Here is a 72,089-nt window from a genome sequence, read left to right on the forward strand (position 1 = left end):
TACTTCGTAAAATATTCTTCACATCCAGTTATCTACTTCAGTATACGAAAGAATGTAGTTACGACATTTGTATTTCGTTGTCATTAGCGAAAACAACCCACTCTGAACCTTCTCTCTGTATAAACTACTAGAGTAATCAGCCACAATCCATCTGAAAGATGAAATTGCTTCTATCCTTTGTTCGCTGTCTTCATGCATGCTGCTCCTGTGAAAATGCACTAAATATTCCACCAACTTTTAATTGTATCTGAATTCAAAGGGTAAATTATAGGAACCTTCAATGTTTAGCCATTCTAATCAGATAATCCATTAAGTTAAGTCACCGACCCGATGATTCTTTACATTAACACTGTCACCGTCAACCCTTATCAATTTGAATCTATATATAATATGAATATTATATCACTGAGTAGCATAACATATGCTCTGTTGTTCGGTGCTCTCTTCTTCTGCTTCATTTTCTATACTTCAATATAGCCATAATGAGTTGAGTATTGAGCAGGAAATGATCTCAAATGCACCGTTCACAAATAAACAGGACGTGCACATACAAAGAAATAGCATTTCTCGTTCAATGCATTGCATTTTGTAAATACCTGTCAAAAATGTGCTATTCAGACGATTTTTGAACTGGTCAACTGAAAACAATCTTACACCACATGTTTTTCCCTACATTAAATGCGAGGTGATATAATTTCTTCCGATTGTTTGGACGGAAATAACTCTTAAGTTTTAGTTATCGTGATATATGTCAAAATGATGCTTTCTTGTAACACAAAGGGAACACAGATTCATTCGGTCCACGACTGATTTTTGATCATAAATTGACAACGTTTACTACAAATCAATCTGTTTTTATGAATCAATCACCTTGGTCAATTTACACAAAATACAGAACAATTGGTAACTAATAGATAAGTGTAGTGATTAGTATTGACGATGCATTCATTACAAAGAGAGATGGCGAATAACATACTTATCTGGCAATTTATACATTTTATTATATCTCATAGATTGAACTGTAATATGATACAATCAAACATGTTGATCAAGTTCTAGTATTGGATGGTTGCAGTTTGTCAAAAGTAAGAATCAGACATATGTTCCAAGCCAATTAGCCTACATCAACAAGCCAAACAATCTCACGTTGCTATTCCAGCAATAATATAGGTGAGGATATATGGATTGACACACAAGGATTCTTCAAACCGACCTCAACAATCTGACATTCTTACGTATGTTGTTTTTATTTCATGGAAGTAATTAGCAAGAATAAGTACACATAGACTCAACGTAGCGTAAAAAATTACTTTGAAGAGTCGCAATTGTGGTTTTTTAAAAGAAAAGCCAGTGTGATCATTTAAACTCACTTATTCACCTTCACTTTCTGAATGACCTAATTCACGTAATTCCTCAATCTTATTGCTTAAATCTACAGCACTTATTGATACTTCATTTTGTTCAATCTGATCATGTTTGGAAAGTCCATCGAAATCGTAAACAGTAAACGAAATAGTTTTTGAACTGATTTCAGCCTGTGGAATCTATGAAATGAATTATGTATTAATTTAGGTTCATCTTGTCAAGCTTGAATGTATGCAAAATCATCTGAATATTGATAACACAGAGATTTTTCTGATTGCGAATAATTGAGGAATGTTGATCATGTGCCTACTGATTACTTTTTGCTACATTTCATGTACATTATTACCCGGTTCGTAAGTTTAACGTATTGTGAAACATTTACTCTGAAGAGATGCTGTTGTGTTTTTCATAAAAAAGCTGGTGTGATCACTTGAACTCACTCATTTTTCTTCTCGTCCTGAAGGACTTAATTCACGCCATTCCTCAATAACATTACACTGATCTACAGCTATTAATGGTACTTTGATTTGTTCATCCTGATCATGTTAGGAAAGAGATGGTATTCGTAAACAGTGAAGGAAGTGGTTTTTGCACTGATTTGAACATAGGGAATCTATGAAAGGAATAATTTAATAATTTAAGTTCATGTAGTCAAGAACGAATGTATACAAAATCATCTGGATAATCGTAACAGAGAGATTATTGTTCCAGCGATTTACTGAGGAAATTTGATCATGTGACTACTAGTTACTTTTGGCCAGATTTTTTTGTACATTAAAACCCAATTTGTTTGTTCAACCTTTTTATTCATTCCAGTTAACACCGATTGATATACCTGAAGGTGTGGTGTTTATATTCACTGCTAACCGACGATTGTGTGTTTGTTATTCCAGAATATGTCCATCTTGAACATTGTGGTTATTCATGAAGTTTTCATAAATTTTTATTCACTGTTGAACATTTCAGTTTGTAAAAACTGGTATCACGTGATTATTTCGGCTTTTGAGTAATGCTGATTTCCAAATGCTATTAATAATAATAATAATAATAATAATATATTCTGAAAATAATATTTACAGAATTCACACCAGTTTACAGGCATGATCAGATTGTTATAAAAATCAACATTTAATGTAGAGAACAAACATGAATTATAAGAAAGTTTTATGTTTGCTGGTTTAGTAATTGATAAACAGTTTAAATATGGCATATATCACGGCAAGCCAATGCAACACCAGGGAACTTGTCATTTTTTCATCAAGTGGATAGCCTGATGATTGACCAACATTGTTCTGTAAGGTTATTACCAGTGCCAGAGCGAGTTATTATTAATTATCTACAACTAGAGAAAGTAAGATTAAAGCAAAGAGCACGGAACAACAAAACAACGATAGCAAGTAAGAGGTTAAACATTTAAAGTTCCTATAATCTCACTTGTGGAGTAAGATACACTTGCAGGCGCTAGAGCATTTAATGCATTTTCAGAGGAGCAAAAAGCATTAATTGAGCGAACAAACAATGGGAGAGAGTTTAACATACGGATAGATTGGGGTAAATTATTCCAGAGCCTAGAAAACTTACAGGTAAAGTAATTCATATAGAGAGAAGATCTAGAATATGTTTGTTTCGCTAAAGACAAGGAGTTACGAATGTCGTAATGTGAAGCCTTAGCATATTGAATCGCCTGACTGGATGTGAAGGAGAGTTTGTTAAGTATTTTGAAAAAGAAGATAAGGTTAAGTTTGAGTCTCCTCATCCATAAAGGGTCAAGCCCTAGTTTACTACACCTCGAATTATATGTCAAGACACTATCAGTTCCAAGAGTACGAAGTGTAAATCTTCTCTGTACTGATTCCAGTCTTAATTTATCCTTTATGCGCGTGCTACTAAGGAGAAACGCGCAGTATTCGAGGAGTGGTCGAACACAGACTTTGTACATTAGAATACGAGATTCGCTGTTATGAAGGTTTCGAGTTATGAAACCTATAAGGCGTTGAGACTTGGAAGTTTGTTTCATTACCTGTTCAGTAAACGACAAGTCATCGGAGTACCTAAGTCCTAGATCTACTACTGTGTGTAACCTAGATAACATTTCCCCATTTATGGTAAGATTAAGGTTGAGTGATGTATCACCGAAGCATAGCCAACCACATTTAGCTGTATTGAGCTCCAGCTGCCATTTTGAGCACCACTGTGCTACCTTGTTAAGCTCCGTGCTGATGCAATTTCGAATATTGCTCAGCTCATGTGGAGAAAATGAGTACACCACCTTAAGATCGTCTGCAAACAAAAGGGACTTACCCACACTAAAACACTCACAAATATCATTAATGAAAACTAAAAAGAGCAAAGGACCTAAGACACTACCCTGAATTACCCCACTTCTAACAGGGACTGCGTTCGACAATGAAGAGTTGATTTTAACTATTTGATGTCGATTGCTGAGGAAGGAATCAAACCAGGCTAGTAACGGGTTTTGGACCCCATAAGATGCGAGTTTACCTATGAGAAGTTGGTGGTTGACCATGTCGAAGGCCTTAGAAATGTCCAGGTATAGCACTAATACTAGATATCCTTGGCTACGAAGCGAATAGACTAAATTAAAGAAGTCAAAATGACATGTCATACAGGATCGATTTTTAAGAAATCCATGTTGCGAATCATCAATAAATTGTTCAGTCAATAAATAGTTGGATAGTTCGTCACTAATAATTTTTTCCATAATCCTAGAGATAACTGTAGTAATATTTATTGGCCGATAGTTGTTCATGTCAGTCTTATCTCCGGATTTGTAACGTGGTATGATGTACGCGGTTTTCCAACGGTCAGGATAAGAGCCTGATTCCATAGAGAGAGTAAACAGTTTAAGGAGAAGAAGTTGGATATCTGGACCACCATATTTGTAGAGAAATGATGAAATCCCGTCTGCACCGTGACCTTTCGAAACCTTGAGCTTATTTATAACCTTACTAATTTTCAGACGTGTGAAGGAGATAGATGTTAATTTCTGATGTTAAGTTATGAAACCTATTCTATATGATGAAGAAAGATCTTATTTCATCCTGTTGATTACATGACGGTGATGAATTTTTACCAGTAGACGTTCTTACACAGGACGGATCTGAGATGAGTTCATTTCACACTTTGTACGTTGAGAATGATTCGACGAGTTTCAGACTACGTGTAACGCAGATTCCAAAAACCTCATCTAATGAACCGTCTGATTTACTGCGATTGTAACTTGATATTTCGTCAGCGAGGTCAGCATTTCAATACACTTTGATTTTAATCCTACCATTCTTCTCTCATATATTTGATAGTATCAGTGATTTTTGATTTGATAATTTCAAATCAATTGTGTACTTGATAGATTGTTATAAATAGAAAGTAATGCAGTTGTAGAAACCACAGTGAGTAGAAAAATTAGACTTCTGAAGTTTCGTAAATCAGTGTGAATCACTTCTTAGGAGAATGAATAACCAATTAATAATTAATGCACGTTTAAGTAGCAAAAAGAAACAAAGCATGAGTATAAAGTACGATCAGTCAAAAAACAGATCTAAACAAGTCAATGTCATGTCATTTCGGTCAAAGTAATTTATTTGTAACGTGTATATAAACTTGTGTGTGTATATGTAAGGTGTCAGAGATGAAAAAGTGTGAAAACTTTGTTGTGAGAATGAGCAAGCTTCAACTTTCATGCATGAAAATAGTTCGAAATGTGAATAATATCAGACAGGGAAGCTTGAATGTGTAGTCCAAGTTGGATGGATATTCAAGCTTCCTTTTCTATTGACAGCATTAGGATTATGCATTATATGTAGCGCTTCAGCTACTCTGTTTTGTTTGTAATTGGAAAATCCTCTGTGTGGCATTTTGTTGCTTCTTATATCCATTTGATGGTTGTTGAAAATGACGTGAACTGCTATTGAAAATATATATTGTGATATATCCAGTTTCACGGAATTATTAGGTGGTTTTTTTTGTATCAAAGATAATCTTTGGCGCTAGTTAACATTACGCGAGATGATTCTACAACATAGAAAGCATTACATTTGACACATTCGAATTTGAAGACACAGTTGCGTTTTGACATAAAGTAAGAGCTTATCTTGTAAGTTATTCTACTTGTTCATCAAGATTTGAGTTTTGGTTGAAATCCCATTTAATGATTATTTCACACTTACCACATAATGTAACGTAATTGATCATTCTGGAAATGAACTTCAGGTGGTTTCTTTGGGTCCAATCACTACTTATCTGCTTAAGTTTGTCTTTTATCCCTTGAGTAGGAGCAAAAGGCGCCCTTTGAGATTGTCCTATGAACTCTGTCCTAGCCAATTCATTCCAGTTTAATACTAAATGATATTCATTCTTTCGATGACAGTTCCACAGTAAACTGAAATTTGAACTAGTGGATTAAAACAATAACACATGCTGTTTAAAGAAACATTCACCTAGTTTTTCAAATACCAAAAAATTTTAAACTGTCAAGGAGATATTGAACTGACCTGTACAATCCTAAAGGGATGGAGTAGAAAATTTGTTTTCTCTAGTGTCAGTGGTGATCCCTGACATTCCTGAAACTCAGTAGAATATGAAGCATTGGAAGTATCAGTAGTATCTGTGGTTAATCCATCTAGCGTTTATACAGATTTGCGCCTAATATCTAACGAATCCCAACTAAGATGTGTAATAAATGTGAGCAAACATGATACATTTGTGTCAATCGGAGATCAACGACTATGGGAAATAAATTTAGGTATGTACTTCGAAATAAAAAGGTCTTTCACATGTAGCACATAAAAGGTGATAACATGAATACCAAAAGAAGAAATAGTGCTGTATATTGAAACCAAAAAATAAAACCTATGACGATGTGTATAACTAAATAAGATGGATGGTTTTTGGGAACAGTGCATCACTCATTATAACTCATAAAAACGTTTGAAAATACTTCAAACTACTAACTAATCAACAGTAGTGTGGTGTTTTTGTACAAAAGAGCATAAGAAGAGGTTAACAAGAGTCATGAAATTTGGCTTGCCATTAAAATCAAGAAGACGAGTTAATGATACTAACTGGTAAAGTGACGACAGTCCCGCTTTTTAATTTCTCATTCGTGATTTTTATTCAATACGTCATTCACAGTGACGGAGAAAGTTTATTGTTTCTATGAAACCACAAATGATAATGAATAATAATGTCGGATATTTTGAATATACAATAGAGAGGTCAATTTTGTTTTTATTCCATCAATCAAGCAACTGACATTTATTGTTCTAGATACAGACTATGATTTATTGCACTCTATTTCTTTACTGAACTTGTGCATTAACTATTATAGTTAATAGGCGATTTACTTTATGTCAATCAAAATTTCGTATGGATGAGTTTGAGATATCATTCATTGCTATGGATGATATACTTCTCATATCGGATATGATCACTGCAATTCTTCTTCCTCCTAAATTAACTCATCATTAGACCACATGATGTTTGGGATACGACTGGCTTTCTTTCTTTTCAAGCTGTAACAAATTTTCTACCTAGCGATTTCACTCATTCATCCCCACAGAATGCAAATTAACACAGACGGGAACTTGAAGATTTTCATGAACAGGTGGTATATATAGCTGTCAAGTAATAATCCATTGAAACGTATTATATAAATTTTGATATCGTTTTGTTAATCAATAGAGTATTTTGTGTATTATCGTGAACTAATAATAACCAATCACTGGCAAAGATGAGAGAGATGGAGAGTAATATGTCAACCATCTATTACATTTGAATGAATGTTATCCGTTTCATTAGGTCACTGATCATGACCCAATAGTTTGATCAGAATGTGACTGATTAGTTAATGCTCTTGAACAGCATCACACAATCATTGAAAACTAAACTTTTCTTCGTAAATTGAAGTATTATTATTATTGAACATTTCATCTGAAGACTTATTAGGCGAATTATTCATGTTTATTCCTATTGTGTTTATAAATAAAAACAGATCAATCCAATTACATCGATATGACAACGAGAATAGAAAGAACCTTTTTTCTTCCTTCTCTATTTGAAACAGATTGTGCTTGGAAAGAATAAATATGTTAGTCAACTTACTCCTTTGTAGACATACAGGTCATTACATAAGCAAATCTGTGTTGTTCATTAGGCAAATGTGAGTGAATAACTTATTCATTGAAAATAAGATTTTATGTATTGATTTGAATTTTCTCACTACGAATGTTAATAACTTCAATCAGTCAAACTCAATCGAGTAAAATGATTTCGATCACAAATGATCAACAAACGTGTACCCGCACTAGACCTATTGATTTATTGTTCAAAACATCAAAGTTTAAAGCCAATGACATTGAGTTTGAATTTCAGTAAGAACAACAACATTTGGATCTCGTTGATTCTATCAGGTGAGTTGTAATTAGAGTGAAACGAATGGTTTATAATGTATCCTTGATTCAATCTATATGCCACTTGAATTTAAGAGAACAACAGCTAAAATCAATATCAATAACATAATGTAGTAGAAAATGAATCTGATTAATTGTTCGGTCAATGAATAATAAATATGTGAAATTATGTAATATGAATATTCATTGAATGAGATCATTTTATAAGTGATCTTAGTAATGATTAATTGAGCACTAAGGTGACATAGTTATGATAAGAGAATAAATAAGAATTTCAAAGCATAAAGATTTTGGCAATTGGACCCGTGCGTTGTTTGAAGGCTTTCAAAAGATCATTTCTCAACTGCACCACAAGAACGAGCTTCACTTGGAAGCCCAAAGAACACATTACGCTAGGATATATAGATGGATATGAGAAGAATGAACAACCATTGGATAGAACTAGAAAAGAAGGCACGGAATATAGTATATATATACATATACTTATCTTTATTTAGGGATGTAATTATTCATACTCTTCATATACATTAAAAACCCATCTACGGAGGTTTAATGCATTTGCCCAAAAGAAAGGACATTTCTGCTAACCAACAAAACAATCTAGAAATCTTTGATCAGTCTTTTCAATATTTATAAAATTTCTGGACACAGTTTACTTGCCTGAGACCTGACTGAAGTTAGATCAGACAATTGATGAATAATGTATGATCGCTATCGAAATATATATGTTGCCTCTTTTTGTATATAACTTTCAACTTTGTCCGCGTTAGTGAATAACGGAATTAAATGATTTTTTTTACAATCGTTAATCAAAACAAATGAACGAAGAAACGGAGAGAAGAAAAGTGGGAGAATCGATAGGACTCGTGGTACAGAAGTTGTGTGAGCCAACTGCACTTATTCAGGCGTTGATCAATATTTATACTGACACAAAAATAAGCTACAGACATGTGATGAGTAGTATAAAAATTTAACACATTCGGTTAAATAGTATCTGATTGTTGAATTTCATACAATAATATTGAATGAACAATTGTATCTAATATTTTTCATTCTGAATCAGACAGCAAATGCATCATTTTAATGTGTGTATATCTAAATTTCTAAGATATAGTTTGATATATGAAGCTAATGAATGAAACGCCAATAACATGTCACATGTAATGATTTCGAAATTACTTATCTTTACTTATTCCCGTTACTCCTCATGAAGTTGCATAGGTCAACCTCCAGCACTCTTTATCTAACTCTATTGACCAACATTGTTCACTTGTTTCCAGTTGCAGCTGGTCATTGTGATGTCTGCTTCTCATTATCGACATAGTGTGTTCTTTGGCCTTCCACTTTTTCGTTTATTTTCAAGATTAACAGTCAGCGCTTGACTCGTGATGAAGTTCGATGATTTCCTCAAAGTGAGTCATGTCCACTGCAAACCCATTTTTCTCAGTTTCCTCTGCAGCCGGAACATGGTCTCAATGTTCTTCTACAAATATTTTGGATCATACTATCAATATTCAACTGAAATATTTTTGAGATTATCTACCGTCCGCCTGTAGCTCCTCCGGGGGATACTGACGGTCTTAAGTCCGGGTAAAGGGGGAGCGTTGGGCATGGAGTTAGCGACCCCATCCCGTAGAAAACAAACTCGCTAAAAAACGCTAACCAGAAAAAATTATTCAAACCTTTCAAACTGTGCGCTAGGAGTAGAATGAATAATTATGACGTCTCACGATGAAAGACGAGTTCTTTCGGAAATCATGAGGCCGATGCACCTTCTTGCAATCAGAGCGACAATTTTTGTAGGTACATGGGATGTCCGAACAATGTGGGAGACCGGAAAACTCTTCCAAATTGCTGCAGAAATGAGAAAATACAACCTGGAGGTGCTTTGAATCACTGAAACACATTAGACGCAGGTTGGACAACAACGACTATCTTCAGGAGAACTTCTGTTATACTCCGATCATGAAGAAGAAAATGTCCCACATACACAAGGAGTTGCATTGATGCTGTCGAGAAAAGCACAAAATTCACATATTGGATGGGAATCTCATGGACCAAGGATCATCAAAGCCTCTTTCAAAACAAAGAGAGAGAGTATTACAGTGAACGTCATCCAATGCTATGCAACGACTACGATGTTGACGCTAAAGACCAATTCTACTATAGGCTGCAGTCGATCTTCGAAAAGTGCCCAACAAAGGACCTGAGCATTCTGATGGGAGATTTCAATGCCAAGGTTGGAATGGACAACACTGGATACGAAGACGTCATGAGACGACATCGACTGAGAGAAAGGAACGAAAATGGTGAGAGATTTGCAAACCTATATGCCATCATTAAACTGATCATAGGTGGCACCATATTCCCGCACAAAAACATACACAAAGCCACTTGGATTTCACCGGATCACAATACACAGAATGAAATACAGCAAATCTGCATGAATAAAAAGTTCAGGAGGACGATGGAGGATGTGAGAAACAGGAGAGGAGCTGGTATAGCATCAGATCACCATTTACTGGTCGCCAAGATGAAACTAAAACTTAAGAAGCACTGGACAACGGGGCGGACAACATCACAAAAGTTCAATATGGCCTGTCTTCGAGATGCTGAGTAACTCAACAAATTCCAGATAGCCCTCAGGGAACAGGTTCCGGGACTTTCATGAACTTCTAAATGGAGAGAGAACTACTATGGAGAGCAACTGGAAAGGTATCACGGAGGCAAACGTTTCAACATGTCAGGAGGTTCTGGGCTACAAGAAGCACAACCACAAGGAATGGATTACTGCTGGTACACTGGATAAGACTGAAGGAGGAACAAGAAGCCAGAAATCAATATCAACCAAACAAGAGCAGAAAAAGCCAAGGCACAAGCCGAATACACAGAAGCAAACAAGCAAGTGAAGAGGAGCATCAGAACCGACAAACGTAAATATGTGGAAGATTTAGCGATGACAGCGGAAAAGGCTGCAAGAGAGGGAAACATGAGACAACTGTATGATACAACAAAGAAACTTGCAGGAAATTACCCTAAGCCAGAAAGAACAGTGAAAAGTAAGGAAGGCAAAGTAATCACCGACATTGAAGAACAACGAAACAGGTGGGTAGAACACTTCAAAGAACTCTTGAATCGACCAGCTCCACTGAACCTATCCGACATCGATGTAGCACCCACAGACCTCCCAATCGATGTTGGCCCACCAACAATTGAAGAGATCAGCATGGCCATCAGACAAATCAAGAGCGGCAAAGCAGCAGGACCAGAGAACGTCCAGTCAGAGGGACTGAAAGCGGATGTAGCAGCAACTGCCAAGATACTCCACACCCTCTTCAGTAAGATTTGAGTTGAGGAACAAGTACAAACAGACTGGAAAGAAGGACTTCTGATCAAGATACCAAAGAAAGGCGATCTCAGCAAGTGCGATAACTACAGTGGCATCACTCCTCTCTCAATACCAAGAAAAGTCTTCAACAGGTTATTGTTGAACAGGATGAACGATTCCGTAGACGCCCAACTTCGGGATCAACAAGCTGGATTTCGTAAGGATCGATCGTGTGCAGACCGAATCGCAACTCTACATATCATTGTGGAACAATCAATTGAATGGAATTCATCACTCTACATCAACTTCATTGACTACGAGAAGGCATTAGATAGCGTGGTCAGGACAACACTATGGAGGCTTCTTCGACACTACGGCGTGCCTGAGAAGATAGTCAATATCATACGGAACACCTATGATGGATTAAACTGCCATGGAGGACAACTCACCGACTCACTCGAGGTAAAGACCGATGTCAAGCAAGGCTGTTTACTGTCACCCTTTCTCATTCGCCGGGTGATCGACTGGATCAAGAAGACGTCAACAACTGAAGGGAAGCACGGGATACGATGGACAGCTAGGATGCAGCTGATGATTTAGACTTCGCGGATGATCTGCCTCTTCTATCACAAACGCAACAACAAATGAAGGAGAAGACGACCGGTGTATCAGCAGCAATAAGTCTCAATGTGAACAAACGGAAAAGCAAGGCTCTCCGACACAATACAGCATGCACCAGTCAAATTACACTTGATGGAGAAGCTCTGGAGGATGTGAAGCCTTAACATATCTGGGCAGCATCATTGATGAACACGATGGATCTGATGCAGATGTGGGGGCCAGGATCGTAAAAGCAAGAGCAGCATATTTACAATATCTGGAACTCAAAACAATTGCCAACCAACACCAAGATCAGAACTTTCAATACAAGTGTCAAGGTAGTTCTACTGTATGGGGCGGAGACAGGGAGAACTACGAAAGTCATCATCCAGAAGATACAGGTGTTTATTAACAGTTATCTACGCAAGATACTTCGGATCAGATGGCCAGACACTATCAGCAACAAGTTACTGTGGGAGACAACAAACCAGAAATCAGGAGAGGAAGATGAGCTGGAAGTGGATCGGACACACTTTGAAGAAATCACCAAATCGCGTCACAAGACAAGCCCTCACATGGAATCCTGAAGGTCAAAGAAGAAGAGGAAGACCAAAGAACACATTACTTCTAGAAATAGAGACAGACATGAGAAGAATGAACAAGAACTGGATAGAACTAGAAAAGAAGTCTCAGAACAGAGTGGGTTGGAAAGGTTGGTCGGCGGCCTATGCTCCATTGGGAGTAACAGGCGTAAGTAAGTAAGTAAGTAAGTAACAAGTATTCATAAATCATTGTCTACCTCAAAAAAAGCCGTGTGTAGGACATCCTTGAGAGTGGTTATTACCATTACTAGTATTACTACTATCAATACTCTTATTAATAAGCAATAAATTTACAGAAAGATAAAGTCTAATCAGCAACCTGAATCGGATCGATTTTTAAATACCCTATTCATCTTCAAAAATTTCAGTAGTTATAGCTACAGAAAGATTTCAAACGTTTGAAACTGATCTGAATTCAATCAAGTGGGATTTATTCCATCAACCTCCTAGTTCAATTTCAGCAGATACTTGTAGTAATTAAGTACTTGTTGAACCATATAGAACGGAATATGGTCAGGTTTGTTTGTTGCTTTTCTGACTTTTTTTGTCTGTTGTGCTTGCTCTCTGTTATTTATTTCATTGTGTTTCATATAAATGACTTAAATTTTATTTGAATAACTAACAGTACACCGTTGCAAAGATTGAATAGTATAGATTTATATCATGAATGGATCAATGCTAGGTCACTATTGAAAATCTGAAAGCACTGAAAAGTGGTCTGGTTCTAGTATGCGACTCCTCAGCAATGCTCGTCAACAGCCTGACACGTGAGACTCGAGCTCGAAGCATTCGGTTTTGCTTTGAAATGACGAACCTCTAGATCACTGAGCATGCATCAAACTATGATATTGTTTATTAAATGTGGAATTTTATAGTTTCCTAATCCTAGTATAACTTTTGTTGGATATGGCTACTATAAACCATTGTGCATTAGAAAGCTGTTTTGTCTTGTTTGGTGACTAATCAAGCAGACTGAGCATTGAAGACGACATAAGAGATTGAACACAGAAATTCTAGGTCTCGATGGAGGAAATTGTTGAAACTTAAAACTCACTGTTCTGTATCCGGTGGTTTGCGTGGTTACCGTCTATGGTTTCACAATACGGCTTATAAAGCTGTCTGTTTTAAACAGAAATGAAGATCTGACGTAAGATGACTTTAACTGAATTCATAGTATCAAAAAATGAGTTTGCTTTGTTTCTTACATTCGGTTGTATCTGCCTTCAAATATTCTCTCGAACCATATGATACATTACAAACAGCGAATATGTTACATGCTATTGGAATTTCTTCGTCTGTTCTGCTCGTCAATTGGTGTTGTCTTACGAGTATTATTTTTTGACAATTTTAAAGATGACGGATTGTGAAAATTGTCGATTTAAGGTAGGCACTATGTGACCTTTTAGTCTTTGAGAACATTGTGAATGCTTGCTTCTAGCACATTCTGTACCATGATCAGACAGTTGGCTGTAAATCCTGTTTCCCAGAGGTTGCTTAACGCAAGTTTTCTTCTTCTTCTTCTTCTACTGTATAGAACGAAAACTCAGATTAGGTCAACTAAATCATTTCTTGTTTTTTGTCTTTCCAAACTCAAACAGTAGCTTTGTAAAATGTGAGTATCTTGCACTAAAGACATAGATCGTATAGTTTCCTTCGATTGTCATCCTCATCTTGTTACGGAATTTCATACTAGGTCACTCAATGCTTCCAGGACTTCGATCGTAGATTAACCTATATCGATTCATAATCTCAATGAAATTGAACAATCTTCGCAAACTTTTACTGAGAATTCTTTTGTTTTGTCTTTTCTAATAACATTGATGAATCAATTAAGTTGTAGATTGATCGCAGTTAAACATATAAATGAGATATTTGAAGAAAAACATTACAAAAATGAATAATATGTTCACTTTGTGGTGACTAAGTTATACATTCCAACAAAATACGAAGAGCATTTCTTCTCATTCAACCGTAAAATTCTGTATCTAACCTAGTCGGTAACACTCAATGCTTGTCTTGAAATCCAGCTCCGTCACTCGACAATACATGATTACTCTAATGAAACATGAAGACTTAAGATTTTATGAAAAAAACACAAGTTCCAAGTAGCACTTTTTTATTCCGGTTTCAAGCCTAACACACTTCAATATTGAGTGATGATAAGAATAAGGTCTTGAAGTATGACTATCGAACTTTCAAAGAGGATGTGAGTGAGAGAGTGAATAAAGTTACTGTGAACATAGTCTTCTTTAAACCGTCAATAATAAATTCCTGTATCGATTAGTCGACTGGAAACTATGGGAATAATACATCTCCCGTTAGCCTTCTATAACATAATTATTTTACTCGACATATCTGATTAGGTGAGTGACATCAATTGTTCATCTTGAAATTAATTGTCGATGGCGTTGAGTTCGGTGAAGATGAATAAATCGATCAATTACAGTGATCTCAAATATCAAACACTTTCAGGATCCGATCGCAATGTTATTCATAATCGGATGACATACTACATTTTCACTTCGAGTAGTGCAATTATTCAATACACATTGAATACTCAATAATCAGTAACATTTCGACAGTAAGTTATCCAATGGTATCCAAATTCCAATTCGCACAATTACTCAAATCACTTTAATCACATTTCCACCAACTGACCTTACACACGAAACAACTGAATAATTTACAACTTTGGAAAGCTATATCAAATCACAGTGATAGTATACAGGTGTATTCTGTGTTGATATGTTAATAAACGAGTACAAACAAAAAGTAATGAGACGTTACTAGAAGACTATGGATGCAGAATACCGAACATCAAAATGTTATCAGCATTAGTTGCTGAATCTCTTAAGGATTCTGAAGAAAAATAATGTGAGTCTGAGTCAAATTTCTGTCACGTTTCAGAAACTCATAATAAAAGAAGCCTTTCATTAAAGTAATAAGCCATTATCCTTATTATCATATTCGAAAATAATGGTAACATATGTATGCATTCAAAAAATGTTTCATTTCAGAAACATTTCGACTTTGTTTGCATCGATAATTAACAGGATCACCGGATTATTAAACGATTCTTACTGAACAACCTATCACATGGTTCTGCTCATCCACATTCATTGTATTTTCAGTTAGCGATTTGCAGATTCCCCTAACCTTTGAAAAATTCGACAAGTACTCAACTAGATACCCAGTATATATAGACATAAACGTTTTCATGAGATCATTATTCCTCAGCACAAATACCTTGACATAGTCCTCTCATTGCACAAATATTCCGCACAACATTCTCTTTATGATTATTTACATTGTACAGTAATGGTTATAATTTGCTATTGACGGTTGTTGTTAGGAATTACATTAGGGTTTTTCTTTTATCACAAATTGACATAATCTAGAGTGTCAATACATTATTTAGCCAAATGGGTGAATGATAATCGCGCCATATTCAAAGACTTGTATTCTTAAACTTGATTGATTTATTCGCAACTTAAAGTCTCACCAAGGAAACCATTTTTGAATGATGGTGTGGAATTCGAAAATTTATTTGAAATTTGACAAAATAAAATTTGAGGCAAATCTATGTTTACATGTTATTCCAAATGTTGAAAATCTTGAATTAACATTCGTTTTTGTGATTATGGATGAAAAATAATGACTGATACGTCTTGTAAGTTGAACGCTATATTCACATCCTAAGCTATTCTGATAACCCAGGCTAGAACTATTCAGCGACTTGAACACCAGTAAGAAGACACGAGTATGAGAGAAACACTTTACTGCAAGGTTCATTCATGCACAGAAAATACAGGGATTATATAGTAATTAAGAAACCTTGAATTTACATAGTAACAGTGTGTTAATCAGCCAATCAGGATCTCGTTATTTTAGTAACATAACTTCACACAACTTCTAATTAATGGCTGATTGATTGGGGCTCTTTATGAGCCTCTGGAGGCTCTGTTAGAGTTCTCTGGAAGCCGACTTAACACCTGTGGACCATCCTCACAATGACGTTCAACATATTGGGCGGTGAATTCGTCGTCGAAGTCGTTACTGGTAATTAACAAAACTTGAATCCAAATGACAAATCCGATTACATATAGGAGAAGAATTAGCTATTCAGTCGAAACATCTATTTAGACTTTCCAAGTACTCAGTGATATTTCAACTGATATCAATCGTCCACATATGGAATTGTTCATCACATTCTATCGATCATCTCAAGTCGATCAATAATATTTACTGGTTGACAGGTGAATACAACTGTTCCGTTACATTCATAATTTTGATTAGGTCCCTTTGAAGAGAGAGAGAAAGTGAAAACAAGATAACTTAGTAGACATATAAATGAATTTTGGAGACTCTATATCATAAGTAAAAGAGCATTCTATAACATTGATGGTAACAAAGTAATGGAGTTAAGTGATTGTTAACAGACAGTTGTACATAGTAACAATAGATTGGTTACAGTTCATTTGATTGAAAATGGAAACTTTACAATTAGAAGGAAAACAAAACAAAATGAACCAATGATGTAATCCATGAGAGGAATATTATGATATAACGAAAACGGTTTACACTATTAGATAAAAGAAGGATGGCTATGTATTGTTGAAAAGAGTCTGAACGTTTGTGCAATCATAAACAAATCATGAATACAGTTGCATCCTTTGGGAAAAACTAGAAACAAAGCAAGAACGGTAAAGCAATTTAGCATACATGATGAATTCACTGAATATGTACTTCTACTCTTTTCAACTACTCACAGTGTAAGTTGACAGTTAGTCTAAATTAGTTTTCACATATGTGAGTAGTTGACTACTTCTTGTCTAATTTTACTTGATGTATCAACAAATAAATATATATATGTAACAACTCATTTCAAGAAATCCAATCACATTTTAAACGAATTAACTTTAGTATCCATGTTAGCTGAGGTTATCCATTGTTTACAGTGTTATTTAATTATGTTGCATGCAGCACTTTCAGTCATTTCACCTCTGCTGATGTCCTAGTTATAACTGACCACACTTTATGTTCAACCAAGATGTTTGCCTACAATTTGTTTATGATCACTGTGACATTTTTAACTAACAGCATTGATAGAATACAGTCACCGCTCCGAACTGGTGTGGAACTTCTTAGTAGTGCACATGCACTACGACGCACACGGGTTCCTGGTACAGGTTAACCCTAGACAACTGAGTCGGTATGTCTAGCTCACACCAATCTCTGAGATTGTGTCTCCGTCCACCATTGTCTTCTGTAAGTCACTGCCTCACAACAGTCACGTTTGAGCTGCACTGGTCACTGGTTTTCACTGAGTGATAGTAGTAATGATAATAATATAAACGTTAGTAGTAGTAGTAGCAACGGTGTGAGAGACAGTAGTATGAATATAAGTATTATTAGCAGAAGTAGTGTGAGCAATATTAGGAGTGTGAAAGTTCTAATTTATTTCTTTGCTTACTGACTAAATTTCATTGATGAATCTATTCAAACAGTTGGTCATAATTTGATACTCTACTTAGACGACTTGGTCGACACACCTCTATTTATTTTTTCAAAGTAACCAGGGATACATATTTCTATAAATTTTATCAAATTAATAAAAACAAAATGAAGATAACAATATGAGGCGATAGAAAATCGAAAGTTGTCCATCATTTTACCATCTATCTCTCGCTCTCCTTCTGTGTGTTTGTATTTTACTCGCCATGTTTAAATTTCTGGTATACTAATGTTAATCAGACAAACATGAAGTATTATTCTGATGTGGATTGAAATCAGTGTGTAAATGAAAAAAAATTAGCATGAATGATTGGATACAAAATTATTGATCTCTTCGAATCTCCTATATCCAGAAACATTCAACCAAAAATAAGAGACCTGAAAATCCGAGATAACGTGTAGTGGTACATTCTGTGATGAATCTGGATAACTTTACTGATTGCAGGATGTAGAATATGTACATGTACATTGAAATTTAAATTTTACTATTTACACATACCCTAACTCGCCATGTTATATAGGGGTACTACACCTAACTAAGGGTCTGGAAAGTCGGAAAAATGAAAATTTCGCACATGCAATAAAAATGATCTTGGTGGTGTTGTATTAGTGTTCCGACACCAGACATTGGTTTCTATGAGCAATCACTGATCGAAATACATGTGATACATGTGATGTCAAAGTGTATATGAATGGTGCGAATGGTTCACCATCATTTGTCCGATATCATTCTTCAAACTATTATTTCATTGTTCATAACTTATGAATGGATTGATATTTTTCAATAGGGTCTTCTTTTTGTTACGTAGAAATTCACATAGAAAGTGATGTGTACACTCTCAGGGTTGTTGAATATTGAATTCTTATAAAATGGTGAATAAACCGTCAAATTGCACCTCATTTTCTTTTCAGAAAATTAGATGTCATGTGTTAAATGAAAATTTCAGTCAATTTTGTTCTTCAATTATCTGTGGTTATCAGTTATATGATTATAATAGTAGAGAGCGGCATTCCTCATTATGTTGAAGATATTCATATGAAGCTGACTACACAAAAAATATCATATTATTTGATTGATTAGATAAACACTGTTGATAAAAAAACGAGTGAGTACAGTGATTGATATTTAAACAACAAAAGAACTGAGGTTAACAGACAGATAACACTCTCACATACTGTTCACTGTTATTATCATTACTGTTGCGTTTAGAATAAATAGTTCTTAGCTGAAAACGCACATAAGATTAAATGAATTCGAATAGTAGTTTTGATGATTGCACGTGATATTTAAACACGTATTCCTGATTTAATCGTCAAGTAAGTTTACTCAGCGTGAACAGTTGTGAGAAGACGAACAAAAAACATGTTGTATTCTGGCTAAACAATTACTTTTTATTGAGAAGAATATGTTTCTTTGGGATTGGGTTATCTTCCAAATCAATTCAAATATACTTGTCAGCTATCTATGTCTGCATACTGTCCAATGATGGAGAGTTGTAAAAGATGAGTTTCCAGTTAATGTAAATGGAGAGTACGAAATACAAACTAGCAACAGAATAAATAATCGAAGGTCAACTTTGTTGAATTTTAAACCGGCGTCACTTTCTCTATGTTCATTACTAATTTGAATTACTAATTTGTCTTCTGAATTCAATATTCTGTAGTCAAGCATTCCTTTCAAGTGTGAGATTTGTGTTCAAATTGGCATCCTGATTTCGGATCACAGTCAATAATTGAGATAGTTTGATGGGTTTTTTTCACGATTGGTTGGTTCGATTATATTCAATCCATCATCATCACTTGTGTCATCATTGCATATTCGTCTGGCTGTTGAAGATGGAGAATAGATCAACATAATTTCCCTTCATATAGCACTCAAATCTGCAAAGTTCTCTTTAGCCCGATTTTTTTCATTTCCATTGAGCTCCTCTTCGATGGGTTTGACTGTGTTTGGTAATCCTGCAGAACTCCTCTATTACACCACAGACCACTGCAGCTCTATTTATTCATCTATAAATAAAATTCTGGAACGTTCACCAGAATATTTACGAGGAAAATTACGTGAATGGAATGGATGATTCTTATTTAGTAAGATAACAACTGCTTTGTTTTAGGGAGACATTAGATGTCTTTTCATTGTCATCTGAACAATGACTGTAAAACGTTCACCACACATCTTGCTTACTGCTCTCTGTACTTGTGAAAATAGAAAAAAACTATTTCTAAAGCTTGTCAAAGGATTATGAAGAAGAGAAGACAATAAAAGGTTATATACAAGAACTAACAAAATGTAAGGGCTGAATTGAAAAACCTTATGAGCGTTAAAGACTCTTTATGTTGTTAACTGTACTACATACTAACAACAAATCTACTAATAACAACATCTAAGATACACAGGTAGGTATAGGGAGGCACTACACTGAATACTTTATAATCGAAATCATACCATTCCTATGCACTTAAACCTATTTACACTAATACATGCCCAGATGGGTTTTCCTCTGTAAATTAGATATTGGTCAACGGCATGGAATAAACAATATTCCATTAATAAAAACTATGATGTTGATAAATTCACAAAATTACTCAAACAGTTATTCTATTCGACAACAATCTGTGTTACTCGAAGAAACGACTGTTTGATTAGTGCCGACATCATTCTAAAGTCAAACAATACACCTCTACCGTAACAGGAGGTAAACCTTTTTAAATAGTATGCGAACACAAATATTCCTGACTTATTTCGCTGAAATTATGATTCATTTACGAAAGCGTATTCTTTAATTCATTCATTAGTCTTCGTTTTTTGTGTGAATTAAGTGTACTCTTGTCATTATCTTCTCACCGCGATTTCGTCGTACGTTTGAATAAAGATGATAATTAATACAAGTTCAAATGATGTATGAAAATTATTCATTTGAACATTCAGATGGAAATCAGTTCCCGCTTTGTGTATTGTTAAACGTTTTAATTTTCAAATACAATCATCACGGTTGTAATTTGAAATCTGTGTCTGGTTTAAGAAATCGTTCTCCATTTTCAACAGTTCACTTTCAATGAAATCCATTATGTTTCCGTGATAACAATACTCGGAGACTTTAATCTACTTAGCTGAATACAAATTGTTCTATTTCTATGTACTGAATAGAAAAATCATTATCTTTTTTTATCTTTACATCTATTAACAGTCAGCGTTATAATATGTTATGCAATTAGAATCGATGTGACTTTGTTCAGAAGTTACAATTTTATAATAAACAACGATGAAATCGCTTGACAGAATGTGCTTAATGGTAACTTGTGCAATAGTGAGCGATATTGTAGGACGAATCGGCTTGGATAATTGAACCCTATGAACTATCAAGTTATATTCAATGTCCTTTAAACCTTTTCTTTCTTACTTTCTTGATTCATGAATGTTTATTATCTTTGAGTTGGTGTGTGTTAGTAATAGACTATTCAGGACTATTTTTTCGATCATATTTGTATGATTATGCATTTCGAATACATGCATTTTTTGAAACAGCTGATCAATAAGCAACCATGAATGGTCTTTTGGTACTAGACGATTCATTTATACCAAAGCAATTGGAACATCAAGATGACATATATTTATTTTGATCACATATCGGAATTGATGAACTACATAATCTCAGTAAAAGATTTTGTTGTTGTATCGTCTAATAGATATGAAACGTCGATTACTCAGTCAGAAGCTTCTGGGACACATTTTCAAGAAGTGAAATATTCTTCTCAGTTGACTGTATTGAAACGTCCACCATAATGTTGAATTGATAATATTCTTTGAAAATTTCTCATGAGAGATGACTGAACATTTAACTACACCGGTTCATGAAAACGTGATTGATTGAAAGACATAGATAATCATTATTCAAAAATATAAACATCTTTTTTGATATTAATTATTCCAGAGGAATTATTAGCGGTCAGAAACGTTTTTCAAATGAATGGTAATAGTTCAAATGAGTAAGCATTGAACGATCGTTTGATCACACGCGTGAAACCTTTACAAATGCAATTTCACTCATTGGGATTGCTCAAACTTTGCTTGTTCAGTTTGAACAAATCCAGCCTTCCAAAAACCAAACAAAATAGTAAAGGTGCTACTATTCTGTTAAATGAGAGTAGAATTGAATTTGAAATCCACTCACTAATTGAGTTCATGCATTAGGACTTGGGGAACAGTTGAAGTGAACTGGAAAAGACTGGATTTGACAGGTATAAATACATCATCATGGATAAATGAAGTCACAATCTTATTTCGCTTGTTGTAAAATAAATGTAGAGATTTATTATCATTTCAGGTTTCAATGGAACTTGATGAACAGTCCATGTTTCAAAATAGATGGACTGTGTCGTACAATCCTCAGAAATTTGAAGCTGCGAACAATACATTTATCCAAGCATCCAATTATCGCATAGTCGTTTCTAAACAGTAACTACTAAGACTATGAAATTTTTATCTTCATAAAACCTTGTTTTTTTTTAATCTACAAAAAACAAACACTGTAGTCAGAATCACGCAACCGGTAGATGTATTAATGTGATGACGACCAATTTGTTTCTCAAGTGTAATGTGTGGACAAACACTTCACAGCTCATGTCATGCGTTCTGAGTGTCCATTGTTTCAAATCGAATTATTTAAGATATTGCGCGAAAGTAAATACTTCTCCGACTATCAGATCTTTGATGGTGAAGTAGACTATTCATTGTTTACACAATAACACAATGGTCATACAACTTCCGAATCTAGGCATTTGACATTTGATAGAAAAGATTCATGGCAGTCTCATTTCAATGACGTTCATTCCATGTATTTATTTTCATTCTATCTGATGAAAACATTTCAGATTACACAGTTAATATACAAAGAAATATTTTCAGTGTTGCATCTAAGAACAACTTGTTCATCGTCTACATCTTAAAGTCTAAGTACCAATGGTGTTCTTATTGTAGAGGCCACAGCCAAGATAACTATCTTATTACACCCAAATGAGAAGATAGCTTTCTATTATGATAACGTTAGGTGAAAATTTAAATGGAAATTTATTTTGTTACAAATACTTCAGATCATTCCACTATTTCATATTAACCAATACTGTCAAGTGTATCTCGTTACTTTGAACATGATAGAAAAGTATCTCCATTTAATTTTGCGGAAACAGACTAGTTGACACTATTATCAATCCACTGAAGAATAAATATCCAAGCATGTGTTAAAGACAGTAAATAATCAGAAGTGAAGTCCCATCCCAAAATCAATGATGTGTTCGTGCCAAATAGTAGCGTACTTTAAATGTTTGAGTACTGAACGTAAAGAGTAATATTCTGTTGAGCTTAACTTCATATAATGAAAATCGACTGTTCATAAAGTTCAATATGGAACATCCTGAGTGCAGCATCTTCTCCACTCTACACATTTACATTTCATTTCAACGGACGACGGTAGTCATCTCACAGTTTGTCGTTTCATATCATGATGGAGAGATATTTCGTAATTCTGAACACAAGTTGACAAGAATATCTATACAGATTGGATGGAAAATTCATGGAAAGATAACGTTGAATACAGGTATGCCTAGTGTTAGTGTGATTAGTTGTCTTTGAATGAGATTATCTAAATGATGATACATTTCTCCAGTAATTATTCGATTTAATATCAATGAATGTTTGGTGAAAAATCTTGCCTCGGACATCCAACACTCTTTTTTCAGATTCCCAAGGAAATTGAAGAAAGTGAGTGGCAATCGAAAATATATGGAAGAATAAATTGTGGAGAAGGTAAGGATCATTTCAGAATATCTTGTTAACACTTTGATATATGGTGACGTACATCATCAATCATTTGCTAGTATCATATTATTTTTTATTTGTACTCAGTCATGAGCATTTCAATGTAGAAAATTTATGTAATCTATCAGAGTATTCGAATAAAGCTTCCAAGAAGTGAAGAATGGTCAGTTGTTTCTTTTGTAAAATCAGATGGTGTATATGTCATAAGAGTGTCGTGGATAATTGTGCGGAATAAAATTGGGATACTATTTGTTAACACACTATGTCCAAATGTTTATGAATACTGAGAATTCAACGTTAACTAAATGTTCACATTTCTTGTACTAGAATTGCAGTGTCACACCTGATTGAGAACGACACTGTTGGCTAATTCAGAATGTGTTTGATATTCGTGACCAGGTCTTTTATTCAGAGGATAACTATAATTAACTGAATTGAAATCCAAGTATTTATGTCTTCGATTCATCAAAAATCTTAGTTGATAATATTACAGAAATGATTTGAGTTATTGATTTGAGGTGTTGCTTCGGCTTTACACGCTAAACTTTATCGATAATGAACTTCAATATTCATATTTGCCGACGCTCACTCAATTAGATCCTTCGAGTGAAACAACCGACTTGTATGAATGTCCTTACCACAAACGTTTGGAGGGCTATTTGTGAAATTCTCGCACACATGATTTCCGCTGGACGCACACAAATATAGATATATGATATCTAGCAGACAATATATCCGATCATTTATTGACTAGCAGCAAAACGGTCACACGTGCAGTCCTCAGTCATCTCACTACTCAATGCATAAGAAAGTGAGTTTTGTAAGAAGCAGAAATAAAGCAGTGCTACTAGAAAACTAATATTTCCTTTATGAAATGCTCAATCGTCTTGTTTCATTGAAATAAACATGTGCTGTTGAAAGATGAAGATTAGTTTAGTGTATAGCAATGAGTGAATGTGATCAAATGGTAAACCGTGTTTTATGAATGGATGTGAGAAGTTCATCAAACGATGATAATTGTCATTTCATATCGTTTGTTTGAGTCCCCCCATTGATGTTCTGGTCTGCAGTTGATCGGTCTCTTGTTGATAAATGCACATCGATTTTGCATTAGGTTACAAGCATTGTGCGTAAAGGGGGATAAAGAATAGCAGCGAAATCAATTTTTCACTCTCAAAATTATTCGGAAGATTTAATAAGCAATTCAAAATATGAATTAAAGCTTCACACCGTTGCAAAAGTCTTTTCGTATATGGACTGCTTAGCTAAGTGGATAACGAAAATTAGTTTGAAGTGAATGTTACTGAGCTTTGTCTCTCTCTCGCGTGCTTGCCAGCCAATCAGGGACAGAATAGTTTTCGTCTCTCTACCCCCACTTCGAACTCACGCAGATCAGCCTCAAGGTTAAACTAGTCAGCCTATCGTGTCAAGGTCTTAATCTACATTATACTCGGCACTAAGTGGGTATACAGATCCAAGGACTTAACAAGCCGTCAATTATAAATGTGAGGATCGCGATCAGATGTGACATCTAGAATACAAATTTCACCAAACAAATTATTCATCAACAAGGTATAAACTAGTGTATACTTAGCACACTGATTATCAGTTACCAAGAGATAATTTATATGATTGTACGAATGCACATTCTACAAGTATTTGTGAAATTTTCGTGTGTCATCATTACTGACAATGGTGTATAATGAATAATGAATTGAATGAATGATATTTGATGTTCATTAATCAATGCTTCTGATTTATTTATTAAGAGGGACTCAGATGTCAGAGGTTAGAGTACTTTAACACCCATCAAACACAGTGAAACACATTTGCGGACCACTGAATTTTAGGTTAGTGAAAACCTCATGAAAAAAAACTGGGGAAGCGGAAGAAAACTTGATAAATGTTTGACATTTAGTAAAAAACTGCTAACTCTTAAGATCTCGACCGATGATATACCTTATATCTGTATATGAATTGTCATAGACACTTATGTACTCATTCATAATTAAATAGTCGATGTAATAGTCTTCAATGTAAAGAATTCTGACAAGATTAGAGAGGCTCATAATAACTCGTAGATATGTAGTAGTGTCACATAAGTGATATTGTAATCATTGCAATCAACTATGAGTTCCGTGTGAATGCTAAATTTGTTAGAGTGATGTGTCGAAACATTTTATCAATACCTAGATAAAGACTTCCATATTTTGTTAGTAAATGATGATTGACAAACTATGGTAATAAGGTGTCATGAAGACTGATTAGGTTTTCTACTATGATCTTTTTTTTGATATGTGTAGAATAGGGTCCTTCAAAGTTTTGACTTCAAAGTGGTTTCCTTCAAAGTTTTGCCTTAAGAATGATCTAAACCACAGTAATCTTCACCGACATCACACTTGTTCCACATTCTTTGAATCAAGATTTGGTGCTTGCATACATCAATTGTTTTCGTGAGATAAGATTCCTGCTTTGCATATTGAATTCCAGCTTTTCGTAGTTTACATACTTCAGAGTCAACACTGAACCATATGCAACTGCAGTTTGTCTTAGTCTTTCAGACAATTATTAAAGTTTTTTATGAACAATCGTAAATTAGTTTTGAAGCAAAAATAGACCCACTCCAATCCATTTCAAATGATATCGAACATGTGAAAAAGGTCCTGTTGACAGAATGTCAATTGTAGTTTAATACGAGTTATGGACGGAACTTAACAGTGATAGATCACTCTTTCGGAATGTTTCTGATATTACAAATATTTGTTTATGTATGTATATGTCGAAGGGACAAACAAAATTGGTCAGTTCTCTCATTTTTCAGGCCACGTATGACCACAGATAATAGGCAGCTTGTCTGACAAACATTGTCTTATCAACTGAATTGAACCCATGCATGAAAATAATTTCATTTGCGGTTGCAAAAAATTCATCGATTCGTTTAGCACCACAAAGCGCTTAAACCATAGTTCAGAACGTTCCGATATCTAATACAAACCACTCTTTAATTGCTTTCAGATAACACAACATCGACACAGACGTTGAACTCTTTTTCATATTTATTAACTGCGTGTTCACACTCACTTCGTCATAATGCACATTCACTTATATATTATAATTCAGCACACAATCCACAGCATCATTAGACAGACCAGTTTGTATACGTTTCACCAAGTCATGATGCCCTTTCTTAGCTAAAGACTCAGAAAAGAATATTCATAAGAACTTTCTCGAACTTCCCGATGGCGTAAATTAACGTAGAGATAACTATTTGGTATGTGTTGGAGATGAATTCACAAATAATAACGTGAAAACAGTGTTCTGAACACTCTAATTGATAAATCTTAAAAAATCTTAAGATGTCGACAGATGATATACCTAATATCTGTATATGAATTGTCATAGACACTTATGCACACATTCATAACTAAATAGTCGATGTAATAGTCATCAATGTAAAGAATTCTGACAAGATTAGAGAGGCTCATATTAACTCGTAGATAAGTAGTAGTGCATATAAGTGATATTGTAATCATTGCAGTCAACTATGAGTTCCGTGTGAATGCTAAATTTGATAGAGTGATCTGTCGAAACATTTTATCAATACCTATATAAACACTTCCATATTTCGTTAGTAAATGATGATTGACAAACTATGGTTAAATAGGTGTCATCAAGACTGATTAGGTTTTCTACTATGATCTTTTTGTTGATATGTGTAGAAAAGGGTCAATGGTTTCCTTGGAAGCTTTGTCTTAAGAATGATCTAAACCACAGTTATCTTCACCGACATCACACTTGTTCCACATTCTTTGAATCAAGATTTGGTGGTTGCATACATCAATTGTTTTCGTGAGATAAGATTCCTGCTTTGCATATTGAATTCCAGCTTTTCGTAGTTTACATACTTTAGAGTCAACACTGAACCATTTGCAACTGCAGTTTTTCTTAGTCTTTCAGACAATTATTAAAGTTTTTTATGAACAATCGTAAATTAGTTTTGAAGCAAAAATAGACCCACTCCAATCCATTTCAAATGATATCGAACATGTGAAAAAGGTCCTGTTGACAGAATGTCAATTGTAGTTTAATACGAGTTATGGACGGAACTTAACAGTGATAGATCACTCTTTCGGAATGTTTCTGATATTACAAATATTTGTTTATGTATGTATATGTCGAAGGGACAAACAAAATTGGTCAGTTCTCTCATTTTTCAGGCCATGTATGACCATAGATAATAGGCAGCTTGTCTGACAAACATTGTCTTATCAACTGAATTAAACCCATGCATGAAAATGATTCCATTTGCGATTGCAAAAAATTCATTGATTCTTTTAGCGCTACAAAGCGCTAAAATCATAGTTCAGGACGTTCCGATATCTCATACAATCCACTCTTTAATTGCTTTCAGATAACACAACATCGACACAGACGTTGAACTCTTTTTCATATTTATTAACTGCGTGTTCACACTCACTTCGTCATAATGCACATTCACTTTGATATTATAATTCAGCACACAATCCACAGCATCATTAGACAAACCAGTTTGTATACGTTTCACCAAGTCATGATGCCTTTTCTTAGCTAAAGACTCAGAAAAGAATATTCATAAGAACTTTCTCGAACTTCCCGACGGTGTAAATTAACGTAGAGATAACTATGTGGTATGTGTTGGAGATGAATTCATAAATAATAACGTGAAAACAGTGTACTGAGCAGTCTAATTGATAAATCTGAAAAAATCTTAAGATGTCGACAGATGATATACCTAATATCTGTATATGAATTGTCACAGACACTTATACACTCATTCATAACTAAATAGTCGATGTAATAGTCCTCAGTGACAAGATTGTAGAGGCTCATATTATGTTGAGATGAAATAAATACGGTTTATTGATTGTAATTCGTTTCTGCCGCACAATGTCATTTTCTGAATCGTTTTAATCATACTTATCCATGTTGACTGCACAATATGGTCTTCAATGAATTATAAATGTGAAAGGTGTGTGTTCAGTTAACAAAAATATAGAAGGCAAAATATGAAAAATAACGAAATGAACAATCAACTCTAAGCTTTATGGAATTGTGAATCATAGGTCAATATGTTTCTCAATAACACCAGTCAACATTCATACAAATGAAGACTTTTCAGTGAAGTTACTTTTTGATCATTTAAATTTCTGACAATGTACAAACGCATTTTTAGTTGATTTATTAAGCATGTAGTAAGCATGTGGTAAAATAGTAAAGTTTTACATAATTATCAAATATATTTAAAATCATTCAAGTAGTAGTGTATGCGAACACAAATAGAGATAGTCTTATGTATGTTAAAATACATTTACAGAATATCTTAGTAAAATTGCATAATAATACAGCTTATTGTTTATTTTTCTTAGTGAAAAGCGTGAGTCAATTGAAGCTAGACCACCATGGAAAACCTGGAAACCCTGGACGGCCGTTTCGTCCTATTATGGTTTACCACATCAGTGCTCATCCACGAACCCGCTCTCGCGAGATTCGAACCCAGGACCTACCAGTCTCTTTATTTGCAAAATTGTCAATCAACTATTTCAGATTTCATGTGTTCCTCCATTTCCACATCAACTGATTTCCGCTCTTATCCTTTCCCCCTTTTTGATCTTTCAAAAATTGTGCTACCAGATATTCTTATGTTCACCATCAATAAAGTATTGATTTATTGATTGACATAGCCATGTTAAGCGAAATAAAAAAACTGAAATTATGTTTACCCTACTGACAATGAACTACATCAAACTTATCATTGTTATTTTACAAAAGTAATAAATAATGCACAATTGTTACCTATCATCAATAATGGTTTGTACTGATCGTTGAATTGAATTAGCATCACGAACTAATATAAACTAGAAAACCATTGGAAACCATGAAGTATTGAACCGCGGTTCATCCTAATCTGTGACTTCTCAGCAAAAACAGTTTGATATTGCCACACCACCCGTTAACTGATATCACTTAATAAATCACTGTATGCTGTGTCAGTGGTTTAAGTGTATAATGCAGTTCACAAGACCTAAAGCTCATCAGTTCAGATGACCGGCATTATTCCTACTTCTATGGTCTGAAGTAATGCTTTTCTTCCATTTGTTAAACTTGGCTTACAACAGTCAAAGTAGTCGGACATTGACGCGTTTGCTGATGAGTTTGTAGTAATCGTAATATAATAAATTTATACTCAAGCACGTTAAATAACAGAAGACAATTATTGATTACTTTTAAGAGATAATAATGAGAAGTCTCAATATCTTTAAATGATCCTTCGTTATAAAACCATTCATAATGAAATGAGGTCGTGGTCAATGTACAATGTGTATAGTGTGATTATCTAGTTCTACTATGAAACTTTATCTTCCTTCATACAACATATGATACATTACTGATCATTCATGTAATTGACTTCAATTGAGGTTTGTGAAATTGATCAAAACAACACTGCATAACAGAAAGTTAATCTCCTTCTTTGTTTCTTTTTAATTTAAGGAGAGAATAGAGCAAATTTGGGAATCTATATATATTTGTTTACTTAAGTTACTTTTTAAAGTTTTATAGGAAATGGTATAAACAAATTTTATGGATCTTCTTCTTCGTTTTCTTCAAAAACGCTCTGAATTCAGCTTGAACTGGAAGTCATCGAATTCATGGTCATTCATCAATTAGCCTTATGAACACAATTATTTGTGTAGTGAACATCTACTAAAATTTCATTTGAGTAGTTACAAATTATCCTTTAAAAATTACTTGAACTGCTGAAGTTATAACTATCAAAATTCATCTGTCGTATATTCATACTAACTTTAAATAGGTGAATTACACAGAATATTCATCTTTCTGTTCGTGTAATAATTTATTCACCTCTTAGAAGTAAGTATTTTCTACGTGCTTGAGAACAATTTCTAACGTGGTTTAATAATGATGTATATAAACAATGAAACTGAACGCAGTTGTTACCTTGACGAGTTGATCAGGCCTGCCTAGGTTATTGGCCGCATGGATATTATTCAGTACCTTCATATCAATAGGTTATGTAAGTAATAATTCATTAGCTTGATGAAAAACTGGAATTATTAGGGAGAAATCTAAAATCGTCGAAATTCATGAGAAAAAATTCTAAGAATACCAGGGAACATGCGTTTGTTGTTACCGATTTGATATGATTGGATGCTACTTCAGTGCTACAAAAGGTAACTGTGCATGAGTTAAATCAAATACCTTGTGTTAGAGTCCATTATGCAGAACCGTGCATGCACACTGCTGTGTGTCTTCTTTATAACAAATTAAAATGAATCTTTTTCACCGGATTTTTAACTGGATAATCACGGTAGGTAATTTTAAAAATACTCCGATTGAAAATTGACTGTATGATCAAAAATGTTTTTCGAAACGATCAAGATCAACTTTCGGCTAAAGAGGAAATTGTGAAAACAAAATTAAAAGATGGGATAGAGCTTACTTCGAGGAAATCATCAAACTGCATTACGAGGTCAGACCCTACTTTAAAGCATGAATGCAAACAAAAAAGTGTAAGGCCAAAAAGATCACTACTTCCAGAATTGGAAGCAGCCGCAACTGGAAACAACTGGAAAGTGTTGGTCATAAGAGTAGGATGCAGAGTGCTGTTGGTTGACCTATGCTCCTTCATGAGGAGTAACAGATATAAATAAGTAATTTTGAGATGTTTACACGTTGCAGGTTTTTAGCGTTTCATGTATTAGCTTTACACATTAAACTGGATCTTCCTTATTTAAAGACACACACATTGAAATGATGCCCTTGTTATTTGATAAAGAATGAAAAGTATTAGATACTATTGTTCATCTAAGATTATGAAATCGTATTTAACAATCAGATACTACTGAACTGGATGTTAGTAATCAAATGGGAGAATAAGAATTTCCATCCATATATATTCAATAGTTATTAATTGTTTTATTATGGTATATCAATTTTGCGAGGAACATCACAAATCATTCTTATCCATAATCCTTATAACAAATAATGGATAATAGCAACTGATCAACTGACTGTTCCTAAATCAAGCTCAGTCCATAATGTAGCGTATAAATTACCAAACATCACCGGAGAAAAGTGTTCACTGAAGTCAACAGATATAAGCAGTATATCTCATGAAACAAAGTCAAATGCTTGATGACAGAGAGTTGAGAATCTCAAAGGAAAGAGAATGACAACTAGAACAGGGAATGATTGGTGTTGAGACGAATAACCAACCAAGTCTGAGACAATTGGTTGACATTTTACGAAAAAAGAATTTACTGTATGATTCTCAGATTGTTCTGGGGGATTCTGTAATTCTCTATTCAAGTACATACGTTTGTCCTCACTAGTGTTCTCCTTTACTGCAATTTCAATTAATGCTAATGAAAAATCTGTTTTTAGCAAGGAATGTATGATTTCAATTGACGATATTAGTAGAAACATAGTTAGCCTCTTTGCTTATGTTTATTATTATCTATGGTCTTGTAGTGTCGGTTACCACCACTGATTATCAGTCGTATGAATGTAATGATAGAGAGTCACATTCATTATCATTTCTAAAATTTTTATCACGCTCAACGAACTGAACTCATACAAACTCACCCGATTCAGATGCTTCAATAAACCCAACACACACTATCCACCATCATTCAAACATTCACAATTATGCAATCAACCTAGAGTTTACAGAACAATAGAATTTGAAATAAATATTAAGGAAATTTTATCTTCAAAGTGTTTTTTCAGTATACTAAGTAGTCGTTTCCCTCAAATCTTCAACTGAGTAAACAGATAAGATGATGTTTGGAGGTGATCAACAGGAAACTCTGAACCCGATTCTCCTGCTACTTGTCACTAATCAGCAAGGTGTACCTGTATTCTTAAGAGAACTGATGCTATTTGACGGATCCGATCTCGGAACACACAGCTTCAATAGGTACTAGGCTCATTGGTGATGGTTCAAGAGAGAATGTGATGCGAGATGACAGTCCACAAGTTGTTTGTTATTTTATTTGTTGGCACTTCGTCATCTTCGTTAGAGTCAAGTGAACGCTAATCTTTTACAATTACACTGTACTCGAGACCATAATGCATTAGACAACAAAGGAGAATGGTTGAAGTGATCAGGAAGTTAATATTTTCCAACAAAAAGATATTATTCTTGATCTACCATATTTGTTTGAGCTAATCACAACATGCACTACATTTGCCCACTCAAATCTTTTTACACCGAGGACTGTTAAATGACGAATCAGACAGGAATATCTATTTCAATATTACATACATATTCATCACATTTCCTATTTGTGTTCTTCCTATCTAATGTGCGTTTTTTCATATGAAATACTTTTATCAAGGTAATAATAATGATGATGATAGTAGTATACACTACCTGATCGTGTGATTATAAGAAAAAAACATCAGTTTGTTGACCTTAGATATTGTTTTTGCAAATGTCATTGATTGAACTTTCTTGTTGTTTATCACTACCTTGTAATCTAACTAAATATATATTATGGTTTTTTCATTTGTATATTTAGCCTGATATAAATCTTCAACATGATGAGGAATGTTGTTTAATAATGATTCTTTCATATTACCGACAGTCACCCACTCATACGGAGCAAGGTTGAAGTAAATTTTCACGTTAAAAATGGTTACTATTAAGTATAGAGAGACTGAAGTTTAAACAAATAGTTGTCATGTGTACTCATAGATGGCCTTGCATCAGATATGCATAAACACTGTAATTATTACTCATCTAGTATCAAATGAGTTCAGTTATCGTTATCTTGAAGATATGTCTGTATCCTCACTTCACCAAGCTAAAGAACTATCAATAATATTTCCGGTTTGTTTGATAATGTAATTTCCTCCTAATTTTGCAACAGTATCGAAATGAATGTCTCCATAACGAAGCATTTGTAGAAGAATCCGTTGATAGCCTGCCAATTACGTTAGTCTCCATCGTCAGCAGCATCACAAAGAGTTGCACAGTGGCTCATTATCATGTGTGATTATGAAATTTCGCTACGAGAATCGCGAAGATGATTTTGCGTTAATAGCTCAATATACAGTCAGATTTGGAATGTGAATTTTCGAAATGTATTCCGATTGAATGTCTCAGAATTGTCTTCAGCTGTTCATTGACATTACATTCACCGTGATAGAATACTGGAGTTATCTGTGTTGATCTGTTCATAAATGCGTATAAATAGGGAATGATAAGCAGCTAAAAGCAGAATGTTGACGTACACTATGGTACATCAAGAATATTCGTGAAACGAGTTGGTATAAGTAAGTGAGGCATACAACCACTTATGAAGCAACTAATACTCTCAGTGTGATTCAAATACATAGCACAAAATGTGAGGAATAAAGATTGACTACTCCAATAACCTTACAAAACTGGTCTCTAACTCGACAGTAATATTCATGTGCGAGTTGTCTCGATTTCAGAAGTGTTAAAGACTCTGTTGTTAGATAACGATGATAATCACAACTGCAACCATACGAATAATAAAAAGGGTTGCAAGTTGACATAAATATTCTCGATCCGCTCAAGTATCACATCAACCTCAAACTTATAGACTCCAGAGCAATAGATCGACATAAATAACTTCCTCGATCGTGATATGCACTCATCGATCTTCAGATCATTAGAAGACGCCAGTGAGTTCCGTCTTCTTCCAATTAATCGAGACCAAAACAGATTTTCAAGGATATTAAGATTTGCTCAGATAGAACATCATGCCAGCGAAAAGCAGGAAGAGTTAGCTACAGACTAAAAAGATTAAACTCCCGAACGCATCATAATTCCGAATGTCGAAATATGAAGTCCGGTTTTCCGAAAACATCTACGTTTGCGACTATGCAACCACCAAAAAACTCACCTCAATCTCTTCAACTTCAAAACTCAAAAGAAAATTACCCCGATGTAGTTGGTGCCTATTATTTTAATAATGCTGACTTCGATTCAACTCAAAGTAATTGTACTTATTAGGAATGGGATAGCACAGTCCGAATCGCTGTTAGTGAGACAACTGGTTACAGTGACCGTGCAACGAATAATGGGGAAACTGGTCATTACAATTTTATAACTGACCACACACCTAACGTCATTATATTTGAACCTTGCACACCATTGCAAGCATGTATAGCAGTAGACGATCTAGAGCATGTTCCACATACGTCAAGCATAAAACGTAATCTGAATTTTTAATAGACACCTGATTGCACACTCAGACCTGATAGCCTTCTTGGCCTGACCCAATATGTACATTATTCTTTTATCACATGTTATATACAATAACGGTGGGAAGCTTTTTTGCACTTCCAACGGCTATTTTGCAGGCACTAGTATATATATTTTAAAGGATGACAAATTCGCTTAATTCACTTCCCCTCGCAACACAAGTTTTACATTATTCAATTATACGAATATTTACGAAACCACCAATTGTGGTTTATACTCCAGCCTGCATCACCATGATAATTCTGAATTTCTTATTATTTCCTTCAATGCCCGCTATCTATTTTTCGGTCTTGTATGACTATGGCGCTTCAATTCAACAGTCATAATTTTATGTTCACTACAAAACAATATTCACTTCGTTGGTTCAATTTTCCTATCCCCTTTTCGCTGTTTGGAAAGTTATTCACATTTATTTGATTCCCCGTTTCATATACTGTGTTATTTATTTTCTACATCAACAGTGTAAATTTACGTTGTAGATAAAAACAGATAAAGTATAACAAATTGAATAGCATACTTGTTCTGACTTTGGTTAACAAATGACTCTGTGCTCGACAGTCTAGAGAATAGTTAAGGATTACAGCTGTAGCAAATTCTTTCTTCCACGAAATGCTTAATGACGATAAAAAAACATTTCAATTCTAACGCAAAATACGACGAATCTAAATATGAAATAATGATTTACAATGTGTTCGATTTCACGTGAAATGTGGTGACGTCTACCTAACCACTCTACAAGGCTTGAGTCGAAATTCAATACAAACATACATTTCATGAACAATGAAATATATCTATCCAGAATATCGCTTCACCGAGAGTTAATCAATAACAGTGATTGGTATGGAACGTGACACAAAACGTGATGTGGCATAGGTCATCAAAATGATTTTTCATAGCATCGTAGTCAATAAGGATGAGACATATTTTAAGGTCGAGTCTGAAGACATTGTGGTTACAGATGATACATCCGTGGCTCCATAAACTGAAGGCGTGAAATCTAGGTAACTCTATACGACAAGTGTTACTAGACTCATTCGAAATAAAATAGTAGATGATTTCAGTGTTCATTCATAGCTGAATCAAGACCTTCTTTGAATCGACGAACAAAGTATCTGTTTTCACTACATTTTGTCTAGACAAAAGTAGTAGTCATATGTCAAATGAAAATTTCATTCAATTTTGTTCTCTCTGCGTCGATGATTATCAGTCATATGAATGTAATGATAGAGAGTGACATTCATTATCATTCTCAAATTCTTATCACGCTAAATAAACAAAAGAAAATGTCATATAGTCTGATCATGCGGATAAAATCTGGTGATAAACAACAAGGAAGTACAATCTTTCATATTTCAACAATGAAGAGAACTGAGGTCAACAGACAGATCACACCATAACATTATGTACAATATTATTATCACTATTGTTACTTTTAGAAAAATAATTCTTATGTGAAAATACATAATAATTTGGAAGAAATCAAATAGATTTGATGACTATATGTGATATTGAAACACGTTTTCCTGACTGAATCGTCAAGTCACTGAAGTTGATGTGGATAGTTTGGAGTGTACGAAAGGAGAAGGTGTTGTATTCCGGTCATATAAATATAGTTCATCATGAATAATTTGTCCTCGTTGGACAATATTATCTACTTGATCATTACAATCGTAACGTTTTGTCGTCAAACACATTGTGTCGAGTGAAGTAGATGTGTTAAAGAACACTATCTAGTTTTTCAATTACGTTAAGTCTGTAATCTGTCTATTCATAGGTGTTGCATAATTCAAGTCGGAACTTTGTTATATATATAATGCTTGCAACAACGGTTCGAAATGAGGAAAAGTGATTGTACTCTAAAATACAAGTTAATAATTTACAACGTATGCAGGCGAGTAAATGCGATCGCGTTCGCTGACCTCTCATCTCAGGTTGACTTACTTCGAAGTAATCAGAGCATATGGGAACTGAATGATGCCGCATATACTACATTTGCAGATATCCAATGTGTTCAGCTCAAGCCATATACCCTAATCATCCTGGCCCATTAACCACGCTTATTGTGGCCTATGAATAATCGGATTTCGCCATGTGAACCGTTTGGCAACAGAACATTGCAAAACGTTGGCAACCTCTCGAATTTTTCTCACGATGCCTCACCTTCTCGGAGACGAGTTATAGCGCTTTCAGTGGATAACCGCTAGCATACTACTGTGCCGTCAAACATTTCATGCCCGCAGTAGAAGGTCAAAATTTCATCTTTCTTCACTGGTAATAAATCTTTGACGTGTGCTCTGCATACAAAATACGACGGCTTCTCACTATGAGAGTGCAGACATTTTGAACATATCTCACAGTCCACAACAAACCATCGGCACCTCGAAGGCGAGTTGACCTTTGCTGACGATACTATGCCACATAATCGAAATGAATGCAGTTACTTCCTCGGTGCTTGATCTTCCTGCCGTGGCTGTCGTCCAAGCACGTGATCCCTTCTGTACAGAAACACAACATTCTACATCCCTCCAACGCCTCGAAGTACCTACAACTTCCACCTTAAGTACTATGCTGTGTGATAACACAACTGCTGTTCCTCGACCCTTTGATGTATACTGTGTTCGTCTCGTCTTGGATAACAGCAGCAGATGTTAGCCTCTCAAATTCAACTGGTGGGAGCAATTTTGGAGAATCTATCAATTTAACAAGAGATTCCGGAACATGAAAGTATGGAGTCATATCTCAATTCAATCTCAGAATTCATTTTTGATGCAGATAGTGGTCACACTTCTGCAGCTCAGTTCGACAGAGTTGAAGATATTTTCCGAGTGGAAAATTCGGCATACCATATGTAAAAAAGTCGGTCATAAGAACAGTCTGTGAAACTAGAAATATCTTGAGGTTTAAGTCAACGAAGCGTTCTCACGAGTATCAAAACAAGTACATATAGCGAGTATAGGCTATATTGGCTTCAGGCATAGGAGATAATAGAAGGTATGTGACTAAAGAGGTCAACAGGATAGAAGAGCTTTTGCAGAAGCATAAGAACTTGTTCCAGAATAAAAAGGGATACTGCACTTTAGTAAGGGCCAATTTTTTTCCAAAACGTCAAGTTTCTAATGCTACTATTGATGAAGTGGACAAAGAATAAGATTGACTGGAGAAATCGGTTTTATACAAACAGTGAATTATTCGACATGGGAAGCATCAACTATTATTTGGCAAAAAGTGAAAAGAACTATCTGACTATGCGCATACTTTTCTCAAGGATTAAATGGCGCTATACAAAATCATCCATACAACCTTTTTTGCCAGAAGGCTTTTTATTAAACTTAACGTTGGGCGTTATCTTTCTAAACTTGATTTATCTGAAGTCTACTTGCAAGTGGAAGTTGGCGAAGATGCAAAGGACTTACTAAACAACAATATTTATCGCGGACTTTAGCCGTCTAACCGATTACCGTTTGGTCTGTGTCCAGCTCCAGCATAATTGATACTACGTTGTCCAACCTCGAAGGTGAAGCAGTTTACTTGGATGTTATCATAGTTGTTAATTCTTTTGCTGACGAACTGGTGGTAGCATATACAGCAAATCGATTACATCCCTCGGCCATTAAAATACTTGCGAATGATTTTCGAATTCAATAGAAACCAAATAAAAATTTTGAACAAGATGATGTTTTATCTCGACTAATTGCGAATGAGAAGCAAGGAAGCGAAGATTCTATCATTGCACCAATATCATTGGAGAGAGACATACATCTAATATTACAAGTTGCTATCAATCAACACCATTATTCGTGGAGGACATTAAACACTGTATTCTTGAAGACGTGGAGGTGAAGCGGATTATTAAATATCATGAACATGGTGAGCCTACTCATATAGACAACAAAAACATTGAACAATATGCTCATCGAGGAAATTCCCTATCACCTGTGGACGTGTGCTTTATATTTGGAAGTCGAGTAGTTCTACCTGTAAGCTCACGCTGTGCTGTGATGTACGAACTGCATACTGCAAAACAACGGCCAGCCCTGATGGCTGCACTTGCACGTGGCTATGTATACCGGCCGAATATCGATGATGAGATCGGAGAAAATGTTGAGAGATGCTCCTCTTGTGCCAAAGCCATCTAAGCCTTTGGGGAGACGGAAATGCAGAGTTGGGGAACACTGACATATCCGTGGTCGAGAGTGCATGTATATATTGAAAAACTTACAAACGAGAAACATTTCTTGATGATGGTTGATGCCTTCTTCAAGTGGCCAGAGGTCTACTTCATGAAGTTTGTCTCGAGAAAAGCTGCTGTGGAAATAGTGAGACAAGTATTCAGCTGCTTTGTGTTTTCAGATATTTATTGGTGTCAGATAATGAACCACAGTTTTCATCTGCTGAATTTTCGAAGTACTTAATTGGGAATGACGTGAAGCATATCAAGACACCCTCATACAATCCGCCGTCCAACGGTTTGGTCGAGAGGTTCGTGAACACGTTTTAAGTAGCACCGCTTAAAGCCGAGAGAGAAGGCTAAATAGAAGATATATTTCCAAGATTTTTATCCACTCACCGTGCAACATCTAACCCAGCAACAAATAATCAAGAAGAAAGATTAGAAGAACAGTGAGACTGTACTGTACTGTACCGTTTTGTTTATTTGTGTTAAAAACACACACGCCTGTAAACGTTTACATGATCACGGTATTATTTCGATACCACCATATCACCAATAAATATATCCTGACTACATACTACAACTGTCCTTCTAATACTTATCGTACTGCGAAATATATCCTATTAAATGACATGTAATTAGTCTTGTAGTGCCGTGATTCGTTAATCGTTCGTTTCGATAACCGATATAATTCTAATCTATATAGTCTATATAATTTTAATCTTAATCAGAAGACAAAGGATAGCAGCAACTACAGTTTATTGCCCAATAACTCAGGTCAAAAAGCTAACAACACCTGAGCAAATATCAACGAGCGAGTGAGCGGCAAGCGAGCGAGTAAACAGGCGAATAAGCTAAGGAAGCGAACGAGGCGGAAATGGCATGCAGTGAAGATGGCGGAGAAGCCAACTGGAGAGCGAGGCGAAAGATGACGCGTATTGGAGATGGCTGTGAAGCCAACTCGAGAACGAAGCGAAAGACAATGCGTATTGGAGATGGCTGGGAAGCCAACACGTTTTAAGCAAGCGTTACTCAATATTTATAATCAGACAAAAATGAATGACAGACATATGATGAATAAGATACGAAGTGTACACATATATGCTCATATAAAAGTATAGTCAAGGTCAATAAGCGAATAATGAACAAGATCAAAATATGACTGATGACAGGCGAATTGGCTTGGCCAGTAGCTAGGATAAAGTATATGGGCTTAACAAATAAACTGATACTACATAGCCCCCTTGTAGAAAATAGCACATTTATAAAAAAATGTCTGTTTTCGTAAAATAACACTGAAGTTGTATGTAAATAGTGTTAGTATGTAGTGAAAAAATTGTACAATACTTGTTAAATGAGGGGTGAGTGTACTACACGAAAGTGTCATATATATGCAAAAAAGTACATGAATATTGTCAAAATGAGGAGAAAAATTGAAATGCTATCATGTGATTATGAGGATATTAGTAAGCGTACAAAGAAATTTGACATGCGTTTATGTCGTGACTGTCTGAATGATAAAATAACAGGTTCGTATAAGCAGTTCGAAATATCGTGAAAATAGCGTAATACATTGTTTATCAGTATGACAGAAATTGGTCTGTGGTGCCGGCTGAATATGATGATAAAGAACAGTAAAATATCAAAGTGTTCTGATAAGGCGCGGTAGAGAAAATAGCGTCGACCATCGATTAGTAGATTCGAATTTACATAACTGAAGTTTACGTGGGATAAGAAATAATCCAACCGTAGGATGATGACTGCATCAATGGGTGATATTCATTGCTGTACTGCAATTGATAATGATAATAAAATGCGAAGTCAGTGTACGTTGTCGTGTGCTTCGAGTTATCGTTAAATATGTATTAGTAGAATGACCAGAGGAACAGGATAGTGACTGCGGAGAAGAGATATGCGGAGTCGTATTCCTATTTGGTCATGAAGCCTATCGTGGTTTGTGTGATTAGAGGGATATGCGCTCAACCTCGTTTGTTACGAAACCGCATTAAGGCATGATAAAAATACCATTACATATGATCATCGATGGCGGCGAGCGAGACTGACTTGAATGTGACGAACAAGAGTGTGTCTTTGAAAGATTAGCTCTTAACTCTATGTTCTGATGTACAGTGCAATGGGAATAGAAAATTAATAGCAGTAATTGAATTGTGATTATCGGTAATGGATAATGCAGCATTCAGTAATACATGTGAATGAATAGATAATATGAACATAATCAATACTAATCGGCTGGTAATGCGGCGCCCAATACTTGGTTTGTGTATAGACATTAAAGTATGGATCAACGTGAAATAAAAATTGCTGAAGTTTGGTTTAAATTGCCGTTGGAAAAGTAGGAAATGACGATTGCTGAGTACCGATGAGATGAATGAACATTAGTTGTGTCGAGAGCATAAGTTCCTACAATCGGGAGTATGACTCCAAACTTATGTCTATGATAGTGTATAATATAAGGCCGAAAAATACATGAAAAAGAAAAAATTGGAACGAACTCACTTGAATCAGGAAAATTGTACGTCATTGGATAATAAAAATAATCCAGTGAGTTTCGAATATCATAACGTGTAATGTCGGGCTTACCGCTTATGCAGTGGCGTTGAAGCTATCGATTTCGCTGCGCGTTCGTATGTCGGGATCACCAGTTATGTTGCGGCGTAAATCTGATTCCGTCTATACTTGTATATAATAATTGACTTAATCCGCGTTGGTGAACAACGGAGTTAAATACGTCAAATACGAGAATGGAATTAGAATACATATATTTTCTACACTCACTGATCTGGCCATGGAATCAGAGCGATGAAGCGAACAGAAGCGAGAGAAGCAAAATGACGTGCACTTTGGAGATTGGCTGTGAAGCCAACTCGAGAACGAAGCGAAAGACAATGCGTATTGGAGATGGCTGTGAAGCCAACACGTTTTAGGCAAGCGTTACTCAATATTTATAATCAGACAAAAATGAATGACAGACATATGATGAATAAGATACGAAGTGTACACATATATGCTCATATAAAAGTATAGTCAAGGTCAATAAGCGAATAATGAACAAGATCAAAATATGACTGATGACAGGCGAATTGGCTTGGCCAGTAGCTAGGATAAAGTATATGGGCTTGACAAATAAACTGATACTACAGTCTGAAGTGATGATCATGTTCAACTGTAACCCGACACTCTCACACAATATTTATAGAGGGCAAGTAGCATATTCCAAACAAGGTTTCACGTAAAATGTCAGCCTACGTCAATGAATTCTCACATGAGTGACTAAATATATCCATGTTTGAATTGTCAAAATAGAAATGTCAACTCCCAATGGCATATTTTTTAGAGTTATTATTAAGATTCATGTTCACGTTAATAGCTGGCTAATGTAACTCTTACACGCAAAATCATTGTTTATGGAAATAACTCCACAGACTGGAACAAAAAATGTTTACAGTAGCTTCGAAATTTAATTGAAGGTAATGATGATGAAGAATACTTCCGTTTCTACAGTGTTATATTAAATGAAATTGACGGGTCAATTATCGGATATCAATATGGGTAAGATAGAGTCAGAGACAGTAATGTAATTAGTGTTCATGGAATTCTATATTTCAGGTTAGAAAGTACCGAAATAAATAATACCGTGTTAAAAATATCATAATTTGATCGGATTAGATAAACATGGAATGGATATCTGTTTGAGGATCTGTAAACAAGCGAATGTTAGAATATCGGAATGTCAACATGTTTGTCTGTTATAGTGACTGTAGTACGCTCAGAACACTGATGCCAGCATCCACTATACAAATCATTTATTTTAAACATACCTGGTTTGTATGCCGGCAAAACAGAACACATCACTAAATTAAACAGGAAATAACATTTAACACGAACAAGTTATATAATAGTCATGATTGTGGAGAGAATGCATTTCGGAAAATGCAAATAACTTGGTTGATGCTAGGCAATAGATGAGAATGTAAATAACATTCGCCTATTGATATTTCCCAGCATTCACCTTTAACTTAATCCTTACTAGGTTATAACGGTGAGGGACACTGACGAGTTTTGCAGGCTTCATTTAGTGCGGGTGAATAGTCGGTACATGAATAAATGAGTGACCAAATTTGTCGCTTTTCAAAGTTAATGTGATTAGCCAGAAAATAATTTGCGAATCCAACAAACCAAAGCTACTGAACGGTGACCTTAAAACGGGTGAACAGGAAGATTTAGAGCCCTCACGGACGGTGTTTACTGTGAACTTGACACATTATTATCGGAAGGCATGTTTATAACAAATTGAACATTGCAGGTGTAATAAATCAACAACTAAGATTTAATTTTGGATGATGATTCGGATAGAGACGAATTGCGTTGCCTTTTCTTGAGATTGGATTATATTGTCAGAAAGTGATTCATGTTCTCACGTTGCGATCATCAATTCCGTGAAGGATTTGCATCGTTATTCCATCACTTCAACAACCGCTCTATTATAAATCTTGTAGGTGTTTGAAATCAAAGAGTGATGTGAAGCTGGTATTTCACTTCATTACCGGGTAGCTCAGATCTGATATCCAAGCGGTACGTTTGAACTTTGCGTTACAATTAGCCTGTATTTTTGTAATGTGTGAATAAATGTCGTTGAATCTCAGTTCATTATTTATTAATAACGTTTAAATTATATGTTTAAGTAATATGGTCCGACGGACAAATAAATCAGTCTGGAAATTCCCTATTTCTGCAAATAATAAGAATTCGTTTATAACCTATACACCATGCTCTGCAACTCCTTTTGAAGTAGATAATAGTGGGAGTGGACGTACTTTGCCTGTAATTTTTCTAGACTGTAGGATATTTTCGCATATACTATCCATAAGATAAAGTCTCTCTCATTACTTGTTCGCTCCAGTGATGCATACTGCATCTCTGAAAATGCATTAAATGATCTAGCGCCTGTAAGTGTATCTTACTCTACAAGTGTGATTATAAGAACTTTAAATGTTTAACCACTTACTTGCTGTCAATTTACTCTAACCCTGGCCCTGGCAACTTTAACTTATTTGAATAATATCTAACATGAACAGTGGTAAACCTGACAAACATATTTTGGTAATCATTGTTTTGTTGTTTCGTGCTCTCTGTTTTTATTTGACTTTCTCTAGTTGTAGATAATTATCAATCATTCGTCGTGGCCTTGGGAATAACCTTAAACAACACCGTTCATAAATCATCAGTCTATCCACTTAAGTAAAAAATAACAAGATCCCTGTATTGGATTACCGTGATACATGTCACATAAATAAACTACATAAACAATTACTGAACTAGTAAACTGAAAACAATCTCCTGTGTCTCATGTTTGTTCTCTACATCTAATGTTGCTATATAGATCAAATTGATCATACCTGTAAACTGGTGTGAAGTGTGTAATTATTATTATTTTTAGAATATATTATTATTTATTTGAATAACAGTCAAATGTATGTGTCCGGAATATTGAATAACTTTATGTTCATCTATCACAGTCATTGATATAGAACGTGACACAGAATGGGATGTGGACATTGTCATCAATATGAATGATCACAGTCTCATAGTCAATCATTATGGGGCGTATTATTTAATGAACTCTGAAAGTAACGTGATTGTTAATGATAGTTTCATAGATTGATAAACTGAAGACTTGAAATCAATGTAATTCTGTTCGACCAGTATTACTGGACTAAATTGAATCAACATTGTAGATGAATTTCATAGCTGAATAAAGACTTCCTATAAACTGATGAACAAACTATCTGTTTTCACTTCATTTTATGTGGAAGTTTAAATCGATTGGAGACAAAAGTGTGCATCAATCAGGAGAATATAAAATACTTAGAGGAACCTTTGAGAACAAACGTAAGCGATTAAGGTAGTCAGCTAACGTCGATGGTGAACATGACAGTGACCGGGGTTCTAAGCTGGTTGTAGCTTGCGAACGTGTTAATGAGGTTTCTCAGCGAAGAGTAAAATACTTCGCAACTTCTCTAGCAAAGAAAAGAGATAAAGTAATTGTGGTTTCAGACATTTCCAACCGTGGAAAGTGGCCTTTAGGAGTAGTTGAAGGTTGTGAAACAGACAACGACGGAAAGGTTAGGACAGTAACAGTTCGTACTAACAACGGGTCGGTTAGGAGGGATATACGTAAGGTATGTTTCCTTGAAGGTTCCTATTAGTTGCTTGTTACATCATTGTGGGCAGGTCGGGTAGGCGTACTGTTGTAAGTCCTACTCCTTCCTTTAGTGAGGATTATATTATAAGGTGAATCATGACATAAGACATCGATATGGCTTGTGTAGTATGGAGAGATTTTGCGGGCCTGTGTAGAATCCATTTGAACGTTTCGTGTGTGAAAATCCCTCCATACATACATCCATAGCTTCTTCTCAATGTTTTTGTTGTTTGTACATTATTGTTAGTATTTTTTGATACCATTTTGTGTTGTGGTCTTTCATTTCACGATAGTTTGCTCTGTTTCTTCTGTTGCCTTCATTGGGTTTCTATATTCTTCTTGAACTGTATACAATTTGTTTTAATTGCTATTATTATACGGCTGCCATACTGACTGCTCGCTTTTGATTGTGCTGTTTGATTTTGACTGGGATCGTGCATTTTTGGTTGTAATTTGGAGCCGCTCAAATGGAATGTTACTTGATCTATCCAGAAAGAATAGAATAACGCTTACCTTTTGGTGTTTTCGGTAATTTTTCATACATTTCTTACCACTTTGCTATTCATTGTAATTTAGATTGAATATTTTGGTATCAATTGTCGGTTGAATAACTGGGTAGTAATATTTGTTTAGGCAAATTTGTACTTTTTTATATATGATGAAATTTAGAACGGTGACTACATCAGAACACTTTGTTTTGATTTCAATTGAAAAGAGTATCTAAACTTTTACTGTAGTTATTCAACCACATCCAGACCTATTGGAATTTAGGTTTGAATTTTACAGTTCTAAACAAATATTGGTTGACTGCTTGGAAGAACTTATTGGAGGTGTATAAAAGAATATGAGAATCGGTGATGATAGCCAACGTCTACTATACTTGATACATTACTGTAAGAGCAAAGCGGAGGCAACAATTGAACGTTGTGTGGTAATGGATGCAGCAGCGGGTTATAAAAGGGCCAGGGAGATCTTGAAACGATTGTTCGGACAGACTCATGTAATAGCCCATGAAACTTTGGAAGACTTGTTCAACTGTGTAAACTTTGATTATAATAACGCAGAACGTCTGTCAAACTTAGCTATAAAAATGTAAACTTGCGCTATTATTCTGGAACAGATGAATTATACTGCAGATTTAAATTCTCTGGCCACTTTGGAGAGATTGGTAAAACTATTGCCTCAGCCCATGCAAGTGCAGTGGGCGGAAGTAGTAGATAAGTTGACCGAGGATGATAGAGAACCAACTTTTGCCGAGCTTACCAAGTTTTTAGCAGCCCGCGCAAGAGTGGCTACAAGCAGATTTGGAGGGTTAGCAGAGCGTCCAAAAAAGGGATGTAGCACCAGGGTGAATTGTCATGTGTTATCAGAGCACTGTGATACTTTGACTGTGAGTACTAAGTGTGGTATATGTTCTGGTAACCACCCCGTCGATAAACGCACACGTTTTTTAGCGCTCAAAGTGGAAATTCGATGGTCACAAGTTAAAAGCAAGGGTATTTGGTTCTCGTGTCTTAGACAAGGTCACAAGGCTATCGGATGTATCTAAACTTTTACTGTAGTTATTCACCCACATCCAGACCTATTGGAATTCAGGTTTGGATTTTACATTTTGTATTGAAAAAAGTAGTCACCATATGTAAAATGAAAATTTCATTCATTTTTTCGTTTTGAATGTGTCAATGATTAACAGTCATATGAATGTATTAGTAGAGGGCGGCATTCCTCATTATAATGACAGCTCATATCATGCTCATTATACAGAAGAAAATATAATATAGTTTGGCAAATTCGTTAAAATCTGATGATAAACAACAAGGACGTAAAATGAATGATATTTGAACAACAACAAAAACAACGGTCAAGGTTGACAGACAGATCACACTATCACATAATAGATACTATTCTTTTCATTATTGGTACTTTTAGTAAAATATTTCTTATGTGAATACGCATGTTAGAATGGAAGAAGCCAAATAGTAGTTGTGATGATTATACGTGATATTCAAACACATATTGGTGACTTAATGGTCAGGTAACTTTACTCAGTGTGGGTAGTTTTCAGAGGACGAATGAAGCAGGCGTTCTTTTTGGTTGAACATATGCTGTTCATCGTCAGTCTGTCAGTCAGCTTGAGCGTAGAATCTGGCACATTTATGCATCAGTACAAGTTGCCATACCTCGTGAGCACAACAACATGAACAACGTATTCATAGAAATAGTTAATTTAGTGGTGGTAGTAAATAAAAGATAAGTTGCATATAAGGATATAGTATATGAAGGAAGAACGTTATAAAGCAATTTTATTTTTAAGGTTAAAGGGAAGTTAGAAAGTGTATACACCTGCACCATTGTGATCGATTCTGAGCCATGTCACCTAGAGTCTCCAACCAACGCATCCCAAACATCCTGGCATTATTTCTCAGTTCTAACAGAAGACTCTGCATTTTGTCAGCGTCTTCGCCAAACAGGACTATGTCATCTGCGTATTCTAAGTCGATAAGCGGACACCCTGGTAGGAAATCAATGCTCGAAGTCGGGCGTCTACTGCATCTTTTTTCGTATCCAGAAACACTCTATTGAAGACGTTTCCTGTTAGTGAAAACAGCGTCATGTCTCTGTTCTTCTCACATTTTCCCACATCTCCGTTGTACATTATCTTGTTGAGGTAAATTTCTCTCCAGTCCATTGGCACTTTTTCCTCCCTCCGAAATCTTTTTTATTAGAAGGTGAAGTATGTGTGCAGTTACTTCAATGTCTGATTTCAGTACTTCAGCTGGTGTATTGCCAAGTCTTGATGATTTGCCACCCTTCATTAGTTTGATAGTCGGCTTTAATGCTCCTCTTCAATTACTTGTTAGCTTCTGTGTACTCTGCTTGGGACTTGACTTTCTCTGAACGTATTCGACTGTTGTTAATTACTGTTTTCTTGTTCTTCCTTTCTTCAATCTTGTCTAGGGTTCCCATAGAGATTCATTCCTTATTCTGATGCAGCTTTCGACTGAGAACCTCTTGACATGCTGAAGTTAATGCTTCTTGATCCTTTTCCATTTGTGCTCCATCGTAGTTTCTTGTTCTTCCGGTAGATCCTGTAAAGCTCGGAACCTGTTGTTGAGAGTTATATTGAGTTCGGCGTATTTGTTAGCATCTCTTGAGGTAGCTGTATTGAATAGTTATAATTCTGTTTCAGTATTTGTCCAGTGTTTCTCAAGCTTCAAGTTCATCTTGGCCACAATCAGGTGGTGATCCGAGGCTAATGTGAGCTCCTCTCCTGGTTCTCACATCTTCCATTGTATTTCGGAATTTTCGGTTGATACAAATATGATCTATCTGGTTGTTTGTGGTGTCTACCGTTGAGATCCCTGTAGCTTTTTGTATGTATTTGTGAGGGAATATTGTGCCACCTTTAACCAATTTGTTGAATGCTTATATATTTGCAAACTTCTTTCCCTTTTGATTTCTCTCTCCCGGTCCATGTCGTCACATTATATCTTCATATTCGGTGTTGTTCACTCTGACTTTAGCGTTTCAATTTCACATCAGGATAATCAGGTCCTTTGTTGAGCACTTCTCTATGATTGATTACAGCCACGACTGGAACTGATAACATTCATTGTGATCCACTCCTTTGTTTTGAATGATGCCTTGATTATCTTGAATCCGTGAGATTCCCATTCCACAAATGCATTCTGTGCTTCTCTGAACAGCATATGAACGACTTTTTGGTGTGTGGAGTACAGCAACATATCTTCCGTATGTAGCCTTTGCTGTTCAGTTTATGTTAGATGGGTTTCGCTGATTCTAATTACTGCCAATTTGTATCTCTTCATTTTCGTTGCTTTTTGACTGGGGTTCTGGTCTTTCACATTGTCCGTACGTTCCATGTTTCTATAAAAATTGCTGCTCTGGCTGCTGGAAGACTCATCGGCCTCGTGACTTCCGAAGAATCTCGACTATCATCCTGAGGCGTCATATTTCTTCCTTCAACTCTCAGGACAGAGTTTGAATGGTTTAAATTATTATTCCTGTTTAGCGTTTATTTAGCGTGTAAGTTTTCCTAAAAATAAAATCGCTAACACCATGCCCTATCCTCCTCCATTTCCCAGGCTTGAGACCGACAGTGAATCTAGAAGAGCTACAGGCGAGGCGAATTTATTTGGATAATGGATTTTACTGAAATTTGTGGTTAGAGTGTTCAGTGGGATTCTTGAGCAATGGATTGAATATGTGAATACACCAATAGATTACTCAGCATCAGTCAACTATATGTTTATTTAATCCCCAGTGGTGATTGGATTCTACCATTGTAGTCAGAAATATCGAATTGAATATGTTCTTGTGAGGAATAACGCGATTTGTATGAATCAGAAAAACATGGAATGTATTTCTGTTTGAGGATCAGTAAGCAATTGACTGTTCGAATGTGTGAATGTTAACGTGTTTATCTGTGATAAAGACTGGAGTAGGTTCAGAACACCAATACCAGCATCCAATATGCAAATCATTCATTTCCAACATATCTGATTTATATGCAAGCCGAACACACCACATCACAATATATAACGGTAAATAACATATGTGCACGATCAAGGTTATTCTCAAGGTCATCATGCTGATCGTCAACACACTCATCAATTTCCTCGTCTTCGCCATCTTCATCACCACCATCATCATCTCCGAATGTTGTGGGACTCAATAAAATAATGTTCGTATTAGATCTACATTAAAATTTGAAAGTGTTCGCATGAATTTTGTTAATCTGAAGGTACATCAGATAGGTGATTCTCTAGTTACAATGAGCAAAAGTTTAAGGTTCCTATACACTTACAGTTGCTAGAATACTTAGTTCATTTTCATTGGAGAAGTATGCACCGATGCAGCGAACATAGGATGGGAGCGATTTTATCTTTCAGATGGGATGTGACTAAATGCTCTACAGTCGCTAAAACATACAGATAAAGTAATTCATATAGAGAGATGGCTCACAGTGGTATGCTTTCACTTATTACGACGACATACAGATGTTGTAATTAGAAATTTTCGCATATTGAATTACTGGACTGTATGTAAAAGTAGTATATTAGATATTGTAAAGAAACTAAACTGGTCCAGTTTGAGTCTCCACTTCCATAGAGGGTGAAGATCAAATTTATAACACCAGGATTTATGGTTCACGTTACGATGAGTTCCCAGAATCCGAGGTGTAAATCGTCTCTGTATTGATTCCCGCCCAAATTCATCCCTAATGAGCACACTACCAAGAATAAAGTTGTGTTATTCAACGAGTTGTCGACACAAACTTTGAATATCAAGATACGTGACGCACTGATATAAAGGTAACGAGTTTTGTAACCTACGAAACGTTCAGACTAGGAGTTCTGGTTCAACACCTGTTACATAAACGTGGATAACACCGTAATCATCATGGTAAGACCTAATTCGATTGATGTATTGCCGAAGCTGAGTTAAGCTTCAACTGCCTTTTTACGCACCACTACGCTGCTGATGCGATTTTGAATATTGTTCAGCTCATGATCACAAAATGAATACACACAAAGACATTCGTCAATATCATTGATGAAATCTAAAAATAGCAAGAGGCATTAGACGTTACTTTATATTACGCCAATTCTAACAGGGACAGCGCTCGTCAAGGAAGAGTAATTGTTACCTATTTGATGGTCTAGGGGGGTTACTGCCAGTTTGAAGGCCGGTTAACGGTGGAGGGTTGGGTATGTGGTTAGCGACCCCAAAACTAATTCGCTAAAAAACGCTTACCAGAAAAAATATTCTAAGAATTTAAACTATGACTCGGGAGTTGAAGAAATAATTATGATGTCTCATGAGGAAAGCCGAATTCCTTCGGACGTCGTGAAGCCGATGAACCTTCTTACACCCAGAGCAACAGTTTTTACGGGTACATGGAACGTTCGGACAATGTGGGAGATCGGAATAATCTTTCAAATTGCTACAGAAATGAGAAAGTACAGTTTGGAGGTGCTTGAAATCACTGAAACACATTGAACGCAGGTTGGACAACAACCACTATCTTCAGGGGAGCTTCTGTTATACTCTAATCATGAAGAAAATGATCCACATACACAAGGAGCGACATCAATGCTTTCACAAAACCACATTGACTTCACCGGACCATACTGCACTGAACCAAATTGACCGTATCTTCATGAACAAAACGTTTAGGTGGACGTTGGAGGATGTGAGAACCAGAAAGAGAAGCTGATGGAGCATCGGATCATCATTCGCTGGTCGCCAAGATGAAATTAAAATATAAGAAGCAAACCTTCCAGCTCAGAGAACAAACCAGCATAAAAAAAGAAGCACTGAAAAACGGGGAGGACAACATCACAAAAGATAATGGCGACCTCAACAAATTCAAGATAGCCCTCAGCAACAGGTTTTAGGCCTTTCATGATCTACTCAATGGAGAAGGAACTACTATGGAGAGCAAATGAAAAGGGACCAAGGAGGCAATTATTTCAACATATCAGGAGGTTCTAAGCCACAAGAAACATCATAGGGAATGGATAACTAATGGTCGTCTGATCAAAATACCGAAGTAAGGCGATATCAGCGAGTGTGATAACCACAGGTGCATCACCCTTCTTTCAATACCCGGTAAAGTCCTCAACACGGTGTTGGCAAAAAGAATGAGAGACTCCGTTGACGCTCAACTTAGAGATCAATGGGCTGGATTCCGTAAGGATCGATGGTGTATAGATCAAATCGCAACTCAACGGATCACTGTGGAACAATCAATTGGATGGAATTCATCACTCCACATCAACTTCATTGACTACGAGAATGCATTTGATAGCGTGAACTGGATAACACCGTGGAGGCTTTTTCGACACTATGATGGATAAAACTGTCAAGTTGTTCAAGGAGTACAACTCATCGACTCATTCGAGATAATGACCGGTGTTAGGCAAGCTTGATTACTCTCACGATTTCTCTTTCTCCTGGTGTTCGACTGGATCATGAAGACGTCAACATCTGGAGGAAAGCATGGGATACATTGGACAGCTCGAATGCAGCTGAACGATTAAGACTTCGCAGATGATCTGGCTCTTCTATCACACACGCAACAGACATGCAAATGCAGAAGAAAACGACCAGTGTAGCAGTAGCCTCAGCAGCAGTAGATCTGAATATAAACAAATGGAAAAGCAAGAATCTCTGATACCATGCAGCATGCATCAACCGAATCTCACTTGATGGAGAAGGTTTAGGGGATGTGAAAACCTTTACACGGTGGATCAGATGCAGATGTGAGGGCGAGGATCGGAAAAGCCAGGTCATCATATTTACAACTGAAGAACATCTGCAACTCAAAACGATTTTCAACCAACACTAAGATCAAAATGACCAGACGCTATCAGCAACAACCTACTGTGCGAGACAACAAAGTTAATAAGTAAGTAGTTAAGTAAGTGTCAAGGACCCGTTTGCAAAGAGAGAGTAGACAGTTTCACAAGTGGAATATCTGGGCCTGCATAAATGTAGAGAAAGAGATGAAATCCTATCAACTCCATGAACTCTCTATACCCTGAGAGCATTTATAGCCTTACTAATTTTTAAGCATGTTAAGTAGATAAATGGTAATGAGTTAGTTGTCACACACTTGACTCTTAAATTAATTTCTTTTAAGAATTCATTACCATTCTTAAAAATATCACGAAAAAGTTATGCTGAAGTTATAGAGCCGTATATAAAAGTTATATTATGGAGGATCACATGGTTTGTCAACATTTTGAGTTGGTTTAGCGCGTTTGTTGTTATCTGTGAAACTGCCGTGAAATAATTTGACATGAAATAACGTTTCTGTAATCGTCTTAGTTTATTACGATACTTCGCTGGTATATATAATTCGTAAGGTTCACTGAACCTGAACGTTTCAAAGGTGCACCAAAATATAAACATGAGTTAACAATCAAATAGAATTTGTCAATGGCTTCCATGAGAATATTGAATGCGAAAAATTCATCACAGTCTGAGAGTTTGATCAGTAAGTACATGAGGTCCCAGTTGGCATGCTAATAGTCTCTATATTGGCAAGTTTTTTGAATGTGTAGGTTATAAGAGGCATAGATAGAGAGAGCACGAGCTGCTACCATGTTTCTGTGATATGTATGAAAGAAGACTTGCTTAGTGAATTTAAGAATTTGAACGCTGAAAGCCACGTCAATCTTTATTTTTATCAAGTAGATTAATTTGCAGAAATTGACTTGCTGTACAGGCTTTTGACGTTGGGTTTATGGTACGTAATCTAGTAGTCCAATTTTTCTACGGAGAAAGTGGTGTGAAAAAGTTTATCTTGAAGATTTTGACATTTAAAACTATAGAGGGTTACCGTGGGAATGTTGGAACTCTGTGGTCTGTTCAATATACTTTCTTATAACTAGGTACGGACATCGTAATCTTAATTGTATTGTTAAGAGCTTTCACGCTGGAACTCAATAATTGGGTATGGGTTTCTAATGTTACACTGTAAGATATCAGATGAATATCTAAATTACATATACACTGGTTAACTGAGGTTACTCTGCAAGCATAAAATCAGGTTATCATTCTTCGTTAGTGAAACAAAGTGTTGGTTAACATGAGATAGTTGAGCCACACAGGTGAGTTCAGTTGCTGACGTAATGGCATTTATTGTAATATCAACAATGTTTTTTTCGATTGAGGTGCGCTTTTGCGTAAGTCCTTGATTACTGGTTTTATTCGAGACTATACGAGCAATCTTAAACTTCGTAAGCGCCAGATTAGCCGTTTCGGTTACTTCAGATTCTCGGCTAATAAATGTCGGGCAAATCTGGACAACATATGGTGTGGGTATTCTGGTGCTCTTCATTGAATACAATACAATAAAATAGACCATCTTGAAAGTTGCCTATTTCGAAAATGGAATTGCTTACGCACTTAAGAGAGGTTTTGTCGAAAGAAAATACAAAGCATGGGGTATCAAAAATATCAGAGTGGAAATCAACTAAAAAATTGATGCATTTCCGGTCTCAATTCTAAAATTGTACTCTCATTTTGCAATAGATGTTAATCCTTATGCTATTTGTGAGTTATACAATAAGAAACAATGATATCTAAATACTTTATGCGAAATACCGTAATAATGTAACGCAAAGTTCGCACATATCGTCAGTCGTTTTATTTCAGAAAGCTGTCTGTAAAAAAATAAGTCAACTTGATGTCAGGCAACAAAGACGCGGATACGAGAACCAATAAGTCAATCCGAAAGAATATTTGAGTTTGAATAGAACATTCACGAACATTCCTTGAATTTTAATACGAATACAGATCCATGAATAAAATTGTTGGTTATAGTACCAATAATAAATCAAATGATTGTAGGAATAATAGCAGAATTTTCAGGCATTTTCTAAGGGATGAATATCCACATTCTGATTAGTAAGAAAGTTTACATCACTAATAATTTACATGAACGAATTCCAATATCAATTGAGGGACACATCAAGAACATCTAATTACTTGGAAAATTCTGTCTACTGCACTCAAATGTTCTTCTCAAAATTCGTGAATGAAAACATTCACTTGGTCAACAGCGAAATTTATCGATCCAAAATATCAGTTAACAATGAGTTGTATGAAACATTTGAATATTGTCCAATGAACATGTCTGCTTCAAAAATTCAAAACATGTGATTTTGATCTGGAAGGAAAAGAACTCGTGGTAACACATAGAGAATAAAAGTGAAAAACCTGATTGAGTTTTCCACAAACTCAGTTACTGGACATGTAGTTACATCCATAGCTTCGCTTTGAACAATAAATATGCACATATCTGTCCAATAAGAGGTCAGCTGCGGTTCGTGTAGCGAAGTAGATAAAGCTCATATCGCAAAGATGAGTGATATGATTTCGAAACACACGAAGAGTATTGGATACCTAAGAAGCGAGGCATCAATTCACTAACTTGTACCAATCAACATGAAATCTAGCTTCAGTGATTTCTGTCGACAGACTACAGACTTTAAACATTCTCAAACTCAATAAAAATCTCTTCTCAATAATATCAAATTAATTAATAAATTCGAAATAGTTGTAGACAGGCATAGCTGGCAGACTAAATGAATAATCATCTATGAATGCTTCGTGACGACCAAAATTCACTTCGATTCTGCTGCGAAATGAAGACGAATTTGGATACCGAATGAAGATTAATAATGTGTTCGATCCACCGTAAAATTTGATGACGTTGCCTTAAACACGATATCCAACTTTTATCAACATGCAACAATTCATATCCCTGAATTGACATCTTGAATACTTGAAAAAATGATAATTCTATTCGACAAGTATCACTAGATTGATATAGAACGTGACACAGAATAGGATGTGGACATTGATAGCAAGATGAATGATCACGATCCCATAGTCAATAATTATGGGACGTATTATTTAGTCGAGTCAGAAAGCATCCTGATTTGCAATGATAGTTTCATAGATTGATAAAGTGAAGACTTGAAATCCGGATAACTCTATTTGACCAGTATTATTGGACTCATTTGATATAAGATGGTAGATGATTTCAGTGATTATTCTTAGGTAAATGAAGACATTTCTATGAATTGATGAACAGACTTTTAGTTTGAACTTTATTTTGTATTGAGAAAAGCAGTCACCATATGTAAAATGAAAATTTCATTCATTTTTGTTATGTATGTTTCAAAGATGATCAGTCATATGAATGTATTAGTAGAGGGCGGCATTCCTCATTATAATGACAACTCATACCATGCTCATTATACAAGAGAAAATATCATATAATTTGGCAAACTAGTTAAAATCTGGTGATAAACAACAAGGACGTAAAATGAAGGATATTTGAACAACAACAAAAACAACGGTCAAGGTTGACAGACAGATCACACTATCACATAATAGATACTATTCTTTTCATTATTGGTACTTTTAGTAAAATATTTCTTATGTGAATACGCATGTTAGAATGGAAGAAGCCAAATAGTAGTTGTGATGATTATACGTGATATTCAAACACATATTGGTGACTTAATGGTCAGGTAACTTTACTCAGTGTGGATAGTTTTGAGTAGATGAAAGAAGCAGGCGTTCTTTTCTTGTTAAACATATGCTGTTCATCGAGGATAATATGTTCCTTTTGAACAGAGTTATCTTAATCACCTCAAATATACTTTCAATATACTGTCAATGTCTTTGTGTTGTCTAATGATCTTTAGATGTTGAAGATGATTGTCCATTTATCGAAATAGTGAATACGAAATACAAACAAGCAACAGAATGAACAATCATTGATAACCATTATTGAACTGATATCACACATCGCTGTTCTGTGCGAGTCTTCATCGCTTCATTCTGTGTGATTGTATGAGCATATGGAATTCTCAATGGTTGCATTTAAGATAAGAAGGGGTTGAGTGTGAATTCGAGTGTGTATGTTTGTTCGTGTGTCAATTATATGATAAATAAACACTTGGCGTGTCATGGTCTCAGCATTATTCCGACTACTTCATTCAAACAGTTGGAAGCTGAACGATATCAGCTAACGAAGGAACGTATAACGAACATCTTAGTATAAAGTACAGTACGTCACATCCACTTGACACTGTATGAGCCTATTATCGTTGAGCTCTTCAATTAATTCACTATACGGACTGTGTCATTCGGTCAATGATAATTACTTATGGAAATAATCATTGAGGTAATACATTTCGAACAATCTGATCATATATATATAGTTGATAAGAACATTTTAAACTAGAAATATAAAATCAACCAGACCTGAAATGATGGATAGGAGATGACAAGTGTGACAAAGTTGATAATGCGAAGAGAATCCGACTCCTCATCACTGTGGATGGTAAGTTTATATTACCATGGGAACATTAACACATTAACCGAGCAAGGATCAATCTTATTACCAGTTTCAATTTTGTGTTTGGCAACAGAGAATGATGGATGTCTATCCACTGCTGTTATTAGGTCGTTTGATTTTATTTGTTTTCGCAACACATTCATCAATTTACTTGTCGTCGCTATCCTCATCACATCATATTTGTCCTAATGAATATTCTAAATATCGTCATCATCAAAAACACCATCCTCGAAATCATGACCACTATCTTCAAAATCATAATCATCATCAGCTAACTCACATTCATTGTCAAGGTCATGTTCATATTTTGCACACTTATGTAATCACTTCCAATAGTGAATTGCTATACATTTATTCTTCATTTATTCTACCGATCAATATCCCGTATGACGTAACTTATTTCGCAGTTTATTCTTCTATTCTACTTGATGTTTGACTTTAGTTTTTAGCATGTGAAATAATTTCTTCCTGATATCCATCAGTAATTATTACGCAATTTGATGCCAGTCTAATGCGAATTTATTTGAATGATGGATTTTATTGAAATTTGTGGTTGCCATGTCTGTAAGATTCTTGAGCAATGGATTGATTATGTGAGTCCACTAATAGATTATTAGGCATCAATCAACTCCATGTCGATCTAGTCCTCAGTGTTGATTGGATTCTATCATTGCAGTCAGAAAAATCGAATTGAATAACTTCTTGTGAGGAAAATCGCGATTCGACCAAATCAGAATAACATAGAATGGATTTCTGTTTGAGGATCAGTAAGCAATTGACTGTTCGAATGTGTGAATGTTAACGTGTTTATCTGTGATAAAGACTGGAGTAGGTTCAGAACACCAATACCAGTTTCCAATATGCAAATCATTCATTTCCAACATATCTGATTTATATGCAAGCCAAACACACCATATCACAACATATAACAGCAAATGTTATTTCTATACGATCAAGCCGTGAAGTGGTCATTATTGTGGTTGACTGCAATTAGGAAACTGTAAATAACTTAGGAATAGTACATTGTATGATAATTGTAAGCCTAAATGAGGCTTCTATCAAGATGTATACGAACACCTACAATATAGTTGTTGAAACATTATGCAATAAGTGTATAAGTAATATTTCACAGAATTTGCCTATATTTTAATCCTCACTAAGATATGACGGCAAAAGACACTGACCAGTTTTGAAGGCTTCATTTAGTTTGGTTGAGTAATCGTAAGATGAATAAATGCGTGACCGGACTCACCTATATTTTACGCTAATGAGGTTAACCAGAAAATAATTTTTTAGTTCAATACACCAAAGCTGCGGGATGGTGACTATAAAACGAGTGAACAAGAAGAATAAGAGACTTCACGGTCGAGGTTTGTTGTAAAATTGACACAGTGTTTTCGGAAGGCATGTTTGTAGCAGTAGAAACAATACACACACATAATGCAAACGTCAAAAAGAAAACTGACAGATAAAAGCAATAAAAAGAACAAATTGTACAATTCATAATATAGAACGGACTTACTGAATTGCACCCTTTTCCATAGTGGGTGCATAAAGAAAGTTAACCATAATCGAAATCGGTTGTATGTTGGTTTCTATACTTTCATAAATTATCTAGCTTGCACTATTTGACATTATCTCGAAAGCAACATGTACTTCTTATAAATATTATGATGGAGGTGGAATTCAGCCTCAAGCAAGCCGTATATTCAATTATCTTTACAGAATCATAGTTTCTAGGGCGACAAAAGTCGTTTCTGTTCTGATCGATCGATACTATCTGTTGAAAGCCTTAAAACTTTAGAACGAATTCCAATTTTGTTGAGAATTTTCTTTAGAATGTCAGCATCGTCGCGTGATGTTATATTGAATTGTCACACGGCGGAGTTGAGTGAGATGAGTTTGAATCACACGAGGTGTATTGGTTTTTCCAGTAGTGAGTCTGCACTACACTCACTTGTACCAACCACCATGAAACCCCGCTTCACCGATTATATGCCAACAGAATCCAGGCAACGAAAATTCTCTAACTCAATCAAAATATCTTCTCAATAATATCAAATTAATAATTGAATTCGAAATTGTTGAGACAGGCATAGTTGTCTAGCTAAATACATATTCATCCACGAATGCTTAGTGACGCGGAAATCCATTTTAATTCTGTTGCAAAATCAATACGAATTTGAACATCAGAGGATGATTTATAATGTGTTCGATCTCCCGTAAAATCTGATGGCGTCCACCTAACCAGACTATATAACTTCAATCTTTATTCAATATTCAGTTAATCTAAATGAAACCTAATAATAATGAAATGATATGTCCTCTCAATGTTCATACTATATTAGCTATATCTATGAGTGCTACGAGTTACCAAGGTTGAAAACGTAATTCGATTGAAGTGGAAATACGTCTAATCATGTCAGTGTCATGTCATTTGTATCGACGTTATTCGGTAAGCGTCACCATCACATCATTCTCTGTGATTGTATGAGCATATGGAATTCTCAATGGTTTCATTTAAGATAAGAAGGGGTTGAGTGTGAATTCGAGTGTGTATGTTTGTTCGTGTGTCAATTATATGATAAATAAACACTTGGCGTGTCATGGTCTCAGCATTATTCCGACTACTTCATTCAAACAGTTGGAAGCTGAACGATATCAGCTAACGAAGGAACGTATAACGAACATCTTAGTATAAAGTACAGTACGTCACATCCACTTGACACTGTATGAGCCTATTATCGTTGAGCTCTTCAATTAATTCACTATACGGACTGTGTCATTCGGTCAATGATAATTACTTATGGAAATAATCATTGAGGTAATACATTTCGAACAATCTGATCATATATATATAGTTGATAAGAACATTTTAAACTAGAAATATAAAATCAACCGGACCTGAAATGGTGGATAGGAGATGACAAGTGTGACAAAGTTGATAATGCGAAAAGAATTTTGATACCTCATCGTTCTGGGTGGTAAGCCTATATTAACGAGGTAGGTTTGTGGTGGAAACAAACTGTTTTCGGATGGACAAAGTGGATTTGAATTTTCGTATGGCTAAGGTTTCTATAAACATTGGTATACGCCCTTAATTACATTCGGACAATAACACAATAACCGATTCAAGATCAATCTTATGACCTGTTTCAATTTTGTGTTTGGCAATAGAGAATGATGAATGTTCTTCCTCTGATGTTATTGGATCATTTGATTTTATTGATTTTCGCAACCATATCGGTATATGTTCACACACACATTCAAAATAATAAACACAGTGAGATATGACGCAATCGTTCTCACGTCTTATTATCAAAAGTGATGAGGTATCGAATTGTATTCTTAGTATCAACATATGTCAGTGTCATTTTCAGTTGCGTCGGCTTCAATTCATCAGTTTCCAACTGTTCTCTAAGGACGTACCTTCAGGCAAAATGAACTGATCAGAATTCCCTGATGCGTTCGACTCAAATGATTGTTCCACGATGATCTGTAGTGGCGCAATTCGGTCTGTGCACAACCGATCCTTATAGAATCCAGCCAGTTGAGCTCAAAGTCGAGAGTCTATTGCATCTTTCTTCCTGTCCAGCAACACTCTATTGAAAATGTCTCCTTGTAGTGAAGAAAATGTCAAACCTTTGTAATTCTCTCATTTGCTCAGATCTCCATTTTATGGTATCTTCATGAGTTATTCTTCTTTCCATTCTGCTGGCGCTCTTACTTTATCCCAAAACTTCTTGAATAGAAGGTGAGGCATGTTTGCAGTTACTTCAATGTCTGACCTCAGCGCTTCATCATCACCATCTTCAAAATCGTTATCAGCATCAGCTCACTCACATTCATTGTGGAGGTCATGTTCATATTTCCAAAACTTATGTAAACACTTCCAATAGTGAATTGCTTTACATTTATTCCTCGTTTATTCTACCGACCAATATCCCGTATGACCTAACTTATTTCGCAGATTATTCTTCTATTTTACTTGATGTTCGACACTTGTTTTTAGCATTTTAAACAATTTCTTTCTAATTTCCATCAGTGATGCATACGAAATTCAATGCCAATCTGAGTCAAATTGATTTGAAAGATGGTTTTTATTATAATTATCGGTTAGCATGTCTGACGGGGTTTGTTGTAAATGTGACACAGTATTTTCGGAAGGCATGTTTGTAGCAGTAGAAACAATACACACACATAATGCAAACGTCACAAAGAAAACTGACAGATAAAAGCAATAAAAAGAACAAATTGTACAATTCATAATATAGAACGGACTTACTGAATTGCACCCTCTTCCATAGTGGGTAAAGCCCAAATTCATAACATCAGTAATTATAGTTCACGTTACAATGAGTCCGAAAAATCTAAAGTGTAAATCGTCTCTGCATTGATTCCAGTCCAAATTTATCCTTAATGAGCACACTTCCAAGTATATAGTTGTGTTGTTCAACGAGTTGTCGACACAAACTTTGAACATTGAAATATGTGACTCATGGATATAAAAAATACGGGTTATGCAACCTATGAAACGTTCAGACTAGGAGGTCTTGACCAATACCTGATCCGTAAAAGTGGATAACACCTCACTAATCATGGTAAAACCTAATTCGATTGATGTTTTGCCGAAGCATATTCATTGACATTTAGCTGAGTGAAGCCTAAGCTGCCATTTTGAGCACCACTGCGCGGAGACATTCGCCAATATCATTGATAAAATGCAAAAAGAGCAAGGGGCTGTAGGTACTACTTCATATTACGTCAATTCTAACATGGACAGCGTTCGCCAAGGAAGAGTTGGTGTTTGAGAATGGAATCAAAGCAATTCGGCAGAGTATTTTGTACCCCGTGATATGACATTTTATTTACAACAAGTTGGTGGCTAATCATGTCGAATGCATTAGAAACGTCATATATAACTCTTAGACTGCATATCCTTGGTTACACCGAGGGAAGGGTGATTCAAAGAAGTCAAATTGGTATGTCATATACGATGGATTTTTAAAATCATTTCATGTTGAGTACCATTGATGAACTTTTCAGTTGGAAAACAGTTGGAGAGTTCATCGCTAACAAATTTTTACACAATCCTGTAGATAACTGGAGTATTATTGATGCGCCAACCATTGACCATGTCAGCATTATCTCTCAATTTGTCACGTGGTAAGATATACGCATTTTTTTCAGCAATAATGTCAAAGACCCGTTACCAAAGAGAGAGTAGGCAGCTTTAGAAGTGGAATGCTGAGCCACCATATATGAAGAGAAAGGATGAAATCCTGACGAAATAGTTCATGCTGATTTAGCAAATATGAGTGATATGAGTTTGAATCACAAGAGGATTATTGATTTCTTCATAAGTGAGGCCAAACATACCACATGACGACATATAACGGGAGATAACATTTGTACACTATCAAGCCGTAAAGGGGCAGATTTTGGGAAGACTGCATTTAGGAAACTGAAAATGTCTTAGGAATTGTAATTGGAATGATAATTGAAAGTCAAAATGTAGCATGTAATAAGAGGGATACGAATGTCCACAATCTATTTGTTGAGACATTATGCAAAATTTCTAGACACTGAGAAAATTTATCACAATCTTTCCGTACGATAAAATCTCTCCTACTGTTTGTTCGCTGCATTGATGTATACTGCTCCTCCGAAAATGCATTAAATGCTTTATCGCCTGTAAGTTTTTCTTACTCCACAAATGAGATTGTAGGAACTTTAAATGTTTAAACATTTACATGCTGTTACTTTACACTAACAATGACTCTAGCAACCTTAACTTATTTGAATAATATCTAACATGAACAATGGTAAATCTGACAGACATATTTCGGCAATCATTTGTTTGTTGTTCCGTGCTCTCTGTTTTAATTTCACTTTCTCTAATTGTAGATAGATATCAATAACTTCGTTTTGTATGTGTCAAAGATGATCAGTCATATGAATGTATTAGTAGAGAGCGGCATCTTTCATTATAATGACAACTCATATCATGCTCATTACACAAAAGAAAATGTCATATCATAGATGAAATCTGGTGATAAACAACGCGGAATTAAAATGAATGATATTTGAACAACAACAAAAACAACGGTCAAGGTTAACAGACAGATCACACTATCACATAATAGAAACTATTCTTATCATTATTTGTACTTTTAGAAAGATAGTTTCTTACGTGGCAACGTATATTAGATTGAAAGAAGCCAAATAGCAGTTGTAATGATTATACGTGATATTCAAACACATATTGGTGACTGAACCGTCAAGTGACTGTTTTCAGTTTGAACAGTTTCGTGAGGACGAAAGAGGCGGGTGTTCTTGTCTGAAAAACATATATTGTTCATCGAGCATAATATGTTTCTGTTGAAAAGAGATTGTTTCTCAATCACCTCAAATATACTTTCAATATACTGTCGCTCTCTTCGTGATGTCTAATAACCTTAAAAGCATGTAGTCTCTTTATGTTGTAAAACATACTTCATACTTACAACACATTACTAATAACAATATGCGAAATAGACATGACGGTATAGGGAAACACTCCACTGAATACTTCATGATCAGAATCATACTCTTCTCAAGCAGATTAACTGATCTACACTATCACATGCACAGATAACTTTTCCTTTCGTTATTAGATATTGGTCAACGACATTGAATTGACAATACACCACTGAAAACAGTTTTGATGTTGATGAATTCACGCAATTACCCAAACAGTCTTATTATTCGACAACAAACAGTGATTGTCAAGGTAACAACATTTTGATTAGTGTTCATATCTGTCTAAAGTAAAACAATACACCTCTACTTTGTCAGGAGGAAAACTATTTTTAAATATCATGCAAAATCATTATCTTTTTGATCTAGACATCTATTGACAGTCAGTGTTATAATGTGGTATACAAATAGAATGGATGTGACATTGTTCAGAAAGTACAATTCTATTAATAAAAAAAACAACGGTGAAATCGTCTAACAAAATGTGCTTATTGTAACAAAATCCATGTGTAAAAGTGTATTTGTTACCATCCAATCAAAACAATTTGTCCTACTTTGATTTTACTCAATCAAATCAAAACAACTCATCGTTGACGAATAATCAATACATTATTACAGATAACAAACTGTTTGTTCGTAGACAGATGAGCACACATTTTGAACTACAATTTAACCAATCACCCATTTCAGAATATCGTCTATCACATCGAAGAGAAGTTTTATCCACACAGTTCAGGAATTTCAACCAACAGTGAGTAAATTTCAGCTCATGATCTCAACAGCCAGAAGAATATTGGTTTACGATAATGTCATATATTTCCATGATTGGTTTATAATGAACATCTGATTTTATTAAATTCGATCTTTCTAATGGTTACTTTGAATCATCGAATCAGAAGAGAACAACCTTACACTTCAAAAGTCTATATAAACCCGACAAATTCTATAAAAATTTGAATTATAACTTGGCACGATAAGATGAGGTAAGTGTTGAATGAACATAAGAACTCAAATTGAAATTCGACTACATGAGATACCGTTGATTTGTTTATCCTGATTATTTTAGATATAACTTTTCGCCTAGTTTATGGATACTAATTTATGTTATCTTCGGTCGGCCTTACAAACGTTTCAACTGCAGTGACATTTGCAAAAACCCTGATTTGAAACGCTATGAGAACGTCATTTTTGAGAATGATTCCTATCGATATGTAAGTAATCAGATACATTCTAATACACATATTCCAGTCTCTTCATTATAATTATTCAATGAGGATTCTACGTAACCAACCTCAACCAGTTCCGAGTGAACGTTTTATAAATATGATAAATGACAAATACGTGAGTTGAATACACTTTATGATAAAGTTATTTTGCCATATATTTACAACATTTTAGGTTGCCAATGCTCAATTCTCGTTTAGTTTTTACGGTTATCGACTAGAAAAAATTAGATTTCACGAATATCGTAAGTCATAAATTTTCTTTGAAGTTAAACTATTAATGAGTTTTGTTGATCCAATTTCAGTTAATGAATCAAAGTTGATTCCATTTTCTTCAGTGAATCAGTTTTGTGCTCCTTGTAACATGCAAAACTTCTTTCAATATTTTTATTCATTGTTCAACATGGTGATGGTTTGACTCTTTATAGCAAACCAAATACAGTTCAGTTTTATTATTTAAAATTGTTTATTCATTCATTACAAATTTATCAATGATGTGACATGTTTTTATCCAATAGCTACAGATCATGTATATAAATTTGGAAGATCCCAAGTTGGAAATATTATTAATCACATAAAAAACTATACGAAGTCTGAATCTAGAGTTTTGGATGAGAGTGAGTTCTTATATTATTCAGTTATTCTTTGTTTTGATCACTTTTCTCATACTTATTTTGTATAAAAGCTTCAGTATTTATCTTGATGATTATAGGAGTGGTAACCAATACAAAGTGATTGATGTGTATGTGTTGTTTTTACAATGGAACGTATGTGTATCGCAGCAGGTGGTGAATGCTGTACAGTGAAACCGTTGAATTAAACAGAGTTCTACCTGGAAATATACACTTTCATCGAATAGAAATGATAAACCATGTGATATAATTGCGAAAGTGTAAAAATTACCAACCCTCCAGTCTATGAAAACTACAAAACAGAAGATATCTCATCTACACGATACTTCATGGTGGACTGAGTGAATAAAAGTGATCACTTGTGCAGTAGTAAGTTATGTTGTGAGAGAAGGCGGTTTGGATTATTGAAGCCTATGAAATATGAAGTTAGATTTCGTAGTCCTATAGATCTTTCATAGCACTTACTTAATTCTTGAATGTTTATTGTCTCGAAGTTGCTGTGTGTTACTATTCGATTATTCAAGACTATTTTTGTGATCGTATTTGTATGATTATGCATTTCGAATCCATGCACTTCGTGAAACAGCTGACCAATGAACGTGCTTGAACAGTCCGCTAGTACAAGATGATTTACTCATACCAGAACACTTAAAACATCAATGTGACATTCATTTATTTCGGTCAAACGTAAGAATTGATGAATAAAGGGATCCAAAAAACACTTTGTTGTTGTATTGTCTAATATCTATTAAACGTCTATTATTCAGTCGGAAGCTTCTAGAAGAAATTTTAAAGAATTGAAATATTCTTCTCAGTTGATTGTTTTGAAACGTTCATCATATTGTTGAATTGAAAATATTTCTTGGACCTTTCTCATGAGAGATGATTTAGCATTTAACTACTCCGGTTCATTTCAACCTGTAAATGGAGACGACAACTTGTATAAGTCGGCAGTCCGTGTTAAAAAGTATATTGATTGAAAAAGATAGATAATCACTATTCAAATATTTAAACATCCCTTTTGATTTTCATTATTTCAGAGGAATTATTCGGAGTCAAAAGGAATTTTTCGATAAACGTTAATGGTACAGGTGAGTGAACATTGAACGATCGTTCGATCACACGCGTGAAACTTTTACACTTACACCGATGGAAATCTTTATATATATATCAACAATTTTTTTCTCAAGTTCAATATGTAGACAAACGCACAAGATCATTTCATGCGTACTGAGTGTCCATTGTTTCAAATTGAATTATTTAGGATATTGCGCGAATGTTATTACATCCCTGACTACCAGATCCCTGATGGTAAAGTAGACGATTTATTGTCTCGATAATGGTAATACAACTTCAGAATCTAGGCATTTGACATTTGTTAGAATTGATTCATGTCCGTCTCATTTCAATGACGTTCACTTCAATGTATTTATTATCAATCCATCTGAAGAAAGGATTTCAAAGAACACAGTTAATATCTACTGAAATCTGTCCACAGCGTTACATCAAACAATATCTTGCTCATCGTTTAAATCCTTAATCCTGAGTATCAATATTCTTCTTACTCTAGAGGTTACAGCCACAATGACGACTTTAATACACACAAATGGGAAAATATCGTTCTATTATGATAACGTGAGTTGCATAATTTAGTGAAAATGTGATATTGTTTCAAGTAATTCACATCATTCTACTATTTCATGTTGATCAATATTGTCGAATTAATCTAGTTACACTGAACACGATAGAAAGAGATCAACATTGTGTAATAGGCAAGCGGTCTAGTTGACACTATTATCAATCCTCTAGTGACACCAATCAAGCAAGTGGTATGAACAGTGAATAATCAGAAGTAAAGTTTTTTCAGAAGAAACAATAACCTGTCCATGCCAAATAGTAACTGGCTGTGAATTTTCGCGTACTATACGGAAAGAGTCATATTCTGTTGAGGTTTATTTCATGTAGTGAAGATCGGCTGTTCAGAATGTTCATTGTAGAATATCCTGAGTGCAGCATCCTGTCAAATATTCACAATCTCATTTCATTTCAATAGACGGTGATATTCATCTCACAAGTTATCGCCACATATCATGATGGAGAGATAGTTCATAACACTTGACAGAAGTTGACAAGAATATCTATACAGATTGGATGGAACATTCATGGAAAGTAAACTGAGAATATCAGTATGTCTAGTGTGAGTGCGATTAGTTGGCTTTTAATGAGATGATCGAACTGATGATACATTTCTCCAGTAATTATTCGATTTCATATAAATGATTGTGTGGTAGCAGATCTTGTCTCACACAATCAACAATCTTTTTTCAGATTCCTATGGAAATTGAGGAAAGTCAGTTGCAATCAAAAATAGTTGGATCAATACGTTGTGAAGGAGGTAAGAACTATTTCAGCGAATTATTACTATTATTATTAGCTTTATTCAATATTATATTTTTCGGTACAAAATAGAATTCTCAGCACAATGTACTTCAGCAAGTTTCCGTTTCTTACTTCTTCGTCCTTCCTGACGATTAATATTTAGTGATCGCCACTTAGAAGTTTGAAGCCCAGTCAATCGACATCTGGATAATGTACATTCTTCTCGTTGCATATTGCCTTCTGCAACCGTTACTGCTAAAGATCTTACTCTTTTCAGAAATGCATCTGAATAGGTTGTGCGATTACTAGGCATAATGATGTACTAAAACAAACAAATTTAGATAACTTCTTGAAATATCTGGATGACGGGAACAGGTAGCCCAGATGTTTAAGCAGGCCGAATCTGGTTAACTCTTTGATGTACGGTGACGTACATCATCAATCACCAGTTAGTTTTACATTACTCTCTATTTGTACCAGGTCATGAGCATGTTATTGAACAAAATCCATATATCTTATCAGAGAGAGCCTTCTAACAGTGAATATCATTCAGTTGCTTACTGCGTAAAGTCAGTTCGTGGAAATGTCATTTAAGTGTTGTGGCTCATTGTGCAGAATGAAATTGGAATGATTTTTGTAAACACACTGTCTAAATATTTTGGGAACTTCTTACAGTTATGATTACCGGTAGACTCACCCAGATATGGATATATGAATAACTATATCAAACTCAAAATATATCCACTCATGTATTCACACACACACAGTAATACAATCAAACTTGCAGTCTTTGATCATCTCAACACTCAATGTAAAAGGAAGTGTGTTTTGTATGAAGCAGAAATAAAGCAGTGCTAGTTTGGAAATGATATTTCATCCACAAAATGTTCAGTCGTCTTGCTTCACTGAAATAAACATGTGTTGTTGAGAGATGAAGCTGAGTTTGAAAAGGAGTTCGGAGTGTACGTGATTAGGTGAGATACAGTGTTTATGATTGAATGTGGGAAGGTTCATCAAATGTTCCGCCAGATGTTCTGCATTGACAGGTTCAAGTGCATTGTTGAGTCATTTAGACAATGAAGATAATTGTCATTTTAGATTCTTTGGTTCAGTCCTCACATGAGTGATTTGTACTGCAACTGATCAGTCCAATATTCATATATATGCACTCCGTTAGGATTATCTGAATGTTGCTTGAAGTCACAAGCATTGTGCGTAAAGATAGATGAGGAATAGCAGTGGAATCAAGTACGGTTTCTCAACATCAATTGGAAGATTCAATAGCAATTCAAAAATGATTTAAAGCTTCATACAGTTTCACAAGTCATTGGATATATGGACTGACTGGATAAGGGAATAACCGAATGTAAATGGAAATGAATGGTGCTGGTTTTTAGTCCATGATAAGTCCTAAATAAGATGAAACGCGCGTCTGAGATTGATATAAAAATCACCATTGTTCCTTGATTTGTAGATTTGAATGTTGCCTCCGTGTAATATGCATTGTGAAATAATATGTAAGGGGTTGAACGCATCTAACTCAGACGTCCAGCTGATTTCATCGTTAAATAACTCAGAAACGTAACTATTTCATTTATAATTTAACGGGTCGGTTTCAAAAATCAGTGCGATGTAAACCATAGTTTTTTTAAGACAGTCATCATTCTGTACGTAATGAAAAATACTACAGATCCTTGATTTGCTCTCTACTTAAGTGAAGCAAATAAACTTATTTCGCTTCAAAAAGAAGTCGAAATTTCTAATCTCTTTTTCCTTTCAATTTGTAACAGAAGATACAGAAGAGCGTGAGATACGTGTTCCAGTAGATTGGATCAAAAGTGGTACGTTGGTGGAGTTTGAAGCCATCGGAGGTACGTGAAATTTGATTTAATCAGCACTTACTATTTTCGCACTTGAATACATCATTTTTGTTCGATCAAACTTGAAAATCCCATGTATCATTTAATAAATGATATCCAGGCATGTGTCTCGAATGACGTTTCACTTACTATTTATAACTACCCGTTGATTCGTTTGTTAATGTTAGGCATGAATAACGACCGGATTTCAACTACATTAAAGTTGTTATTGACGATTGGAAGAACGACGTCACTTTTCATTTGTTGTTTAATTGAATCAACATAGTTCAATGTAAATTTTGTTACTATGAACAACCGAGTTTGTGGCACTTATCTCATTCACAAAAACGATTTCATGGAAAGAAAGTGTATAACCATCAAAGTCAATTGCAATACGCTTTGCTGAACTCAGTGACAACGTAGTGTACGCATGTCTGAATCCGAACATCTAATAAAAGTCATCAATTTCCCCTTGTCAAAAAATAGTCACTTGTTCTTTGTACTCACAGTAATTTCATTCAATCCAAAATACAGTCTTGAAATAGAAGAGAAATTGAAGGTGTACTGAGTTTTGTATGATGCACCATGTTGACCATTTTCCACCGAATGGATAAATCACTTAACTCAAAAATCACCATCACGGCATTGAGTTATATTTACAGGTTTCTTATTTCTCTGTTCTTCTATTCATTAACTTCAAATGAATTCACCTTATTCTTATCATAGAAATTTGTTCGCAATACAATACAAGTGAAACATGCCAAAGATCGACCACATTGAAAACGACATGTATATGGTGTGAAAAAGGGGAGAAATGTATAGAAAGTAACAATCCGGACACTCATGGCTTGAAAGTCAATGACTGCCGTGTTGAGGTTAGTAATCGGTAAACTTCATATGTCGTTTGCAATAACTTCAAATTTCACATTCTGAGCAAATGTTTTTACTGGAAAAAATACTTTTATTGCTATCAGTAACAAACGGCATGTTAGCCATCCTCAGTGACTAAATAAAAGCTTTGTATAGGTTGACGACATATGAGTACATGCTTCCTTTTCGTGAAAACAGTAAACAATGAATCAAAGCATCGCTCACCATCATCGTTCCAAAGCGAATTTTGTTTTCAGCTCAGTGAATAAACCGTAATTTCGAAAGTCCTAAATGTAATCGTAGATGTATGTTAATGGTAACAATATACCGATGAAACGAGGTAAAGCAAAGAAGGGTTAACAGTTAAAAGTTGTGTATCACATTAGGAGAATTAGTGAAAGTATGTAGAGTCCAATTGTCGGATTCCGAAACAATAATTTATGATACTTTGTAGAAAAATATGTAACCTCAATAGATTGCTTCAATGAAGCTGTACCTTATATGTTTTTTGCTTTATATTCGGATTGTGATTGGATGTGACATCCAGAACATATATTCCATCACACAAAGGGGTCGTCAACTAGGTGTAGGATCGTGTTAACTGAGCACACTGATTGTCAAATCGCTAAAAGATATTCCGAAGGATTTTACGAACGTAAATTCTACAACGTTTTGTGGAATTCTCTTGTGTCATCATTACTGAGAATTGTGTATAATGAATAATGAATTAAAAGAATAATATTTGAAGTTTAGTGATGAATGATTCTGATTGAATCATTTAGAAGAACTCAGATGTCAACGATTTGAATAGTTCAATAACCATGAAACACAGTGAAACAACATTAGGGATCACTGAGGTTCAGGTTAGTGAAAACCTCATGAAAACTACTGGAGAAACAGATAAACACTTGGTTAATATTTGATATTTGTTAAAAACTGATAATTCTTTGTTTTTCTTCAGACTACCAAGACAACGGATGAAAATAAGCAACACAAGTCACATTGGTACTTGTACGTCGTAATTCCTTTGGTCGCCTCTCTATTTCTTATATGCATCGGTTGTATAATTTGGAGATGGTTACTTAGAAGAAAGAGAAGTGATGAATGATCCATGAAAATGTCTTATAAATTGCTTTGAAAACTCTGAACAACTTGTCTCAATTTTGCTTTTCATTAGAAGATTTTAGAATTTCATTTGTCTTCTTACTAATTTGGACACTTAGTTCATGATACTTTGTACATGCTTTTGATTGTTAACATGATAGCTGATGTTATCCTTTTTATAAAATATTAAACACTGTTTTCAATATTCGCGTTATCGCTTTCATATAATTCAAGGTGCATATTATCACATGAG

The sequence above is a fragment of the Schistosoma mansoni genome (assembly GCF_000237925.1).
Source record: "Schistosoma mansoni, WGS project CABG00000000 data, supercontig 0249, strain Puerto Rico, whole genome shotgun sequence".
Lineage (NCBI taxonomy): Eukaryota > Metazoa > Platyhelminthes > Trematoda > Strigeidida > Schistosomatidae > Schistosoma > Schistosoma mansoni.